At 39.9% G+C, this 72089-nt stretch overlaps 1 protein-coding gene across 1 annotated transcript; it reads right to left on the minus strand.

Annotated features, from left to right (window-relative positions):
* Window positions 1–20268: 20268 nt before the first annotated feature.
* On the minus strand, window positions 20269–51805 carry MFSD14B (major facilitator superfamily domain containing 14B). The gene is made up of 12 exons (XM_054398272.1): window positions 51767–51805; window positions 41501–41596; window positions 36395–36457; window positions 34010–34137; window positions 32747–32861; window positions 30760–30978; window positions 28746–28859; window positions 28095–28166; window positions 25944–26056; window positions 25142–25239; window positions 23548–23705; window positions 20269–21658 (listed from the first exon to the last, which is right to left on the minus strand). Exons 1-12 carry the CDS (start codon window positions 51800–51802, stop codon window positions 21455–21457), a joined length of 1416 nt encoding a protein of 471 aa, XP_054254247.1. The 5' UTR covers window positions 51803–51805; the 3' UTR covers window positions 20269–21454.
* Between the last annotated feature and the right edge of the window lie 20284 nt (window positions 51806–72089).

Raw genomic sequence — 72089 nt, forward strand, 5'->3', positions numbered from 1 at the left:
AATGATACCTAAGGGAAAGTTCTTCCACAGCTTCACAAACACTGGATGGATATGGTTTCAAGTAAGGCTGCTCCTGCATACTGCAGGTCTCTGGTCATTGCTTCCTCATCTATCTTTTACACTTAATAGTCATAGAATCATAGAATGGTCTGGGTTGGAAGGGACCTCCAAAAGTTGTCTAGTCCAACCCCCTCTGCAGTAAGCAGAGGCATCCCTAACTAGATCAGGTTACTCAGAGTCCTGTTGAGCCTCATCTTGAATATCTCCAAGGATGGGGCCCCAACCACCTCCCTGGGCAACCTGTTCCAGTATTCAACTACCCTCATGGCAAAAAACTTGTTCCTTATGTCCAATCTAAATCTACTCTTCTCTAGTTAAAAGCCATTTCCCCTCATCCTATCACTACAGGCCTTTGTAAACAGTCTCTCTTCATTCTTCTTGCAGGCCCTGGAAGGCCGCTATTAGGTCTCCCTGGAGACCTGATAATGAAGTAAGTTCTTCTGGGTTTATATAATTTACTCTCTACACTCTCAGATTGCTGACATAGACTTTTTAATTGAGCTGCAAAAAGGTTACACAGCTCAGTAAAATACATCCTGTCCCCACACAGACCACATTATAGGTCCTTTTTAAACTATTTGGAAATGTATTTTTGAAAGTGCACTTAATATCAACTCTTTAAAATTGGGCACTAAAAAGGCATTATTATAGCCAAAAAAAATCAGAAGATTATGGCATGTTTAATCTTGGAGTGGAGTAGTGGTTTTATTCATGAGAAATATAGAGTAGAGGGACAGAAGGAACTACTGATCTAACTGTGCATCATAGCACAGTCCATAAAGCTGAAATCTTGCCTGAATTAAAGAGCATTAAAACACCCACATTTTTACAGAATCACAGAATATATCTGGTTGGAAGAGACCTCAAACTTCATCCAGCCTAGCTGTCCTGTCAGCACTGAAGAGTCAACACTAAACCATGTCCCTAGGCACAAGGTCCACACCAAACAGAGCAGAAAACTCACTGTAACACCTACTATATTATTCCAGCACTTTTTTTTCATTGGTAAAGGTCTTACTTTCAAATGCGAATTTTAAATTCCAAACTTTGTGTCTTCTTTTATAACTTCAATCTCTGCTTCTCACAGCTTTATTAGCAGCTATCTGTCCCTTCTCAGATGCCTGGAAATCATAATTCCTTTCTTTTCTCTTTAATAAGTCAGATTTTTTTTGTAGTCTTTCAATTTACAGAAAATACTTCACTCTTTTGACTCTTCCCTCAATCTTCTCAGATTTATCAACTTCTATCTTGAATTTTGATCAATTAAAAGTTACCTAGTATTCTGAGAAAAGATATTTTAGAATCAAATTAAAATGTAACATATCTTTTGCTTTTCTCCTCATAAATCCCTGATATCCACTATATTTTAGTTCAAATAATCAGGGGAATACAATTAAAGATGTCAGTACTAATCTGACAGAGAATCAGGATGAATTGTACTGCACAGGTACCATTAAAATGATGCTTTACACTCTAATTATCTAATAACTTGTTCATTTCAACTCTCACAGATAACAGTGGAAAGATAATAGGTTAAAAAATGTTTTTCAGAGGCCTAGTACTATGGAGACTTGGGTTTTGTGGCAATAATCTTACTAAGAAAATAACGAATTTGCTATTCTCAAAACACTTCTTTTGTTAGCATGATACGACCTTTACAAGATAATCTGATGCATTATATAGAGTAAAGGAAAAGCTGTTATACTGTGCAGGGTGGTTAGCTGCAAGTGGGAATCAAAACATTCCTCAGAAATGCACTTGGACAAAGGAAAGACTGTATAATCTGAGATGATTTATAGACTAATAATAATATTTTTTTAATAGAAACTAGGTAGTCATACCTGAAGAAATTAATTTAAAATTACAGTAGTTTATTATCCTCCAACCAAGGAAATCATACTTTCTAATTATCGTATTTTCACATTCAAAACAGAAAACAAAAAAATCTTGTCTCCTTACCAGATATAGTTAAGTCTTTAACTGCAGAGAAAATGCAAAGGATATTTTTAAAATAAGATTTTATGTTACTGAAATCTACTTAGAAAGTGATCAGGCATGGTCAAGCTGCATGTGGAAATGCCAAGATCATCTGAACAAATTATATTTCACAGAACTGATAATCATTACATCATTTGGTACATTTTAACCAGTTTGCTTATGTAACTTCTACCTACTGTTAAGGTCTGTACCTCAACAAAGCAAATGTGCAAATGGCATGGTTCCTGTTGGAACCCGTCAAGTTATATAGCTGCACAACACATCAAAATCCAGCATGCTTCTGTTCAGGAGTCAAAATAACAATACAATATACTAATTTACAGATAGTTCTTTTCTTTGCAGCTGCAGTGGTCTGAGGAGAAGCCAGTTAGAAGGCATGTGTTAGAATATACATATGAAAGGTTTCACTGATGTGCTGTTTTCGGATGATACAAAACTGTAGCCTGCACTACCAATTTCTGTGTGGTGCTTCACTTTAAGAGTGCAGTTTAGCAAAGTCTTGTTTAGGTCTGATCTGTTTCTAGCCTGTTACATGAGAAGAGAAATTTTTAACCTCACGAAGCCTGAGGAAAGCACCTCATTTTTAAGTATTGCTACAATTTCAAATCACTATTGTAGATCTTCTTAGACACATTCAGAAAAAAAAAAAAAAACAAACAACAAAATAAGACATATCCCAGCACCTGAGGAATGAAGAGAGGATTTTTCCCTCAGGTATCTTAGTGTCAGAATAATCTTTGTAATTACTATAAATTAAGCCTCTTTTTAATATGATGAATAGAATTCTACTCCATTAGTAAGCAATCCTTTCTATTTCTGCACTAAAAAACATTTGTCCTCAGTAAATTCTTATGAAGGAAAAACAAGATTAGTTTTCATATGTCTTGAGCTCTAGCTTGCTTCCTTTGTTTACCAGAGAGCACCATCTGAAAATGTATCCAGCACAAGAAGACATCTGCCAACTAAACATTTCCTGAAGTAAACATTTAATTAACCTTTCTAAAGTGAATAGTTTCTCCCAAGAGGGAAAGCATGTTTCAGATAAAAGATAAAAGAACAAGCAGGACATGTGATAAAAAGATCTTTCATATTAAAAAACTGGCTGGCAGATATCAATACAGCAAAAATCTAAGAGATATAGAAGCAGATCATTATACACCAAAACCACCATCTTTTTGCTAGCATCCCAATCATAACCAAACTATACTAGGCAAACAGATGGCTGGAAGTCACTCTTTAGATAAATGTATGCTACATCTAAGATATATTATGCTGTTCAAAAATCCATTCATTCCAAAGATTTTCTCAAAGCAGGGGATTCTTCACGCATAGAGGAGCCCTTTAGTAGCTGACTTCAGCCACTGCAGCTCAGATTTCCTACTGCATTTAAAGGCTGCTTGGCCACCACTAGACCAGCAATGAATATTAATAGCTCTGTATGTTGAACTTATTCCATGATAAAGATGACTTCAAGGTATCTCCCCACATTACATCTGCCTCCTAAATGACTCTGTTTATATTTTCTTATTTTCTTTATAACAATTTTCTCACCACCAGGGCCTTTTTATTCTCCTGTTTATTTCTAAAGAGACAAAATGAAAGCATTGACTGGAAAAAGAAATATGAACACTGAGAACTGAGTGTACACAAGCATATTTGCTAAGTGAACAAATGGGAAGCAATGTGCTTGCAAAAATGTTATAGACAGTAGAATGTCTAAATGTTTCATATAATATCTGCAAATAAAATGTTTACAGTCATGAGCATGATTTTGTTGCAGAATACCTTTAGAATTAAAAGCAGAGGTTTATCCCAGCTTTTATCCTCTACACTGGTCTTTTCCAGGATAAAACATGACTTTACAAAATAATGTAAACAATTTTAAAAAATCATTTGTCTCTGTGTTTTGTTCTCTTACATTTTTCCTGATATTATGAAATAATTGACTCTAACCACTAAGTTTTACACACGTATGAGTCTCCACCTACCTGCAAGTAAGAGACTTGGCAATAAGAGTACAGTGAATAATAGCACTTGAAGCATCTGGTACATGAGGATAAAAATGTTCTGCCGTTGATATTCATCCTCATTGCCTTAAACATCAGTGTAGTTCCCGTTGTTTGTCTCCCTTGGCTGAAGAAGTCGTGAGTCATGAGATAGACAGGAAGGGATGCAGTTTTAAAACATTTGAAGGTGAGGAAAGGTACTTGAAATGAGTGCAGTGAAGGACACTTATACTGGAGTTTCAAAGAGGTGCTAGTATAGTCCAGGCTATTGGAAGATAAAATTATTACATAAGCTTCATTTTGAACACACTGGATGGTTTGAGGTAAGTAGAAGGCACTTAAAATCAAAACTAAACACACAGAACTGAAGGAACAAAAGAAATCCTGTTAGCAACAGTTATTACTTCAGAAACTATTTCTGTCCACTGTCTTTAATATTTTCTTTCTAAACTACACTGGATCCTTAGCAGTGAAATATTCAAAAGTGCCCAGGCCCACTGAAATCCAATTGATTTTTCTATTTTTAAAATTAAAGGTCTTGAGTCAAACCATGATATATTATGCAATGAATCTGCCACAGGAAGAGCTGTATAATAATGCCAGCTAGTGGTCACTTGAATTCAGAGCACAGTAACTCAGTTCTAGCACAGTTTCCATATTTTTGAAATGTCGTATAACTTTTTTATAGTTGTAGTTTAAGAAGAAGACAAATAAACAGCAAACATATTTCAGTATTTTATTTACCAGAACCTAAAAGCCTGCATGCAATAAATATAGGACTAACATATTAATGTTAGTTTTTAAGTTCAAGAGCACATGGATATTTTAAGATCACAACACCAGTGATTCCTACACTGCAGGAAATTGCATTATAGCTTAATTAATGTTGTTTAATTTTACTGTTTGTACCATCCCTGAGCTATGCATTCTGATGCCTGGGTACAAGATATATTTTTATTATGATTGCTGCTGATAAATACTCTCACAAAGGCACAGACATCAGAAAACAAACATGAAATGGCTGCAAAAGAGGCAAAGAGAATGCAGGATTATGCATTTATAATAATGCATGAATTTACAATAATTATACTTACAATATTAATGATGCATCTTTCTGAATTCTCTCTGTAATCTAGGGTTGCAAACAGCTTAAACAGAGTGTTTTGTAAGGTAGAGCATAAAGGAGCATGAACACTAAGTAATGCAAAATACATAATAAGAGAGGAAAGGAAATTAAAGAATGAATCTCAAGGTAAATTCCACATCCTGTGAAAACTTAATGCTGTTTCTATGGATAGCTTCACTAGCCAAGTTACCTTTGTAAAAATTCAGTCAGTCAGTATTTTCAGTTCAGGATTTAAAGGTCATAGAGGAGAATATACATTTTTGGAAGCAGAAATTGCCATTTGCAGGAAATTATATAAGAAATTATAATTAATACAAAATTTTAAGGGCAAATCCATGATGCTAGAGTTATCGTCAAACAATCCTTTTGTTGGGATTAATACTGCTTTAATATCCTCAAGGATATATCTATGCCACAGCTGGCAAGTAGATTTAAACTTGTTCTGTTCACATTCAGATTAAGCAGGACCTTGCAACAAATCTGTGTTATTTCTTCTTGTCTTGCCATCAGATTTATTGTGTACTCAATTTCTGAGCTAGTTGAGGTTGTGGGGTCTGGCTGACTCAGAATGGGAGCACACCAAGCTCATATTGGCAGGGAGCATCAGCAGAACCAAGCTGGTTTTGCCTGTAAAGGACAAGGTAAATGTACCCTAAAAGCCTACCTGTTGTGGTGAAGGCACCATATGCCCAGAATTATGCCCCCAAATACCAGCAAACTTATCCCAACATGTTTTGGTAAGTCCCCCCTTTCCACCCTCCTTTCAGGAAGGACAAAGGCCCAGGCGCCAACCTGTTTCCTAAGGAGTAAACAACTCCATGCACCCATCGCATGGCACGCTCGTGCTCTTTCCATCTGAGGGCATAATTCTAGCTTCACCCTTTCTATAGACTAAAGCAGGTTGTTGACAAGTGTGCCCGCTGGCCAGATCCAGCCTCAAGAAATCTATAAGTACTACTCCATTTACTACTTTGCTCTTTCCTTTCGCTTTCTCTCACTTTGATCAAGCTAAGGAACCTTGCAACTCCTAAGTCTTCTCACTCCCACATGCAACCATACTAGAGGCCTCTGCAACACAGAAAGCAGCCAGCTCCCTGAGCTGCTCGAAGAACCAGCAAATAGGATGATCCCTTCGCTGAACCAGCATCATAAGCCCAATCAAGAGGACTGAGGACACCCTGAGGGTAAGCTCTATTCCAGAAGGGGAGGGACTAGCCCAAGCCTGGCAGTCCAGTACAGCTGCAGCCATGAGCAGCTAATCAAGCAGCAATGCATCTTGTGTGACCCCCGCTGTTTTGCAGAAGATAAGAGGAGCTGCCCACTGTTGCTGCTCCTCAGCCCTGTGCCAGCAGGGTAAAGCAACTGGGATTTCCTGAAAAAGAGAGAAAGAGAGACATTCTCTCCTTTGAGATCAAGCCAAGGACTGCATCATAACCTTAAATGGGAAGCAGTCACCAAGAGATTGTCAGCTCACTTTGAGCCAAGGGGGGGAAGTGCCACTTCACCACACCCCTTCCCCGACCCCGCCTACCGGGAACCATCACCTCGATTGTGAGGGCTGTAGTGAAGGCATCACATGCCCAGAATTATGCCCCCACATACCAGCTAATTTGTCCCAACATGTTCTGGGAAGTCCCCCCTTCCACCCTCCTTTCAGGAGAGGAGGAACAAAAGGCTCAGGCACCAGCCTGTCTCCTAAGGGAATAAACAACTGCAGGCACCCCACTCAATGGCATGCCTATGCTCTGTCCACCTAAGGGCATAATTCTAGCTTCACCTTTTCTATAGTGGAAGCAGGTTGTTGGCAAGTGTGCCCATTGGCTAGTTCCAGCCTCGAGTATCTATAAGTATTGCTCCATTTGTTACCACATCGCTCTCTCCTTTTGCTTTCACTCATCATGTGACTCGCAATGCGTCCACTGTTAAGTCTCCGCACACGCAAGCGTACTGGAAGCCTCTGCAAACATGGGAGCCAGCCCATCACGCTCACCTCGAGGAACCCACAAAGGATGATCCCTTCGCTGGTAGAGAATATCTCGTACCTGAGAGAGGGTAAGAAGGCCCAAAGGGGGAAGGACTAGCCTGAACCCAGCAGTCCACATTTGCTGCAAGCTAACTAAGTAGCCATAAGCAGCCATAAGCAGAAATGCATCTTGCGTAGCCCCGCCGTCCATGGGAGAGAAAGGGAGCCGCCCACTGTAGCCGCTCCGCAGCCTGTATTAGGGCAAAGCACCCAGGATTTCCCCGAGGGAAAGAGAGAGCAAAGGGTAGCCTCTCCATCGAAGTTAAGGCAATGACTGTACCATTATAATTTAAATGGAAAGCAGTCGCCGAAAGAAGTGGCAGTCAGCTCACTTCGAGCCGAGACGAGGGGGGAAGCATTGCGTCACCGCACCCCCACCGAAACCTGCCTACGGGAAAGGCCCTCGATCGCAAGGGCCAACTACCAAAAGGACCTGGCCCTGCTGAGCCGATCCTCCAGTCAGGGAGCCAGCCCCTCCCTGCAGACCATGGGAGGACAAAGAAGCCAACTACCCCTTCCTGCAGACCGTGGAAGGAGAAAGCGAGCCTTGCCCCCCCACACAGAGCTGGGAGGCAGAAAGAAAGTTGCCGCCCGAACGGGGCCAGCCTCAGGCAGAAAGCAGATACCCAGCGAGCCCACGTGATCCAGCAATTTGTCTCGCTGCATAGAAAGAATGTCTCTTTCATGTGTATAACATTCAGTAACATTCTATTCAAAGCGCCCGCGCATAGCCGCATGATATTTCCAGCTTAACCTGCCTCGTGACAACATTATAAATATCTCTATACCTAGCTAGCAGCCGCAAGTGACTTGTCGAGTCTCCATCTAGTGGACAAGCGGCGGAACTGCACCCTTTTGTTCCCTTAATTAGAAATTGACTGTAAATATTATAATTGGGTATAATTGTAAATATTAAATCAGTTATGGTCTATATTACTACAACCATGCATCCGAATCAATATATATAAAGTAATTAATTGAATATTCATAATAATAAATAACAATTTTCATAACTCATATTTTCATAATTCATAATTAATAATCACCATCCTCCATCCCTATTCCCCCTCTCCACGACAGGGCTGACCCCAAAGGACCTGGCCCCGGACCCAGCCCCATCACAAAGGACCACTCCCCCGGACTGGCCCTGCTGGGCCCACCCTGTTCAGGGAAGCCACCAATCGGCGGAAAGTCACCGCTCCCATGGGAAGGGAAAGCAAGCGTCACCCCACCTGCGGAGGCAGGAGGAGAAAGAAAGCCACCACCTGGATGGACCAGCCATGGGCAGACAGCCGACAGACAACTGACAGACAGAGAGCAGCCAGCGTAACCCAGCAAGTTGCTTTGCTACAAAGACAGACTGAATGTATCTTTCCATGTGTGCAACATTCAGTAACATTCTATTCAAAGTGCCTGCGCATAGCCGCGTGATATTTCAGATTAACTTGCCTCTTGATAACATTATATATATATCTCTGTACATAGTTAACAGCCGCCAAGCATCTTGTCAAGTCTCTATCTAGTGGACAAGCAGCAGAACTGCACCCTTCGTTCCCTTAATTAGAAATTGATTCTGTAAATATTATAATTGGGTCAAATTGTATATACTAAACCAGTTACGGAATATATTTTTACAACCATGCATCAGGATCAATATATATAAAGGTGATTAATCCATTATTAATGATTTTAATAATTAATAAATGACAATTTTCATAATTCGTATTTCATAATTAACAATCAACCTTCATCCCTAATCACCACAACTGTTTAAGGTCCTTCCAGCCTCACTGTGCAAAGCTTTCCCTACTCATTTACTTACATTCTGACTTCAGCAGGACTACTCATCATTATTATAAGGATTATCCCTCAAGGATGTATCTGTCAATAAAGGCACAGAGCTACAACTGAGAACTCCTCCTAAACTCAGAATCCTTTAAAGTCATCCACTACCTGTAATGGAAACCCTTAATTATGAAGTGTCTTTGAAAAGGGGAGAGAAGCCAGATTTCACTTTTTACCATCCAAGAAAATTAAAGCAAGAACAGGAAAATTTGTTTCCTTCATGCTTCATATGCACTAGCAACTTGCTTCAGAGTAGTTTTGAAGCACTTCCCTTAATTGTCTCTATTTAGCAGTCTTTTTTCTCAGAGTGGTTTTCCTGTGCACTGAACAGATCCCTTAGGCCTTGTAGGAGGTCTCTCTGCCACAAGAACATCCAGTCAGCCCTTAAACCTTTGTCCTTTGGGTATCTCCAAAACAAATGTGTGGTGAAGACTTCTGGTACAGGGAACCACCCAGGTGTGATTCAAAGTAAATTCCCTGAACCATCACTGTAAAGGGACACAGAAGTCCAGGTTCAGCCTTGGGCTGCTGATCCCCTTCTATTGTGCAAATGATCTTCTAAAAGTTTTGAGTAAACACAAGTCCAAAACCATGTTACACTGCTAGTAACCACTAAAAAATGTAGATCTTCAAATAGACAAAAACATTGTTTCTTAGCAGATTATTTGATTAGCTTCAACAGTGTCTGGTACTGTGGATGGCATTGCTAAGCCTCCAAAGGCACAAGCAGATTTGCTGTCAAGCAGTGAGGCCAGTAATTCCAGATGAGACATTGCCATCCCCACAAATGCCCAGGGATGACTGGACTAACCATCACAGCGCACTTGGAAGATCACCTCATTCAGGCTTCTCAGAATCTCCTTAAACATTTGCAACGTATCCAGGCAGTGGTATCAGTGCCCCAGATAAATTATCCTCCAGCCCAAGAATACTCTGTAGTTCCAGCTTCCCTCTTCTGTCAGGCATGCATATGCTTCCTTTTTTATTTTTGTTTTATACTTGGAGCTCTTTTTAATGTAGGCTTCACTTATTCATAGATAACAGCATTCTTAAGTTTTCCTGTAGTTGCATAATTAGTTCTTCTGCCTGAAATAATGGAAAACCCTGAAACCAAACCATTAGAGGACTAGCACTGCCACCATAGAAATTTCCTTCTGACAGTCTTCCTGCTTGGTGGCAAACACAGAGCAAAGCACTTTCCCGTGACTATCCACTGTTAGAGCAGGGTTTTTAATTCATTGCTCTGTTTGTGTGAAGTTAAAGTAGCAAAAGTCAATGCAAGGTGTTATAGAAGAGGAGGGTGATTTCTTTTAATAAAATTATCTTGGATGCACTGTGCCTGCACTATGTACTAACAAGCCCCAAGGGATGCAACTAAGCAGCCTGGCTGGGATCACTTTTGTTCAACATCTACATAGAATCACAGAATGTCTGCAGTTGGAAGGGACCTCCAGAGATCATCAAGTCCAATCCCCTCCCTTTCCCCTCTCCCACCAAGCAGGATCACTTAGGGTAGTCCACATAGGAATGCATCCAGTTGGGTTTTGAACGTCTCCAAGAGAAGGAGACTCCACAACCCCCCTGGGCAGCCTAGTCCAGTGCCTCATCAACCTCACCGGAAAGAAGTTTCTCCTCATGTTGAGGTGAAATCTTCTGTGTTCAAGTTCGTATCTTTGGTAGACTATGATCCACTGATTGAGGGAGGTGCTTTTTATAATCCTTCAGTGTGGACAGAACTTGGGATCTCTCATCTCGTAAACTTGTCTCGCAGCTTGTAAACCTCAAGCAAAATGCACAAGACTTGTTTTTTGTCTTTTCGTATATGGGTGATCGATGACTTCAGACCTCTCACCTTGACAACAGCAATATTTCTTTTTTTTTTTACTTGCTATATGTACAGCATTCTATATCAATTAACACATGCCATACACATGCCAGACCCTTACTTGGCTGTTTCTAAGGCTTTAACACACAGGTTTGCCTAGATCAGGTTGCACAGGAATGTGTCCAGGCAGGTTCTGAAACTCTCCAGGGAGGTTTAATATTTTTGGTGCAAATCACTATATGTTCTTTAGATTAATTAGCTTAGTATATTTCCATCTGTTTTTCAGTAATTTAGCCATCTAACCCCCGTGCTAGGTTAAGGCCAGCCCAGGAAGGGGATGGGCTGAAAAGAACCTAGTCCCAGGTGGACAGAGATTTGGCCCCCTCCCAGGGGAAGGGGTCCCAAGGTCAAAGTCTATTCCACTCTCACTTCCTATCCAAAAGAATATTTAAGAGGAATCCATTTCCTGCCTTGCTCTCTCCTCCTGCCCTTGTCTCTCTGACATACTGCTGCTGTTAGACACGTGGTTGGGCCTGTTCTACGCTCTTCCAGACTTCTAAGGAACTGCATCTAAAGAGAGTCCATCTTAAATTCAGAGAATTCTTTGCCAGCTGCATTTGTCTATATTTTATTTACCCTTTTTCCTTATACCTTTGTAACCTTCCCTTTACTCAAATGCATTTTATGTTTTGTTAAACTTACATTTTTACTTCCAAATTGATTCAAGACTGTTCTTTTGTAATTTTACCTGTATTTTCTCCTCCTGCCTAATTTGATTAGGGGAGAGGCAACCAAGCTTAAACCACAACACATCAAGGAAGTGCAGTTCCTTTTGTGTCTGGCTACTTTCATTCACAAGTTCATTTAACAACAGCTGACTTGCCAAAGGTATCCCGTTATTTGCACATTTAATTACAATAGAGGAACATGTTCTACTTTCCATCAGCTGCTTCTGCAAACACATTTCTACTGCAGAGAAGGTGAGCATTAATATATATATACAATTCATTTTAGTGAAATATGGACTAATATGTACACAGAAGGCATCTATTTAAGCTTACCAAAACTTTTGCAAGATCTTAACAGACTATGCTGCATTGTGCATGAGTAGATGAGGATTTTCAGTTAAGCACAGAATGCTTTCATGAAACTGATCTCAGATTTCATAGCTGGCACTTCCAAAGAGATGGATACAACAAGAAGCCTTCAGTTTCTCAGTCTGTCCTTTCCTGGGCATTGGTTTATGTAGAAACAGTTCATATGAAGTTTCTAAAGTTCTTTGTGTCCCTCTGAGTTGAAGTGTGATACCAGATACAATTTTTTTTAGCTACTTTGATGGCTTTTTGTTATAATGTAGAAAATTATATTTTCTAAAAGAATAAGAAGGTCTCAGACTAACATCTAAGAGGTATGTGTGATGTTTTAGCCAAGAATTATGCAGTCAAGGCTTGAGTGACTGGCACATACAATCCTCTCAACAGCAGTGCTGTGTCATCCTTTCCTTAGACTATTCTTTTTTATGCAGGACAGAGGTGCACAAGAAAGCATTAAGCTAGCTTTCCTCTGATAAAAAGTCTCCAAACACTGATTCAAGCATTTGCCACTAAGTACTGTCATGTGCCAAGTACTAGAAATCTTCTCAAAAGTTGTGTGGTGAGAAAAGAATTGTCATCTCTAGAAGGAAACATACTGGAGCATGAACAAATAAGCAATGGACATTATGACAGCACTGAAGCTAAGGAAGTGTGTCCTACTGGAATCAGCTGCAAAATGGATGTCTGAGATTTCAGCAGTTGATGTCTCCCAGATATAAAGAACAAGATACCTGAAGCTGTAAGTTTTCATCCAAGGGGATGGAAAAGCTTGTGGAACCAAGCATATAATGGGAAAATGGCTCTCTGAGATGAGGCTGAAATCTCTTCTTTGAAAGCCAAATTTTTCACTTTTCAGAGATAAAGTTTGGTATGCAAGTTTTCCTACTAGTTTTTGATTCACTGGATTGATTTTAAGAAATCTAGATATGTTTCATATATAACCTTGGCCAAAGACATTGATCAATGGGATGCCAAAAATAATTAATTTCAAAGATAAGTCTTACTACAAGCAAGGAACTTCTAAAGTAAATTATTTTAAGAAAACCTTCTTGCAATCAGTACTAATCTTTATTGTGTCAACCTCCAGGTTAAGCCTGCTCATATGAGATTTTTACCAGCTTTAAAAACTCAGTAGGTTAAAGAAGGCAAGCAGCTTTCTATCCTTCTCTTTCATCAGTAAATCAGCTATCTCAAATGCACTTTTATTACATTTACTCTACGTTTCTGTTAATCATGTTAGAAATACAACAGCACAAGTTGAAAATCTCTAGTTGAGTTTGGAGTCTTTGTAATTAATAATAATATTTTTTAAAATCCATTTTAAAAGTAATATTTAAAAAATTTACTTCAAAAGGCACACATGGAATCTTTCCTGTTCTGCTTTTACAGTCTCTTTTCAAAATATAACTACATTCAACACTGAATAAAAGCAAACAAATTCAAAGATATTTGCCCTGGGCTCCTTCCACAAACTTAGAGATAAGCTTTTACCTTTGTGTATTTCTTAATAAAATAAAAGACCAAGACCTCAACCAGATGCTTGAGGCACCTGTGCAGAACTTTTTAATATTATTGCTACATGGTAGCTTGACAGTTTTATCCCCCCCTAAGAAATGAGAAAAATAGGGCAAATGGGTTGTTTTTACTACCTTCAGTTATTGCCTAGAGTCATGAGTTTTTTTTCCTTTTGACAGATACTATAATGTCAAGGTACCACCAGCCCACTGTTGATAAGACTCTATCTTATGAAAATGTTTTGCTCATAATATGCCCTCTGACAATTTGACCTTCATCACATTTTCCTTTTCTTTCATTTTCAAGGGCAGCTGGGGTGCTGCTGATTGATTTGATATACAGATAAGTAGTTTCAGAATTATTCTGAAACACTAAAAATTGAACTCTTTGTTTTGATCTTGACATTTGTTTCCATAGAATTTGGTTGTTTGTTTTTTTTTTTTTAATCTGGATTTTTAATTACTCAGTTCCATAATCATTAGGAGTTTTCAGGGTCTTTGCTCCAACATGCCTTCATGTTTGAAAAGTTTAACTCACTGGCAGGGAAAGACAGTTACTTGAGGGGAAATGGAAACCTGTTGTCCAAACACATTAAATCCTTAACCAGTCAGCTAAGATTAAAAAATGAGCAGCTCTGCAAAAACAGCTTTTTCACCTAAGGAATGCGCGGAGGCCTGACGCTTCTTTCTCAGAGAACAAGCAGAACAAGAACATACAGAATGTAACTTGCTTTAGGTTGCATAGCCAAGTGAATACTTATTTCTCCATCTCTTTTTTTTTTCCCAGTTATTTCTCTCTCAATATTAACTAAAATATTAAAAGTACAGCTTTTATATACTTTTAAAAATAAGGTATTTGAAGTATTATACTAGCACTTAAATTCATGTTTAAAACTTCCTTGGATCACTAACTGCATTGAATTAGAACTCCCATTGCATTTATGCATGAGCACAAAGCATACAGGCTAGAGCGCTAGCTGGATAAGCCTATAGAAGTGTGATGTTTCAGCTACTTAAAGTCACAGATGAAGATAATGATTAAAAAATACATTTCAATTATTATGCAGGTGTAATGAAAAGTAAGATGTCAAGAACAAACCCCTTTGGGGCTTCAAGCAACATGGAAGGATGCTTAAACCTCACTGTTGCTAGAACAATGCTGTCATGTTTTTTTCTTTCACCATTTTTCACAGCAATGTTTGAATCACTTCTGAGAGAAGGCAACTAGTTACCAAACTAGTGTCTGCATACCATGCAATAGAGACCTCCATATATGATTAAGTATCTAACAAAATGGAACTCATCACTTTTAGAAAAGACTGCAGGATTTTGCTTCAAAGCATAAAAATGTGCTTAAAAATACTCTTTATCAAAACTGGGAGGAGAAGGGAAAGAAAAATACTCACCTGTAAGACCAAATCTGTTTCTACAACAGATTTTAGGAAGAAACAGTACCAATCACAGCACAGCTTTTAAGAACATCAATGTTTTGGACATACATAGAAAAGTCATTTGACCTAGCTGATGTTGATTACTTGTTGTTCACTGTCAGTTTTTGTTGCATTATCACTAAATAAGGTTTTAAACCGGAGCAGAGTAGATTTAGATTAGCCATTTGGAAGAATTTCTTTACTGTGAGGGTGGTGAAACTGTTTTCACAGAGAAGTTGAGGACATCTCATCCCTGGAAGTATTTAAGACCAGGTTGGACGAGGCTTTGCACAACCTGGTGTAGTGGGAGATGTCCCTGCTCATGGCAGCAGGGTTGGAGCTAGGTGATCCTGGCCTGCATCAGGCATAGTTTGACCAGCAGGAGCAGGGAGGTCATTGTACCCCTGTACACAGCACTGGTTAGGCCACACCTTGAGTACTGTGTCCAGTTCTGGGCCCCTCAGTTTAGGAAAGATGTTGAATTGCTGGAGCATGTCCAGAGAAGGGCAATGAGGCTGGTGAGAGGCCTTGAGCACAAGCCCTATGAGGAGAGGCTGAGGGAGCTGGGACTGTTTAGCCTGGAGAAGAGAAGGCTCAGGGGAGACCTCATTGCTGTCTACAACTACCTGAAGGGAGGTTGTAGCCAGGAGGGGTTTAGTCTCTTCTCCCAGGCAACCAGCAGCAGAACAAGAGGACACAGTCTCAAGCTGCACCAGGGGAGGTTTAGGCTGGAGGTGAGGAGAAAGTTCTTCACAGAGAGAGTGGTTGGCCATTGGAATGTGCTGCCCAGGGAGGTGGTGGAGTCACCATCCCTGAAGGTGTTCAACCGGGGATTGGACGTGGCACTTGGTGCCATGGTTTAGATAGGCATGAGGGGTAGGGTGACAGGTTGGACTCGATGATCGTTGAGGTCTCTTCCAACCTTCTTGATTCTATTCTATTCCAGCTCAAGCCATTCTGTGATTCTGATTCTGACCTGATTTTTGCTTTGTTCAGATGGAGCAGAGTTAGCAGCATTTTCCTTTCGAGTCTTTATCTTACACAATTATATTGATATATAAGCATTAAGGGACACATAAGGTAGTAATTAACAGACACTTCAGATACAAGCAACTCTCTGAAATCTATCAGCCTAAATTCTCACTTGGGTATGTAATCAGAAGTGGCCATTGTTTCCTGCCAGCACTATCACAGGCTCGAAGAAATACTACGTCTTCAAAATTGTTAGCACCTAGACCAATCAGTTGCATTTACATTACCCAGCTCCATACTTCCCAGGGATTCATCAACTGATCCAGCAATTTAAAATTCAGGAAAGATTTTAATACTTTTGCTTTAACTTTCTTAAGCTGAACAATGTGTAAGATAAGGCACTTTTCTACCAATGCAGAATAGATAGTCTGCAAGGGCCAAAGAGTAGGAATGCTAGGTTTGGGATCTTGAACCTTGTATTCCATCTATTAAGTGTTCTTTTCAAGAACAAATTAAGGCTGTTCTTCTTTTGAGGTAGAGAGAAGACAGATCATCTCCTATATGCAACATTTACTCAAGAAAAAGTGTCCAGAAAATAAAATGTTTTAATATAATCTTAAATACATGAGACTTAGGTCTTTACCTCTACCTTTAGATCAAACTCTGCAACACCAAGCTCCCAAAACACCAGAAAAAAACAGCACACAAATAGAGGACTAGAAATCATGCTTCTTCCCTCAATCATATAAAAATCAGTGTGTTATGCTTGTCTTGTGTTCATCCTAGTTCCCAAATATTTTCTGATAGGAAGTGTCTAAGTTTAGTGAATTAAGCGTGGAAGATCCTGTAAGTATAGGCTTTTGGACCACATCAATAAGAAAGTCTGAGTAGCATAATTTTGGGGGCAACATTAAAATTTATTTTCTTCTCATTAGAAGACACTCTGCTGCCAGTATATATGAGACATTCATTAACACACTTATTTGAACAATCTAAATCTTAGATCAAGCTTTTATTATAATCTCCCAGTATGCTGGGAGATATACTGTAAAAAAAGAGTAGCATCATATTCTTGTGATAAATGCATATATATATCAGCACAAAATGTCTGCACAGAGGAAGAGGAAAAGGAAATTAGTATCCTAAACATAGTTTTCCAGATCTTTCATCTCCTTTTCCTCCTCACCTCCCCTACTTTAGTGGGGGCAAGACTGTATCTGATTTCTCCCAAGAAAAAAGAAGATACATAGCACCAGAACAACTAGAACTTTGTTTCTGTGAATCAGGGAATCACAGCTCAACAAAAATGAAAACCAAGATATGCCATAAAGAAACATTCATTACCTACCTCCTTGAGGAAGTGAGGCACTGTGTAGCTGTTATTACATGTACTTATGTGACAATAAAACATGCTTTGGAGCAGTGGTGTCCACATCAGGGGGTAAACATACTGGGAGTGTGCAAGGCAATGTGCTGGAGCACAGGAAGAAAATTCTAGAACTTCTGTTTTCTTTTTGTCTAAAAAAGTAGAAATCAAGGTTAATTAGCATTTGTCTTGACACAGGCACCATCATTTGGACTGTATGTCAGATTTACATGTGTCCTGTAAACAGTACAACAGGTATCCCTGGGGAAGAGTTGGCACTTCCCAGGGCAGAGGGAAGTTGACACTGGTTGTCTTAATCACTCATTCACTTACTGTGTATTGTGACATACTGCAGATTACATGGGCCCAGTTAAGTGATCTATGGACTATATTATCTAGTTGTAAGGAAATTAGCGGCTTAAAAAGATTACTGAAAATCGAACCTGGATAATACTAATAATACAAGCACACAGAGGTTGCAGAGCTGACACTTCTGCTCTTAGTAAGAGGCCTTAGTCAACCACATTGCATGGTAATATCAATGACAATCTAATCACATTTGACAAAAATTTGGAGAGAAAAATGTAAAACTATCATAAGTACTTGATAAGTACTTGAAATATTAATTTACATCCACTACCACTAACAGTGGTTTAAGTGCAAACAGTGGTTTAAGTGCATATTGTGCCTTCAGGCATCAGCTAAGAACAGTATGAAGCCATCAGGATTAGAAGGTTTTAAAACTAAGTATCCAGGACACAAAGACAAACCTTTACAAGTTTTTTCAGCAATATTTAAAATTATGTTATATTTAATGGAGGACTTTACAAAATTTAATAGAAAATATTGTTAAATATTTGGGGAAAAAGACAAAAAAAAAACAGTTTAGAACAATTTATGGGGTGTGGGAGGTTTGATGAAAGTACAGTTCCTAACTTGTCTCAGTTTGTGGTTTTTGCCAGACTTTTAAAAATTATAAAATACATGAAAAACAACTTTTTTGTCAGTCACTATAGAAAATATGTACTCAACAAGATATATTCTCAACAGGAAACAGTTCATTTAATTAAAATAATGCTTTATTGAAAAACTGTATAAGCTGCTTTGACTGGAAAAAAATTTTAAAAAAAAGGATTCTATGATAAGCAATAGTGAAGTTCATTTACTGGGTCACATGAATGCAACAAATACATTTGAGCCAGACATGCACAAAGTGCTACAAGATGTCATCCATGTGATTAATTTTATTTGAAAAGATCTTTCTGGATCAGAATCTTCTCAATACTTTGGAAAGAGATGGGGACTGAACATGAAAGTCTTCTGTACCACAGAAGTTCAGAGTTTAGAAGAGTTGTAGAAGGTGAGTGCATTTTTCTCTCACAAAAAGACAAACAAGTGTTCCAAATGGACTGACCTTTTCTGTGATGAAAAGGGCCTGTCAGTACTATGCTACCTAGGCCGATATTTTAGAAAAATAAAAACATTTAATCTGTCTCTTCAAGGTAAAGGTGACATTTTAACAGGGGGTGAGAAAGTAACTGCTTTTTAAAAGAAACTCTTATAGACAGAGCATTTTCAGGACTGAAGTTCAGAAATGGAAATGTCTGCAACATCATGTGATCTTGTTGCAAAAAACAGTGCAAAGGTGTAATCTATAAAAATTATCGTACCTGTATATTGAAACTTGGAAAAAATATAACAATTTTCTGACCTGTTTTAAAAACTTCCAAATAAAGTGTTTTAGTAGCTATTCAATCCATTTCTTGGGGAAAAAGAAAAAAAGGAAAAAATTCAAGACATTCCAGTTAACTTGCAAGAATTACTGATAGACATTGTATCTAACTGGATTCCCCAGAACAAGATACGGACCTATTGGAGCAGGTTCAAGGAAGTGTCACAAAGATGACCAGAGATATGGAACACCTCTCCCATATGAAGTCAGGCTGAGAAAGCTGGTTTTGTGCAGCCTGGAGAGGGGGGGTCTTATAATACAGGGCCCATAATAATAACAGGACAAGGAACAACAGTTTTAAACTGAAAAACATAAGTTCAATTCAGACATGAGGATGAAAACTTTTATGATGAAGTGTAGAGTCTTGCACCTGGGAACACATAACCCAGGAACACAGCTCAGATTGGGAGCCACTTGGCTTGAGAGGAGCACTGTGGAGACAGACCTGGGGGTCTTGGCAGACAAGAGGCTAAATATGAGTGAACAGTGGCAGAGAAAGCCAACAGCATGTTGAGTTGTATTAATAAGACTATCACAAGCAGGGACAAAGATGTCACTCTCCCACTCTACTCAGCGCTGGTCAGGCTGTACCTTGAGTACTGTGTACAGTTTTGGTCCCTGCTATACAAGGATGTGGACAGGTTGGAAAAGGTTCAGAGAACAGCCACAAGAATGATCAGAAGACTGGAAGGCCGGTCACAGGAAGGAAGACTGAGAGAACTGGGTTTGTTCAGCTTTGAGAAGACAAGTTGACAGAACGAGGGGACACAGTCTCAAGCTGTGCCAGGGGAAGTTTAGACTGAATGGTAGGAAGAAATTCTTCACAGAAAGAGTGATTGGCCATTGGAATGGGCTGCCCAGGGAGGTGGTAGAATCATCATCCCTGGAAGTGTTTAAAATAAGACTGGATGAGGCACTTAGTGCCATGATTTAGTTGATTAGATGGTGTTGGGTGATAGGTTGGACTAGATATCTTGAAGGTTTTTTCCAACCTGGTTAATTCTGTGATTCTGTAATAATGAACTTGGAAGAACACACACTTACACATGAAACCTGGAAAACTTAAGATGTAGGTTTATTATGCATTAGGAAGCTTATTAACTTAAAAACCAAACTGCATAGTACAAAAGGTTTGTTATCTCTGCCCAATGTGGAACAAGTTTCAAAATATATATTTTTAAAAATTTGTTCAGTTAATACACAATCCTTTTAAAAAATTGTATATCTGTCAGTACCTTCATTATATTTATAAATACATGATTTATACAGCATCCCATTTGGAAAAATTAGAACTCCTTACAAATATCTACATATATTGCATACATATAAAACATTCAATAGGGATATTTCATTAAAATTGGGTTTCATGGTTCATTTACACTGCAGTAAAATACATATAAAACTGTATTTTTCATAAAATGTCTTTAAAAATCAGCACATTTGTAGCCATTCATAATGTCTTTAAAGCATCCCCCACAAAGGAAATTTGTTACGAATACATCCATGAGACTCAGCAGGCAAGACAGTGGCTAGGAAGGCTAAATATGATTAAAAATTGGACACTAAGTAGCAGTTAAGGCAGGAGTGAAAACAATTAATAGGAGAGATTATTTCATATGGCAGATAAAGTCACAAAATGCAATAAATATACATAATTTTTGATGTAAAATACTCTGGCACCCAGTTTTTCTTGCTTCAGAAGTATCACATTTCTGACACTGCTGATATTATAATTAAAATTCTACTTTTTATCAGCAAAACCTTAATGTGACCAGTGCTTTCAGGTGCCACCTGGATTTGCGTAAACTACTGAGAACTGATGGTTCTGAAATGTGGGTTTAAGACTTCACTATGACCTTCATTTATGGATAATGACTGTCATGTGTGATCACATACCCTCAGAAGTCACTTCTGTTTCATCATTGCTTTCTGGCAACTACTGGACTTCCCATTATTATATACTGAGAAGGTATCTTTATGAAATTTAATTACTTTTACTGATAATCACTATTTCAGATACTAGGACAATATAGATGGGTCCCTCTCACATTGTGAGAACTACACGTGGCATATATGCAGACAAAAGGCATACAAAATGCAAAACAGTGGTGGCAGAAACTCCTGCCTCAAACCTGATTATTTTGCATACAACTTTGGGAACTAAACCATCAAACTTTTTAAAAATAAATCCATGATGTCTGCCTATTTGGGCTGCTATTCAATACTAGGATTTGAGTTAGTATTTGCAGTCCAATATTGGGTAGAATCACACCTGTGACCTGCCCTGTTAAATGAACCCTCCTGCAAGTATAGTATCAGCCTCAAGTACTGTACAGCATGTGACCTTCTCTTGTACATAGCTGCCTTCCTTTCAGAAGCCAGGTACTCTGTACAGCCCACTGAGCTTCCAGAGATGCAGTTTAGTGCATGAATTTGTTCCATAGTCTCCTCAGAAGTTAGCCTTCATACACTGCTATCTTGCAGCAATGGTTCTATGTCCTCTTCATTACTTTGGTCTAGATTGTTACTCAGAGTATTGCTGATATTGTTGCTGCATCTTCTGATACTGCTGGCTTTGCTGTGCTCTGGAATAAATAAGGCAACTAGAAAAGCCAGAAGAACAATGCATGCTCCAGCCAGGAAGGGTGGACCAGGAATGATTGCTCTCTGTGGGGAAACAAGCACATGAAAGGATTCGTGAAGTTGTAAACATGGAGAACTGTACCATTAATTGTAAATTCCGTTAAGTTTATGAAAACTGCACATGTGCACTGCAACATGCCTTTTCCACATCTTAAGTCCCTGAGAATTCCTCACTTGATCAAGACACTGATCCAAGCAACAGAAACATGCACAAAACTCTCAGTGGACAAAAAGACTGCCTAGCAGATGAGACATGCTGATTAATGCTGCCTTTTAAGACTCTTCTGAAAATTTAATAGGATATGATTTCAAAATCCAGAAGTACAAATATTCAGTAAATCTTTAACTGCACTTTTTCCACTTGCTTCCACAGCTGACATACTTTAGAATCTTTAGCTGAATAAACAAGCATCCATGAAAACTAATACATGAGTGATGAAAGCAATAGCACAATATGCAGTACATCCACTTCTCATTGCAGAGAGAGATTGCTGGCATGTATGACAGCTTTATAATTGGAGTTATTCTCTCTTGTTTCTAAGTGGTTTATTTTACAACTTAACTTACCTACATTTTATACCAACAATTAAAACAAGAACTAGAAAGATTGTAAGCCTGATTTTAAACCAGTTAAGTTTGAAACAAAATGCTACCAAGGAATCTAGTTATTTTCTTTTTTTTTTTAATCTAAAACTAACTTTTCTGTACATTTGTCAACTAAAACTAAACAAAAATCAGAAGATGAAGAGATGATAGTCTCTCTGAAAAGTTCTTTCTTAGCATATTGAAAAAGCCATGGAATTGTAGCTGAACAGGTCAGAACAATCAAGCTAAAACAAAAAAAAAAAGAGTCTGTAAGATTTTCCAAACTCCAGTAGGCCAGTATTTGATGTTCTGGAAGCCAAGTAAGAAAGAACACAGCACACAAAAATGCAGATCTGAAACAAAGATAGAAAGGATAAAGAAAAGACAGAAGGGAGATCCAAAGAAATGTTGTATAGATTGATGCACTCAAAGAGCTGTGATCAATGGCGCGGTGTTCAGAGGGAGAGCTGTGACAAGTGGAGTCCCTCAGTGATCAGTACTGGGTCTGCTGTTGTTTAACACCTATGAGGACTGCCTAAGGGAGCTGGGTTTGTTCAGCCTGGAGAAGAGAAGGCTTGGGGAAGACATTATAGCGGCCTTTTTCATACGGGCAGGTGGTGATAGGACAATGGGCAATGGTTTTAAACTAGATCAGGTTACATTTACATATCAAGAAGAACTTTTTTACTATGAGGGAAATGGGATGCCCAGTTCTTTACTGAAACAGGATGCCCACAGAAGTTGTGGACACCTTATCCCTGGAAGTGTTTAAGACCAGGCTGGATGAAGCTTTGATCAGCCTGGTCTAGTCAGAGGTGTCCCTGCCCATGGCAGGGGGATTGGAACTAGATGATCATTAAGGTCTCTTCCAACCCAACCCCTTCTATGACTTCACTGCTCCTTCTAAATTTTCATAGAGGTAAGGAAAGGCAAATAATACCATTGTTTCTGTGATTGAAAACAAACAAAAAATGTATCTCAACTGTTTATTGATTAACTGCCTAGATGAATAATTAAGCTATCAAAGATAAACAGGTTAAGATTTACTAAGTTAACAGAAATTACCTTCTTACTATCAAAATGTCATGTTTTGCTGTAATTCAGAATTACAGCTGTGTTTTGAGCAGATTTACATCACAAGAAGTTAACTGGTTCCATTACAATATTGAAACTAATGCTGCCATTACTGTAAATCGAAATAATTATTATCTTAATAATTCAGTAAAGCTGACAAGTGAGAATTAAGTCATTCACAGATTAGATATCGAGACTGAGTTTTACCTCTATTAGTTCTACACTGTGAACCTCACACCAAAGTCTAAACTTACCTCATCACTGGGATCTTGCATTGTTTTTTTTCCAGAAGTCTGATCAGGTGGCAATTCATTGAGCTCCACATGAAAGAGAAAGAAAATGAAGCCATAGAGTGCTGGTCCCAAGCCATTGCACAGACCTCTTACTCCAGTTATTATTCCTTGGACAACACCTAATGAAGAAAAAAAAAAAAATTAGGATTTTTTTTAATCAAGAATCAAACACTTATAGCCAACAGGTCTCTCTGGGTGAATTCTAATGGCTGTTCAAAAGTAACACATCTCACATTAACTACTGTGATTTTTAAAATTACACTGAAGACAGCTTCACTGGATTAAAATAATCTGCATGACCACATGACCATAGTTCTGTCACTGTAGTAGCATGCTACTGGAAGTGATAGAGGTTTTGGATATAAGCAACTAAATTTGCATGCACGTCTGATTTTCTGTAAGGGTGTACCCTCACCCAAAGCCTACAATGAAGAAAGCAGACATTAAGTGTGGCACCTGCTCAGTTTACTTTCAAGTGAAATTCAGAGTAATATATCTGTGTTAAGTGTTGTTATTGGAAAAACACCCACAAACTGTAAGATTTTTTTCCTTACCAGTCTTTACTTAAGTATTTACTTACCAGGATTTACTTAAGTACAAATTAAATTACTCAGGGCAGTAAACCCATCAGAACTGCAATAAATTAACAATAGTGGATTGGCTGTTCTGTTTCAACATCATCGAGTGACTGGGACAACAGTCTGACAAACTTACAGCTTAAGATTCTACAGAATGGTATTTTTTACATGATTAGTGGTCTGCACATTCCCTTCTCTCTTATGCAGTAACTTATAAAATGAAAGGAAAGAAAAGGAAAGCTGTCCACACTTTTTGTTTACAGCTTGACATGGAAACTTCCAAACTTCATGCCACTAGGTGGCCAAACTTGACTCGAGAAACAATTTTATGTCTGAGCTATTAAGAGCAGTTTCCTCTATGTAAAAGGAAAGATCAAAGAATTTTGTCAGCTTAGCAGAACTATTCATTTCATGACATAAATAGAAAACAATTATTCTAAAACTCCTTTAAATGTGTGTTAAAAACAAAAATGGGATAGAGGGGAATGATAAAAAGTGAAGTAAAATGATGCCTTTTGCATTTTGAAACTCACAGAAATCCACCTTCTAGAACTGCACCTCATTTATACCCACCATGTTAACTGCACGTATCTGACTTAAAGTTGTACAACCTTATAGCAAGACTGGTACTTATGATTTACATGCACAATCATTTTTCTTATGAGAACACTAAAGTCAGTTATCATACGTCACTGTTGTACTTTGGGATTACTCTTTCCCTAACTTCATTTTAAATAGTTATTTTGGATTGTTCAATGTCCTTTGCAAAATCAATGACTTGCAATGCAAATTTGACTAATTTGTATACCTCTTTCCTCTCTATACAGATTGGCAGACTTCCACAGCTACCATCAAAGAAATCCATTACTGATCAATATATTTGAAAAGTACACCGAGAAAAGTATTCCTCTTCTTAGACAGACGAGTCATTCAAGAAAGCAGGCTGATGCTGAAAGAGAAATTTGTTTGGTACTGACCTTGTTGATCTGACTCTGCATTTCGTGAAACCAGAGCACTGATTGCTGGGAACGTAATGCTTGACATTGCTGCTATAGCTCCTGCTGCCCACATCATCCTATATGAAATACATAAGTTGATTTTAAAATGACACTACCCATATAATTATTCCCCAATACTCCAAAAAGGGCCACAAGTATATCCTCATTTAAGGCTTAAGGCCCTTTTAAAACAATTCCTATTAAATACCTGAAGACAGGAAATTGCATAGTCTGAGCCTTCTTCCTGCCCCCATCTCACAAACTACCCTGTGCTTGCTAGAACAGAAGCACATTAGATTACAGCAGAGAAAAACAGGAAAGTGGGAGTAAAGTGACATAAGGGGTTTCCCTCTCCAAAGGCTGTACTAAGGAACAATTTCTAGGGTGTCCCAATGAGGCAGTTTCTTAACTTACATAACTCACAAGGAAGCATTCTGATAAAAAACAAGCATTCGTCACTGTTGATGGGACTAAGTTTGCCAAGAAAAAGCAGTTTCAGCTTATGGTTCTCGTTCACTTTATTTAGACATTCTATTTACAAAACGGCGCAAAGACTCCTTTTTCAAAAGAAGTTAGCCTGCAACTTTGACTGTATACCTGGAAAATTCTATCATTCCTACATGTGCAAAACACAGATCAAAGTTTAGTAGTGTAATACAAATGAGAACACTTAATTCACAGATGTTTAAACACTCATGGCAACAGAACTAAATGGTAAAAAATATTGGAAAAAACATTTTCCGTTCCTTAAAAGAATGTACCTATGAAAATGTGTACTTACCAAGACTGATATCCAAAACCATACCAAGCCAACTGAAGGATTTGAAAGCCAAGGCCAAGGAGAACTGTATTTTTATTCCCTATAGACTTCATCAAGATACTGAGAAACACAGTCTGAAAGAGAAATTGCTTTATACAAAAGTTATTTCAAAAAGATGGATTGCTAAAATAATTTCTCTTCCTACAAAAAATAACTCCGAACATCTTTCAACTGTGAGGAACCATTTGTGCTCTTACCTCCCCTGTATTAAATCCAATATGTAAAACAATCCTATCAATATTTGACATAGACATATTCTTAAACTATTAAACAGTTGCTACTTCAGGACATTGAGAAGAGAATGCATTGCTTTCTCTATGGACATTTTATCTCTGTTTGTACTGTGTAGGCTGGATATGGGTTAAATTTAACAGTACCTACTAATACCAGAGGAAAAAAAAAGATTGTTAGCTCAGAAAAGAAGTCCTCTCTTTAGTCAGATGACCTATATATCCAAATTTACAATTAAAGCCATGTAAATCTTGCTGTTCTTTCAGTTTCACCACATGACCCTTTTATTTGCAACTAGAATCCAATCCTAAAGAAAGACCACTGTTCTCCATCTCTTAATATGTAACTGCTCAGAGGGAAAGAGCTCCCAATTCAGATTGAACAGCAATACAGTCATGAGAAGAAGCAGACTGTTCCTACTAAGGTAAAGTCTATTACAGACAACTTCACTCAGTTAACAGAGCATATATTTTTTCTTTAACGTGAGATACTCAGCAATGCATCAGTAAGCCAGAGAAAAGGAACTAGATTTCTTGTTTCTCATTCTTAGACAAAGCTGGCTTGAAAAATAAATAGCAACAATTCTACCCATGTGACGAGCTCTTTCTGCAGATACTCAACATGCCAACACACATCTATATTTATGAAGCAAAGCTTATTTCAATAAACTGCACTCTTCAAAGACTTAAAAATATCATTGCAGAGCTTCCTCATTTTAACACTGAAAATTAGGAACTAGAAGGGCAGCCACTTTAAAGATTTTTAGCAAAAACACTGTGAATAATTATGATTGGTAAATATGAGTGCACATAAGAGCATGAGAAAAAACCACAGACCAAGGATTAAGATAACGACTTGGAATTGACAATGAAGGACACAACTGACACTAGTAAAACTGATAAATACCGAAGAATGTGTTGTTACATTCTGCTAAGGATGGCAACGAGTGCCATTCCTTGTTACATTATCCCAACAGGAAGATAAACTTGTGCTGGTTTGAGGCCAGACAGATCCTCTCTTGCCCCGAGAGGGACAAAAGAATGACACTCACACAAACAGGTTGGAGAGTGAGGGAAAGTTTAAATGGAAAAGCAATTGGTGAAACTACAAAACACTACAAAGCATAGTGCCAAGAACATCCCAAAGCATACAGAGCCCCTTACATAACATGTAGAGGCTTCCCAATCCTTCCCTCCCCCCACCTGAGGGTATACCCAAAACCCCCAGGGCTCTTTCTTCCCCCCCCCCCACTGCTAGGCGAGCTTCAGGCTGGACAGGTCTGAGACTGCCCCCCCCTCCATTCTTTCTCCTAGCATTAGGCCTAGACAGGCCTAAGAGGCCTCGAGATACTCCCCCACCGTTACCCGATAAGAGAGCATCTCCCACAGAGGCAGAGAGGGAAGAAAGAGGAAGAGAATGACTCTGCAGATGGATTTATAGGGTGCAGGATTTATGGGTAGAAATATGCTGTTTCCTCGGGACACCAGAGGTGTAACATATGTGGCAGTAACAGGAGGCACCCAGCCTAAACTGCCACAAAACGGTACACATAAGGATACGAAAGATCATCATAAAAACTTTGATTTCTTACAAGGTCAACACCTGCCCTGCTTGTATGCAAGTTTGATACCATGAGCCAATTGAAGAGATGCAAACAGCATGACTTTTGCTTAAAACAGATACCACAATTCCCTTTCACAAGGCCTTGCATTCATTAACCAATTTCCTACAACACTGTAATAATGTAATCGTTAGTGAATGCAACATACAATGGTATTTTAGAGCATATAAGAAATTTATACAAGCTCAAGAATCAGAAAAGTTTGCCTTGGCATTTCAGTTTATACTGTTTAATAAAACAACAAAAAGAATAAAGCTTACCTGAGCAATTATAGACAGAATGCCTACCACAGCTATAAAGGCCGCAATGCTAGCAGATCCAAAACCTATAATCTGAAGAGAGGCAGAAAATGCATAAAACAAATGCCAAACATGATCCAGGATGAAGACTAGGAAAGAGAGAACTTCTTCAAACAAAACATTGATTCCTGCTTATAATCTAAAACCATACAAGAAGCATCCAGTTTCAAGAATAATCCTTAACTCAACTGCTTGCAAAGACTGCCTTAAAAAAAAACCAAACCACACACACACAAAAACCAAACCAAACAAAAAAAAAAAAAAAAAACACAGAGAAAGTAGTGTATCTGGACACTGTAATTCTCTGATCCCTCTCACAGACACAACAACTCTTCAACAGGTGATATCCCACCTCAACATATATAAACACTGCTTACACTGAATGGGAGCAAAGGTCTGCTTAACTTTGTACGTGCTTAACCTATGGCAGGGTTTATGCACCAGGAGTCAAATGTTACTCAGTTCTTGGCTTATCAAAGTATCCCGCCTTTATTTTTTAAAGCTACATTATGCCAGAAAAGAGCTTTCTGACTGAAGCCTTCAAGAAGAAACAGGCCTTAGAGAGTATTTATTTAGATATCCTTAGTAAGACATGAAGACACCAACAGTTACCTGTCTCAAGTACAAAAAAAAGCTAGAATACTGGCCAGCCTCAGGCAGATAGGAGAGAAAAACTGTAATGCAGATTGGAAGGACCGTAGTATCTTTTCTGACTTTCTTCAGAGACTGTAAAACAAAGAAACAGAAGAAGCATTGGAACATTTACACAAAGTCTAATGGAAACAAAGAAACTAGAAGGTGGATTATTTTTTATTAAAACCCATTTTTACCCACACAAGTCAAAAAAAGGAAAAAGTATCACACATGGAACAAGTGAAGCTGAAGATTAAGATAGAAGTATCTCCCTGTTACATAAGGATTGTGCTATCTGCAAAGTTTCCATTTGATTTTTGAAGCTACTGTTCACTGCTGAACTTTAAGTATTCACTGACAACATCATTGTAAAGTATTTAGGGAAATACATACTTCATTAGATATCCATTATAAATTGCTCTGAAAGATACTAGCAAAAAATACGCCTCATTACCAGCACTTCACAAATTTTGATTTTTTAATTTGTACATTTCTTACACTTGTTCACCATCATATGAATCGCTTTTGAGTAACAAATAAATTGTGGAAAACAAATTCTTTAAAGAATCACACCACAACAGAGGTTTAAAGGGACCTCCAGAGACCACCTAATCCAACCCCCTACAAAAGCATGTTTATCTGTATCAGATTACACAGGAACACATCCAGGCCAGGTTTTAAAGTCTCCATAGAGGGAGACTCCACAACCTCTCACAGAACCACAGAATGTAGGGGATGGAACGGAACTTCAAAGATCATCTAACCCCACCTTCCTGCCAGAGCTGAATCACCTAGAGTAGGTCACACAAGAATCCATCCGGGCAGATTTTGAATGGCTCCAGAGAAGGAGACTCCACAATCCCTCCAGGCAGCCTTTTCCAGTGCTCCATCATGCTCACAGTGAAAAAGTTTTTCCTTACATTTACATGGAACCTATGCGCCAGCTTGCACCCACTGCCTCTTGTCCTATCACTGGTCATCACTGAGAGGAGTCTGGCTCTGTCCTCCTGACACTTGCCCTTCACATATTGATAAACATTAACGAGGTCACCCCTCAGTCTCCTCCAGACTAATGAGACCCACCTCTCTCAGCCTTTCCTCATCTTTGTGACTTTGTGCTGGACTCTTTCAAGCAGCCTTCTCCAGCGCTCCATCACCCTCAAAGTAAAGAAGTTTTTCCTTGTGTTTAAGTGAAACCTCTTGTGTTCTAGAACCTGTTGCCCCTTGTTCTGTCACTGAAAAGAGCCCATCACCATCCTCCTGACCTTCACCCTTCAGATATTTATACATATTGCTAAGATCCTCTCTCAGTCTCCTCTTTTCCAGCTAAAAAGCCCCAGGTCTCTCAGTCTCCTTTCGTAACAGTTCCCACATCATGGTCCTTCATTGGACTCCCTCCAATACTTCTCTGGGGAGCCCAGACATGACACAATACTTCAGATATCGCCTCACAAGTGCAGAGTAGAGGGAGAGGAGAACAAATTAGATTAGTAAGCATGAATAAGTGAAAAAGTCACTAGAAAGACTTCCTAAATATGCCTGTAGAAAAATCAGTTTATAGATCCACTTTGTATTAAACAGAAATCACATAAAAGTAAAAGTGGAATTCAAGAGTGGGGGACATACATTGTCAACCAAAAGTACAGAGCATAAAATGAATATGGAAAAATTTTATGTTTTGAGGTCTGTAATAGTGTAAGAATTATGCATTTCTCTTACAACAAAATTAAGTTAGAAAAGTAAAACGTCTTCACTTTTGAATTCACACCAAACGATATTTCCAGTTCAAGATCATTTAATCCACAAAGTTTGGTGAGGCTCTGGTTTTTAAATGTAGCTAGGTTGCTCTGTGCAAGTGAAGAGTACAGAGAGTATGGAATACTGAAGTCAGGCTACCAATACAATTAAAGATTTGTCAAACCTACAAAACGCAGTTAATTGTTATTAACTAATCATCAATTATTTATTAAATACTTATTGACACGCATCTTACTGCAAAAGGGTCTGCTTGTTCCCATGATAGAGAAGCTCCCCATGAAGTAGGTCTCATTTTTTCTGGCAAAGATTCTGGTACAGCTAGCACAACGAAGCAGATGTCCACAACTGCCACCAATGTTGCCACTAGTACGACAAGGTTATCTCCGTAGCTGGCAGACAGGTATGCACCAATGGCAGGACTCGTCACCAAACTTGCTGCAAAGGTGGCAGAAACCTATGCACAAGAAGAGTTTACAAACTTGTTGAAGTGATTATTTTGCCATTGCAGAAAAATGAAGTAACTTGATCAACACCACCACCCCTCCCCAGAAGTGCAGTTTAAAAAAATTAAAATTAAAAAAATCCAAAGTAACAAAAAACACCCAAGCAAATAAAAAACAAACTAAAACAAACAAGCAAAAACCCACAAAAAAAGCAACAATAAAACAACCCACAAAATATCACTTATGACGGTAAAATGCATATTCAAATAAAGTTTCTCCAACCCCCACCACAGCTCACCATAGGAGATAGGATCTGCAGTCAAAGGGCCAATCTGGCTTAAGGAAAACAGTTTTTGTTTTCCAATTATGAATTTGATGAAATTTCACATTTATCAAATGTGTTATCAGCACATTCAAATGCCTGCTTAAGTGAACCTGAGCCTCAGCATGTTGGGTAATACAGAGAGCAATACATAATACCTGTCTGAACAGTCTGCATTTTAAATATATAGCTACCGCTGGGTAGCACAGCAAACTAAGAAATCAATAGCCAATAGACTTCCAACGATAGTATTGTTTTATATTATGTTGCAGTCACATGCAGCTACTGAGAGATCTACCTACTGTTTTCACATCATGAAAATCAACTGTTGTAGTTAAATTTTACTATCAGAAAAAGCTAGCTTGTTTTTTTTTAATTACTACTCTTTTCCAATCCTCAAAAATAAAACCACCATGTATTACTGTTCTATAAAATAAGTAAAATCCATGCTAAACATTTAGCTTATACCAAGCTAGGAAAAAAAATCTTAAGTATAACAAGCAAAATTAGAAACAACTGCACTTTCATTTATGCCTTTATAGAATTTCAGATCAAGATAGTTTTGTTAACAAAAAACTGCTTGAAGGTAGGCAAATAGATGTTCCAATACACTTATGGCCTCCTTTACAGATATGAAAACTAAAGTGCAAATTTCAGAACTTTAACATTTGTTTTGTGCTGTGATACAGTAATACACACAAGTTCTGTTCAAGAAAATGAAGTCCTTGTTTTTTTCTTAACTGTTAAATTAACATTTGAGGATTCACATGACTGAAAAAATAAAGGGAAGCCTTAACAACTTGAAATACAGTACAGTCAGCCAAAAACCAAGTCCACTAGTATCTGTATAGTGAAAACACATGTAAAGAGGATGAAGGGATAAATGCCATTTAAAGGCTTTGGGCATCTACCAATGGGCCTACAAAACCTAAACCAATATAGGTACTCAGGAACACAAACTAAGTCAGAATTTTATTACTGGAATGGTTAGTTTGTACTGAACTGCTAAATAAAGTTCGTGGCTAAGTTACTAAAAATACTGCACTATGCATTCCAGCCTGTTTCCGCTATAGAAAAAAGACATTCTATATCAAAAAGAAATCACATAAACTGCAATTTACAAGTGCCAGACAGATATTGTCAGATGAAGTATTAAATAACATGCACTGCCTTTAACAACATTTGCTGTTCTGCCTGTGAAACTTAAAACACATTTTCTTACAGATGCCCTATGTGCAGCTAAAGTTGGCAAATTCTTGTTTCGGTATTCTGAGCACTGAGCAGCCTGTGCAGCAATAAAAAAGTAAATTACATTTCCCAAACCTTAATGCAGTGCCTTGATGCACGGTTCATTTCTTTCTCTATCAACCTTAATCAGGAAACAATCTGTGCATCAAAACACAAGTTCAATGTGAAGGTCATCATCTGATCTTTTTTCCAAGTTTAGCATATCTTACCAGTCCGTAGGCTGTGATTCTTTCGTCTTCTTGTGTTACATCAGCTACATAAGCAAATATTACCGAAAAGGTAACAGAAAAGATTCCAGATACCGAAATCACAGCAAAGTACCACCTAATGATTTAAAAGCAATGGTTAGAAAGTTTAAGACTTCTTGCTGTTCTCTTACTAATCAAACAAGTCTGTACTTAAGCTATGAAAATTGTTCCTCAAGAACTAACATTAAATTTCATTAAACTTCACTGGAAATGATTAATTGTGCAGTCTTAAATAATGGAAAAGAGTATTTTAGGTTTTTTTATATTGTACTGTTTACTTCACATCAGCCTAGAAGTAGTAGTAGCCTCTTCAGGTCTGAGTGCCTCTGTGTTTCAAAGCTTAAGTTTAGTTACAAAAAAGAAACTATTTTAGAACTCAGTTTCTCAACTAGTTAAGAAATAAAGTATCACATAACATGCTTTCAAAGATGAACTTTGATTGCAGTGAGTGTACATAAAGTTCTTTTGTAATCCTCCTAAGTTTCACAACAAAAATTAAAAAGAAAACAAGTCAATTCCACTCAGCTATGACTTCAACATTGCCTAATCAAAGACTTGAAAGATGTCATTTGCAGCAATTCTACTACAAATGCTAAGGTACATTTACCTTTAAAAATACACTTATAAGAGCATTGTCAGTCCTGAAGGGGGAAAAAAAACAGCTGAGTTTAAAACTGAAATGGACAGGGCTATCAAACCATTTCCACTGCTGTTTTACTTATGTGAATACAGTAACTAAATCATATTCCATTATTTCTACTTTTCAGAGATGCAGTTTTAACACCTCTTAAACAGAAACGCTCCAGAATAACGTAATCATGTTTTGAAAGCAAAGTGACTTTCCTCTTTTCTTACTGTTTCTCTCCCACTTCCCCAAACTACTCCTCTGACTGAATTTCTGCTGTACTGACAAGCTCACTACCACAAATCTATATCACAGAATCAACCAGGTTGGAAGAGACCTCCAAGATCATCAAGTCAAACTGATCACCCAACCCTATCTAATCAACTAATCCATGGCACTAAGTGCCTCATCCAGTCTTTTCTTAAACACCTCCAGGGACGGTGACCCCATGACCTTCCTGGGCAGCCCATTCTAATGGGCAATCACTCTTTCTGTGAAGAACATTTTTTCAAGATCAAGCCTAAACTTTCCCTTGCACAACTTGAGAGTGTGTCCTCTTGTTCTGTTGCTGGTTAGAACAAGAGGAACTTATGACTTACCATGGACTTATTCTCATTAATGGAATTGGAGCACAGGTGAAAAAAACTGTAAGAAGAAGAAATGGTTTTCTTCCCCATGCATCTGATAGAGCACCTATTACAGGAGCACTGAGAAAGGACAAAAAACCCTGTGACAGAAGAAAGGCAATTAGTATGTCTATACTTACATTTCAAAGTTCCACTTGAATCACAATGTGAAAAAGGCCTAAAATTATGAACAGACAACTGAAAACGTACACAATTTCTTCTACAGTCTACTTTGCTGTGATTCTGGAATTTTATGTTTCACGTTTATTAAACATGAGTGCATTAGAAAAAACAGGTACTTTTTCCAAGATCAATCCATTTCAATATAGAAGTACGACAGACTGCAAAAGCTTCTTAAAAATCTCCAAATCCTAGTCTAGTTTTACAAAGGACATCTTCTTGGCCTCCATCATGAGACTTGGTGCCAGATCCTAAATTCAAACTCCCCTTTAATTTGCACTGTCCTGCTATGGCATGGGGGTTGGACTTGATCTCTTGAGGTCCCTTCCAACCTCGAATGCACTGTGGTACTGTGATGCTGTCACAAGGGGGAGTTTTAGGTAACCTAAATGTTCTCTTAAAAAACACTAAACAGAATCCTTATTGCTTTATACTTACTGCATTTATCATGTACACAGAATATGGACATTGAAAGAACTATGAGGACCATTTGAGCAAGAGACAGTGTACATTCCAGTGGCAAAAGTCAGATTTACACAAACAGCTGTCATGGAAAAAAATTACTGAGGATAAAAGCCTAGATTTTTCAGCGTTTCACAAAGTCCTAGAATTTAGGCCTCGATTTTGTTCTTTATTATATAGATGAATTAAAACAAGTTAAGGCTTTCACACATTTATTAATTGCAAAATCTCCAGAAAAGACACATTTTCTTCCAATTAGTGTATTGATTTCTCATCAACCCAACCCTGACACAAATCCAAACATTAGTAAATACATGATACTGTAAGCACCTCAATAGTCTGGAAATCAACTCCAGATAGCTTTAGCTAACTCCTAAAATTCAAACACAGTCACCTTCAAGTTTAACATATGTATACAGGCCCCTGTACCCTATTCTGGCAAATCCAAATAAACAACTCTGATTCCAGTGATTTCTAGAGAGCAAAAACTATAAAGCCAGGCCACTGAATCTCATGAAAGTTAAATACTTTAATCAGATGAAATTAATGGGTTTGCTTCTTAGGGTCAGATTTAAGTAGAATATGAACCAACATATTTTGCTGTCACTCAAAACACTTTAATGTTCTCTAAACAGTATTTTGGACACTGAAGTTCAAGCTTACTTTGGTCTACAGCCACACTTACTACACTTTAGAGCAGTATGTACATTTAGACTGTGTCAATGCACTTTTATACAGACATGCATTGTAGAATATATATGAGGTACCCTTCATTCACTACATTCAAGGAACACTTGTAGTTACAGGGCAGTGTGAACAAATTTGGGAAAAGAAAAAAAAAAAAAAAAGAGGAACACAGACTTCATGTTCCTACGATAACTTGAAATTAACTTCCTCTTTCAGTCTGAGATATCCCAATATCCCTAGTCAGAGCAATACGCTATGAAACCAAGATTCCAAGTCCATCCTAAAGATGTCACATTCTTGCAGTTAAAAGCAATCCTTTAGGTTTGTTATAGAACACAAACCTAATACTTTCAGGGTACTATAAATTAACTTAGTCCTAAATTACACTGTGTTTTGAAGCCTCTTTGTAAGACAGTTGGCAGAGTCTTTCAAGTTTAGTTATGCTGGAAAAATTATGAAGTTTTTTTTTCCACTGTCAGCAATCCACCATGACCACTGTGTGAACACAATGGTTTATGTAAACTGTCCTAAATATCCTGACCATCCCAGAACACTCAAAAAATGTTGAAAACTTACCAGGACAAAAATAATAAACATCTCTACTGAAAAATAGCTTTGATACCACATCTTGGGGAAAATCAGTGTTTAAGTACTTTAATTTTCATCTGAATGCATCATCATGGCTGCATGAATCTGTTTTTGGTATGAATCATCTAATATTAAGAAGCTGACATTAAAAACATAGCTCCATTCTCAAACCTTTGTCAAGATTACAATAGCTACAACTGGAATCTATTTAAATTAGAGGAATTTGAACTTCCAAGGAATATTCTACTTAGTTCAAGATGCTACCTTTTAGCAGTAAAACTTAAGACTGAGGGGAACACAATCATTACAATGAAAAATAGTTTAGGAAGTAATTACACCCTCAGTGTTTGGTATGTTCTTATGGTGAACGCAGGAGAGACAAATTACAATACACTAACACACAGATTATTTAGGTCAAGGTTTTTAAAAAAAAAATCTTACCTTAACACCTTGAATAAGACCATTCATTAAAAATGTATGATGGGAAAACGTTTCATGTAAGACCTGACAGGGACAAAAAGCATTATTTGAATTGGGAGAGACAGAAAAAAGCAGACTCAAAGTTTAAATTTTATTTTAAAATAGCATAGCTCTATTACGACTTGGTAAAGAAGCATGTTATTCCAGAATTATACTCTGCTTGTCTATAAGAGAAAATACTGACAAGGTTTAATATCAGTTTATTGTTATCATCAGTTATTATTCAGTTATATATATCATCATCAATTATATATATATCATCAGTTATATCAGTTAATATTAGTTATTATTATAAATTCCTCTGCTGGCACAGATCACACTGCACTGCAGAGACAGCTTGGCTTGGGGTACTTTGCTCAGAAAGAGTATCAATGTAAGCAAAAAGTATCTCCCCATGGTACAAATCACAAAATGTTTGAGGTCGGTAATTCCTTCAAAAGACTGACTTCATCATTGTTCCCAACTAATTAAGAGTGAAAATGAAATTCAGCTAACTTAAGTCTATCAAGAAAAACACGGTGCTCTATTCACAACTGCCCAAAAATACACTGTGCAATCTGCTTCTGAAGGAATTGCAGATATCCAACAGGAATACAGTTAGAAACAAGTAGACACTTATATATACTAGTAGCAGTTCTGAGTGTTTCATGTGTCCTTTAAGTACCACTATGAATTAATTTAAGGTGCTTTACCAGCAGTGTTAATTCAAGGGCCAGCATGTTAATCTATACTAAACAGATTTACCATAAATATGCAAGAGAGTTAAAAGGCCTCACAGGTGCCACTACATCAATTAAAAAAATCATTGCAACGATCAAAGCATGAATGCACACACACTCCAAATTCCTTTTCTACCTAAGTGCCAACATCTACAAAAATTATTTATATTTATAGTAAGTCACTGGCCTGAAGAAACACAATACTTCAGTGTCACTGAAAAGCATCAGTATAATTTTTTAAAGATGACTAAGATTCTCAGCTTAATAGGTTTAATCAAGGTGGTTTACACCCCTTTTTCCTTCTGGTCTCATCTTCTGTTTAGATATTTACAACCATTTTTTTCTCTCTTTGACCTCTGATCCTGTGATCTGAACAGTGGGAAAAAAAAACTAGAGAAGCAAAAGCAGGCATCTTCCAAGGGAAAAAAAAAATCAAGCAGGAAGCTCATGGAGTCATATCTCACTATCTTTTGTAAAATGTTTTTCAGTATTTCCTGGGAGGCAACCACTGCTGATATTGTTTCAAACTTTTACTTTGTTAGTTTATAGACAAGAGAAATGCAAGTTGACAAATTTCTAACAGGAACTCCTTTACTCAAACTCTACTGACAGTAATATTTACATATTCAAAAGAAAATGCTACTGAAGACAACACATGCCATGAAGTGAATAATACTGCTGTGGTAAAGGCTACATATGCCCAGAATTATGCCCCAAATATTGTCCCCACATGTTTTGCTCAAACCCCACTTCCCCCTCCCTTCTAGAGTGGGTACTCAGCCAGAGCTGAGTAAACAAAGGGCCAGGTATCAACAAGTCAATCTGCCTTTTTGGGGGTAAACAAGATCACACGCCCACCTTGTGGGATGCTTGTACTTCTTCCAATGTGGGCATATTCCGTTATATGCTTTGCTATTGGTTAATGATGTGCTGACCAAGACTGACTACTGGCTAAATTCAAGCCTCGAGCAAATTCAAAAATATTACCCAAATTGTAAACAACTCGCTCTTTTGCTCTTGCTCTGCTTCTGCTCTTGCTCCTTGCACAGGCTCTGCTCCGTGCACGTGTTCTGCCTTTGTCTGCAGTCCAGAGAGAAGCCTTGCTACCCAGGAAGAGCCAGAGTGCCTCAGTTTACCCAGAAACCAGCAGAGTCCTTCGTATAAGCTGCACTGAATTTCAGACAGTTTTGTGTCAAACCCCAGTCCTACCGATAGGAAGAACCTGCCACCGTGCCCTGAAGGGACTGAGCCCCGTTGGCAAAGCCTCGCCAGTTGGGGAGAACTTGCCGGAATCCTTTTAGCAGTTCTAAGTGTCTGCTGCGAGCATGAAGCTGCAGACTTGTGAACCAAAGCCTTTCATGTGCCTTCTTGCAAAGCAAGGACCATGCCTAGCAGGCCCTGTGTGCTGGCTGCCAAGTCGCAAGAGGAGCTGCCCACCGCACCACAGCCCTGTAAGTCAGAGCGCCAGGACCATTCAGAGCACCGTCTGTGCAGGGACCGCCTGTGAGTGTCCCGGATGCTCGCTCATTTCTGAGCTGAGCCAGGGGAAAGCTGTGACACTCTGCACTGCACCCCCGCCCCACACTCTCCAGCTGCTCCGGGAGAGGAACTGCCCCCCCACCCCGTCCCCCAGCATCCTGCAGACTCTGTAGCGCCAGAGCCCGTTCCAGGTGAACCAACCTCAAGCACACCCCTGCAGCAGCGGGAGAGAGCCTCCTCCACTGCATCTGGAAGAGACCGCCCTTGGGAGCCAGCACTGGGTCTGCCGAGCCACCTGAGTCTCATCAGTGACCAGCATAGCAACCAGCATAGCAACAAGACCTCACTAAGAAACTGTGTCTCTCCTGTGTTCACACGTTTAACACCAGTTTTGGTTCTGTTTAAAATCCCCATGCTTCAGCCCGCATGGTATTGTAATCTGTGGTTTATAATGTAGCTGCTCCTGGAACGCCTGGAGCCATAATTCATGATTAAAAATTGATTTAAGTTTCTTTGACAGGTTCCTTTAAATTTTATGTGTCTGACACCTAGCCAAACTGCCAACTGCCATCTTGTCAAGTTGGCCCCTGGTGGACACGTGGAAGAATTGCATCATTGGTTCTTACTGAAAACTGTTTTGTATTTTTCTAATTTGTTCAAAATTGTTAAAACTGTACAAGTTTATGAGAGAATATATCCACAATTATACACTAGAATCTGCATATATATATACTGTTAAAGATTATTAATATTTAATAATTTAGATTACTGATAATATTCATATTTCATAACTAATAACCATAATTATTACAATGGCTTATGGTGATTTACTAATATTGGTTTATAAAATCATAAGTAAGAGTAATGATCATAAGCTTTGGACAGTGTAAGCAGAATAGCTTTTGTGTGCTTTGTAAGAACATTCAAGACTATAGATCCTTTTTATGTACAGTGTCATGTAACAAACACTACAGCTGTGCTATTGTGTCAAATGAAGTGAAAAAGTAATCTAAAAATTTAATTTTAAATAATCTTAGTTTTCACACAATATATGTGATTAATTTTTATAATAACACAACAGAACATTTTAATCTCATTGAACGCTGACAATGAGGTGGAGAAGCTCAACACAACCACAAAAAATTTAAGAGTGATCATGAGCTTTGATCACCACATCAGATATTTGCATTTCTGCTTTTCCTACTAGACAAATCTGATTAAGCAAGAGTGGGCAGCTGGCAACTCAAAGGTTGAACCTCATATAAGTAACCTCTACAGGAGTTCTAGTACTGCTGGCTGGTCAGCAGGTCAAGGTATGTTATCACAAGTACATTACAAGATGGAAGGGTAGAAGGTATTAAACCAGATCTGAAATTATGTAAAACAAAGAACAAGCTTCCAGTATGTGCAAAGCTGATTACAAATAAAGATTATCACCCTCATAAACACAGAAATAATTTACACCTCTGCAAAGTAAGTTACACCATTATATGTAATGCAATGTTTTAAATTAATGTTTTAATTCAAGGCAAAATCCTCCCAAAGTATTCACGATCATGTAAGAGAGGAACACAATGTTCAAAATATGAGTCATTCAAGACCACAACTCTACGGAATCCCACATACTTAAATCAAAATAAGAATTTAGCTTTGTCGTAGATTTTTGTAACACTCCCACTAGATATAGTGTAATGATTAATACTAATTTCAAGAATTAACATTTCAGCTACTTGTGGCTAACAGTAATAATAATATGGAACTATTTCAATTGGAGAACACTACTTAGGAACTACTGAAGAACCCACCTAACATATAGTTTTATTAAAGTAGAGGGTGTTTTGAAGATTGCATAAGAATTACTATTTATACATTATTCCTTTAAATGAGAAGTGTCAAGTTTGGGCAACTTGATCATTTTAGTTAAGAAAAAGAGGAAATAAAAAAAAATTAGAAAAAAGAAAGACCCCCCTGTAAGTGTCCTTATATTTGACACTGCCAAGACAGCATTACAGGATGGTCATTTACTGAGAAATTTACTTTATGGAAATCTGCTAGCTTAATAATAAAAAATATCATCTAAACAGTTATGTTAAAAAGATCAGTGATTGTTATTAGGATGGTCAGACAAACATCTTTCAAGAGTTATGCAAATGATTTTATTTAGTTGGTGGAAAGAAAATAATTAACTTCAAGGTCTTCCAATGCCTCAAAACCTTGCTCATCATGTATTCAAAGTGCTCTCAGATATTATATGATAAAAAATTTGACTAGCAGACTTTTGAAGACTTCTCTCTTGCCTGATTTCAATGATTAAGATCCACGTCTTCAGATGAAAAGTTTCATATCGTATTACCAAACACTCAAATTACCTATTCATCTGGAAAATAACTGCATTCCAGAACAGATTAAATACTTATAAAATCAATCTCCTACATGGAAGCTTTTACATTTTGCTTCAGACACATGCTGGTGAAACAGTGAGCCCACAGTAGCATACGAAGTAACTATGTGATGAATAGTTTGAATTGTTATGACTGGAAGATTAACTGAATTCTGAAAAACTAAAAATATCCAGTTTCCAGAGATACTTTCATCAATATACTAAATTGATGTTACTCTAAAAGGCAAATAAAAGCTGAAGACTAGTACAGTGATTTGCTATTTTTTACTACCTTTTAGTTTTCCAGCAGTCTAGATGTCACCTGTAGTATACACTACAACTGTGCAGTATTGACTGTTAAAACACTCCTGCAATTCAATCAATATGGTAAGCAGGAAGTGCAAAACAAATTAAACCACTCATCCTTACGAATTAGCAAATTAACTGTTGTCATTAGTGCCAAGACAACAGCTGATCACTGATACTTACCGTTAGCATTGGAGTTGTCAAGAGCCCCCAGGCAAAGAATTCCAGAAATATGACCACCACTGCATGGCATACACCTGGCCGACCAATACCTTGCTGCTAAGAAAGAGAAAAATACATGCAGTGGTTGTACACATCTAGTTCATTCCATGTGCAAAAGTCTCATGCAAATACAGTAACCTGCTTTCAGGATGACATACTACCACCAAGCCCTTGCAAACAATAAAATACCAAACAAGGGCAGACAAGAAGTATTACAAAATGACTGAAGACTCCAAAGAACTTTAGAAAGTTTCTTCCCTCAAACTCTTGCTGACCAAAGAGAACTATTTTCCTGGTTCCTGACACTGCCCTGTTCACCTCCATTGTGCCTTTAGGTTTTCTCCACCTTGAGCACTATTCACAAATCTTCCACGGCAGTGTGACAAATGGTCTAACTCTCCCTGCTACATCCACAGGTGACAACAAAACAGAACTGTTTTATGACAATCACATCACTGATACAACAAATCTATAGCAATGCACTTAAGCAAGAGGGTACTAATTTTTGTATTTGGAACTGCCAAAGTATGAGGGAAAAAAAGGGGCAGCTTACATAGTCTATACAACTACTTTCTGTTGACTGCTGATAACTGATTTCATGCTTCTGCCCTGACCAGAGAGAACCAGAAGCTACTGTACTGGTCAACAAGTAATCCCATGAAGAATCAGAGAGCTATGTAAGTGTCCATGATGCTGTAAAATCAGTGCCATCCCAAAGCCAAGGACTGGACACCAGATGAGCTACCTAGAATCATTTATTTAGATTAGCCAGGTAGAATCCTTGGGCAGAACAGATCTAACCAGAACTGCTGCCTTCTGTCATTTCTATATGGCATTTGCTAGAGTAAATGTTCTACAAAGTTTAGGGTTCCCAAATTACTCCTTCCCTTTCTTCTAGTATCTGTCCTGTAAAGACTGTTTTTCAGTGTTTCTAACCAATTCAAAGCCAGTACATCCCCACAGGATTGGCAATTCTTCGAAAGCAGGAGTATAGCCCTCCCAACTGGTACTCCTACACACACCTGAAGTTTACCCAAAATACAGAAGGAGACTTCTCTTGCACATTGCACAATCAAATAATGTGGAATTCTATTGAAGAGACATCATATAGTGAGATGTTATCAGACTGTGTAATTTCAGCAGGGGGAGAGTCGAGCAGACATGAAATGTGGGGTCTCCCACTGAACCCAAAAAAAGAACAAGACAGCCTATGATGAAGGTAAAGCAGAGACACATTTTTGTTTCTCCCCTGCTCTGTAACTTTCATCTAGATTGGTAGGAATTACAGGTTTAGAAAACACTCGTATGACAAAATTAATTTAAGCTAACCACCTGTGGTCAACATTTTAAAGAAATCCCTACTGCTTGGAGAGTCTAAATCCCCAGATTTGTAATAATATTTAAATCTGAGATGATCAAAACCCGTAAGAGCAAACTAAAAGTAACCCAGACAGCATTTTTGCTAGCTTATAAAATAAAAATTATTTCCTATATTGCAGACTGCTTCAAAGCTCCAGGATCTGAAGAAAACACTTTCTTCTTCCAGGAAATAATAAGATAGTATCATAGAGCAAAGATTATCTCTGGGAGGCTGAAAACTTTTTAAGCATTATTAATATTTCTCCATAGGTTACAATGCGATTTTTGATCTCTAAATAGCCAAGATTCTAAAAATTACCAGCTGATAGGGAAGGAAAATCTTCGTGTAATAAGGCTGCAAGTACTTCTACATACTATGGCAGGAAAACAATTTTAAGAGTATTTTTTGCCAAGATGTATGTCAGTTGACTAGCACTTGGAACAGACTACAAAGTCTGAAGATCCCCTCACTTCTACATTGCTAAGGATTATGTTGGTCCATAACCCTCTGGTTTGCACTCATCAGGTGGTTCCAGTGCCTCTAAAAAGTTCTGGAGTGTCTGTCTGCTTTTTTTCTAATGATGTCTTTAATACATAGAAATTTTGTGTGAGATTTAAATCATTCACTAGAAAGATGATGTATATACATACTCTAACAGACACATACGGTTTTCTCCTCAGAAGTCAATATAAATTTCTCAAATGAAAGAATTTTTGCTGTCTACTTGGTCTAAATGAATACTTCTTGGAGATTAAAAAGTCTGCAAATAATTTTGGGCAATATCATATTGCTTACAGATAGTTGCACTAAACTACAAAAAAAAAAAGGCAACCCAGAGGTCTCCATAGCCTTTTGGGTTCAAGACATAACCTGGAAAAGTAGCATTTAAATCCTGAAAGGAACATTAATCTGTCAAAAGTAAGTCAAACATTCCACATTGAATGTGCTAATAGCAACCAATCTATGATCTACACAGCCTGCAGTCTTCAGGTTTCTAATAGAGAGCCCTAAGCATCTGCATTACTCCAAGAACACTTGTGCAAATGGCTGTATCAAGAAACCACAATCATGCAAACAGGAAAATTCACTGACATTGTCAAATGGACCAGTGCAGATGGCAACTTCTGAACACCCATCCTTTTCTGTAGGTCCTAAAAACTCTTAGCACAAAAGCTTTCCATTTTTAATCAAGCATCAAGTTATTTGCAAGAAAAGAAACAGATTATGACTGATCATGTACACAGCCAGGACCACTGACAAAATGCAACAAAAACTCATTTATTTTGAAATCAAAGAACTTTCTAGTAACAATTTACACTTGCTTTCAAGTTGAAGCTACCCTAGAAATAATGTCTGTGATTAATTTCTGTTTTGAACAAGTACTATGCTACAGAATGCAACTGCAAGCTATTTACACGAAGAATGAGCTTAAGACATATGCAAAAAATGGCTATAAACTTGAAGCACAAAGGGTCTTGAGCTAGGCATTATGGGAACAACTTTAATTCCTTATGATTAAAGACATTCAAACAGAGTTTCAGATTTAGCACAGGTACAGACAACATAGACGTTGCTTTCACTAACCCCTGCCCCCAAATTTTTAAATGCTAACTAAGTGCCATTATGAAAGTCTTAAAATCTCTTAGGAGCTTATTTTCTATCCACAAAGATCTTCTACATCTACAGTCCTGTGTGTAGACTGAGAAACTCTGTATGCATATTAGGATTGGCTTTAAATGCAGCTGCTGGTCAAATTATTACTCTTGCATAACCAATAATGAGCAAAACATTACATAATCTCAAATGCTTAACACCAGAAATGTAAGGCCATAATTACAAAATCTGAAGATATAACAAAATATCTAGTATTTCTCCAATTTTATACTTATATGCCTCTTTTCACCCATACTCAATTCTATAGAAAATTATCTTTTCAGCCTTTATTTGAGGCAGAATAAACCCAAAATTTAATTTGAAGGCAACATTAGAAAACTATTGGATGCAACACAGACTTTTTATTGTTGGTGGTTTGGTTTGGTCTTTGTTTTTTAAAGAACACAGCTGCTGATTTAAACCCATGAGAATATTTCAAGATCAGAAATCCAGCTGGCAAGGAATTGTTCACAGAATAATGAAAAAAAAATAGTATCAGTAAGAATATCTTAGACATTCTGAAGGGAAACTAGTACAATTCACTGTAAAATCACACATTTCTTCTGAGCAAAGGCAGAACTCTCAATGTTTATTCATGAAACTTTTAGGTATCTATCTGTTAATTCATATTCTAACCAATTCAAATCAAAATTAACAATTAAAGTTGTTTGAATGGCTGTAAATTCACATTAACTGTCAATTTTGTACATGCTCAACTCTTAGTTACTCTTAAGCAGCACGCTTAATTTAAAACAGAATGACGTCTCACTGTTTAGGTTCTGAAGTCCTCCAGAGCACCTTTTCAATCTTTTCACATTTACAGAGGAACATACAGTCCTGCTAGGCAGATCAATAAAAAGACTCGACTGGAGAAATATGGTATGTATTTTTCCTCTCAAAAAGGTGAAGCAGCAGAGCCCAGAGCCCACAGAGATGGACAGCCCCGGTCCTCTAAGGGTTTCAATACCTAACTGCAACCTGCTCAGGCCTCACAGCTGATCCTGCCCTGAGGAGGAAGACATCTCATGAAACTCCTATCAAATAATCGAATAGTCAGATAATCATGTTAACTTTCAAGCAGATAACAACCCACAGCTCAAACTGAACTCTGAACAGACAACCACAGGAACTTGTGTTTCTGTCCCCCACTCTCCTCCAGGAAATCTTTTCACCATCAAGCAGCAGGGTCTTTTGGGAGAGCCTGCTAGTTGCTTGTTCTACTTACAGTAGAGAGACATCTTTTCAAGTATCATTCACTGACCTGTACAATGTAAAACAACATTCAAGTATATTAGTATGAAGAGATTTTTTACTTTTATTTATTTAAACTGTCTACAGAAATATCCCCCACCACAAAAATGAACTGCTACTTTTTTTTTTCTCTTTAACATAATCTATTGCAGTGCAGGCCATTATGTCAATTCTCACATTTTCAAGAAAACAAGGAACAGAATCAGTAAAACATTTTGAGAAACACATTTTCATGTATGAATCATTCAGATCTTAAAGTTCATGCCATATTGTAAAGCACATCCCTTTTTCTCTATAGCACTTTTGTAAGTTTCCACCCAAAATTCAATCAATTCAAATACAATTTTTTTCTAGTATGCTTCCCTACATCATTATTTAATCATTTTAGCTCACTGTAGCACAATTATGCTACCAATACATCTGTATCATGGATGTTCTTTCCTCCATATATACTACCAACAGCTCTTTAGGCATATTACATGTTTACCCCATTCTAGTGCCTATCATCTTTGATTTTCGAACAGATGTATTTAGGAACCACCTTAACTCCAACTGTTTCCCATAAATGTCACATTTGTTTGAACTAGCAAGAATTCACTCAAGTGCAGAAAGCACCATGAAGGTATTAGCTGCCTCTGTCCCATAAAGCAATCACCAAGTGATTATGTGCACAAACCTCAGTCGAACGTGCATAACCTGTACATAGTGCAAAAACACAGAGGACACAAGTGAAAACACTTTCCAATCCAGCACAGCCTTTAGCATTTTAGTAGTGCTTCTGAGGTGGAATACAAATCATAACTAACTCAGCTTGAATGTTGTCTGAACTTGTATTTCAGTTGCAAAAGAAATACCTGAAGTAGATCTGCATGCAACCATATTTCACAAGTCTAGAGTATCAAAACCACAACTTGTTCAGAATGGAAAAGGATGCAGAGATCCTGGAAAGAGAAACTGTGACTAAAAAAATTGTTGAAAAGAACGTGAATAGATAAGCGATATGGTGTTGAAAAGCATTCTGAAAATTCAAGTAAATATACTCTAAGACCCTCACGAAAGGCTCTTAAGCAAATGAGTAAAACAAATTAAATGGCAGATTAATTTTAATGTAGATAAATTTAGCCAACTCAAACATTTAAAAAAAAATATAATTCTGCATATAGGACTACTACTACTTAGGAATGTGACCCTGGAGAAGAGTTCCAAAGATAGTAGTTTAGTATTCAGCAGTGTTGTATTCAAAGATTTTTTTTTCCTGTTAGGAAAAGGATCATCATTCTATTGCCACATAAACACGTCATGTGCCCGCCTTGCTAACTCTATGCTTCTGGCGTTCAACCACTCTTATGAAATCTGCCTAGAGATCCTTCTCCAATCCCATTACTGCTCATTTTGTTCAGAAACTTTAAGCAAAAAACGTTGTTGAATAGCCTATTTTACAGTGAAAGAGACCTACAGAAGGACAAAGAACACTGCCAAGGTACAGACGAATGCTGAAGCGGGTTCCTCCAAGCTGCAGTCAAAACATTTGCAGAAAGATACATCTGGAATTTATTGAACTGGGAATGATATGAAGGTTGTGAAGAAAAAACAATTGTCACTGACTTCCTATAATAAAATATAAGAAAGTAAGTAAAGCGGGACCTGAGACAGAGAGCTTAAATTGCATGGCACTTTCACACAATTTACTCTTAGGATCTAGAATGCCTTGCCATATCTTCTTTTCTACTCGGAACACATTCCTGTTTAAGTTCAGACTGGGCAAATTTACGAAGCAGAAATACTCTGAGCAGTGTAAAACACAAATACACCATCTCTGGTTCAGTCTTTGAGGTTCAGGCCATTTCAAAGTTCAGCTTTACTACTGGCATTGTCAAATTATATATAATCAGTGTAATACATTACAGTGAATTGCAATATGATCTGTTGCTTAAGTTTTCTTCCTAAAATATAAGATACACAACACTGAAAATGCATCTAGAAAGCATAGACTGCTTAGTTAATTCAAATGCATCTCCACAAGACAGAGAATTACCTAAGTTCATTGTCATGTGGTTACGTTTGGCTCTTCAGTACACACACACACAAAAAATCAAGTCTTATCTATACATTTAAGTTTCTCTTGGTGTAGCCTAGCATAGTTCTCTTTCAGACTGCTAGAACCTGGAGTATCAGTAACAGTAAACACAGAACAACAAAAGTGCCCTCTCAGCATGAACATAAGAGTGATTAATTTTTAAAGACAGCAGCTAATCACATGATTCAGAGTTCAGACTCTAATGTGACAGAAGATTCAGAATGACATCAGCAACCTTGTGAATGAAACACGGATGATCCCTAATTATTCAGATTTAACAGAAAAAAAGGAATTTTCTTGTGGAAGAAAACAGCACTCCATAAATTAATAAATATGCAAACTGCAAATTTGCACAATGTGCTCACTACTAGCAATTAAATTTAAATTCTACCAGAAAGGTAAGAAACCAGCTTTCCAGACTGAAAGGTGTTTCAGTAAAGTCACCCAACATTTAACCATGTGAATTCAGTTTTTACCATGATGTATTTTTATGAGTGATAAAAAAGAAAAATGCCAGCAGAAAGAGTAAAAACCTGTCACTCTTCAGGTATATACCAGCTGTGCTTTGCTGGGTAAAACAATTTAATGAATAAAGCCTGGCAAATTTCTAAGATGTAGAGATTTAACCTTCAGAATGCTTTCATTATGTTTCTAAAAAGCACAAAGATCAGGGGGCTTTGTAATAGCTGAGGCATTTTATAGCACCCAAGAACATGAAACTACTGTATGATTAACTCCCAAAGCAGTGCATACGTGTGTTTTCTCCTTAGCTATCCCATCTGAGGGTTTCTCCCATAAGAGGACTTCATTTAGACAGTATAGTACTGTATTTTGCTAAAAACTTCTTTTCTGGCATTACTTAGGTTGCACAGAAATTGTGTGGTATGAATATTCTGAATGTCATGTTGTTTTATACTTCCAGCATTCATAATTCAGATGGAAAAAGACTGTGTTACCAGTAACAAAATGTCAATGTCATCATTTACTTCAGTTTCAGGCTCACTGAAATCAGGAAAATACAGCCAAGAGAAACTGATTTAATTCCAATGGAATTTATTTAAACATACCGTTGTTCTTATAAGTTTTGAGACAGTAACTCAACTTATTAAAAGGTAATTTGTTCAGTATTTATATTTTAGTTTTTTAACTCAGTGAAGGCAAAGCATCCAACAGGGTGAAGTTAATCACAGAACAATCAAAAACCAGAAGCTTCTTACTCCCAAATTTGAGGCATAATAGAAGAAAGTGTTGTGCAGCCTGACAGACTATGTTATAATCTTCCACTCTGTTTTACCAATCTGATATGATGAATTAATCATTATAAAAATTTAAATTTAAACATCTTTCACAAGCCAAGAAGCAGCTCACCACACTGCATTTTTGCATTTCCTTCTTCAGCAGCAGCCCAAAGGGCAACCTTCCACTTTCAAATGCCACAAATACTTTCCCACTCATATCAAAGAAATCTCTAAAGTCATGATCCAATCTCTCATAATTTAGTCTTAATTAGCTCCTTCAATAAAGTTTAGACAGGGAGAGTTCCAGCAATATGACAGCCACATGACCATCCCATGGATGTGTAGGAACTGCAATAACAAAACAGGAAACAGACTGCTCAGTAAAGAATTGTGAATCAGGCCCTAAGCTGATGTAGGTATAGCTGTATTACTGCTGTAGCAATGCACAGAAGATAAGGCTTGAGCTGCCTGTCTTTCCTGTACAAGATGCATTACAGGAACACAAAGTCCGTTATGCAAAAAACAAAACAAAACAAAAAACCCCAAACAAAAACACCCAGGAAGAAAAACCCAAGATCATTTTATGAATTCAGAATTTATGCAATTTAGAAGCCAAAATTTCAAAGTGATAAAACAGAGTACATTAAGCATTTGAAATCATTATTTTAATTCTTTATCCAACTTCAACAAACATTGCATGCAGTAATAAAACACCAGGTAAACACCTTTGTCAATTATGGGTTTATTTTCCATTTGAGCTTTAAAATCCTTCAAGGTTAGAGAAAGAAATAAAAATTATCTGAGTTTATTTTTATTTCTCTACCTGTACCCTCCACTTCATATCCTCTGGTCATATTTAAATCACCCGTTTTTCTCCTACGACATTATCCTTTATTTCCTTCACCACGTTATCCCTGCTGATAAAAATAAAAGCTTAGAGGCTCTTCCACAGTTACTTTCCTACTCTTACTTTAAATTGGGTTAGTACATCTTACAGTACATCTTAGTCCTAAATGGCAGCTGCTGTACATAAACCTAGAATGGCAAACCCACCAAACAGCAGACATAAGCTGCACTTTGTGCATGAATCCAGCCTACATTTTTGAAGACATAACCATTTCTAAAAGAGAACTGAAAGACTCAAAAATAGAACTGGTTGCTTACAAGGAGTGTGAGGCAGTCACTTCTGAATTAATTTATATGCAATAATGTAATTTACCTAATGAATTCCATAAAACTTTTTTTTTTTTTTTTACATCTTCTCTGGGTTAGTCACATACTAAAAGTACCTTAACACATTCATCAGAGAAAGAGCCTACTGATAGTGAACAGATGGTTCCAAGATTTTTTTTTTAATATGCCTGAGTTCTAGCTATGATAGCACATTAATTCTGACACGATTAATTCTAAGCTAAAGATTTAAAGTGCATTCACTTCACTTTAACAAAAAACAGTAAACTATCCTCTCTCCAATAGCAGAGATGCTTTTCTGTGGGAAGGTAGATGGCACACATAGCAGATATTGGCTCCCTGACACTAACAACATTTTACAATTTCTAGCATAAGCAATGCTTTCAGCATATCTAATTTTGTGAGTAAATATTTAACATTTAATGCATTACAGGAATACCTAAACATAGTCTAAAGAAGTATTACCAGTTAGTAAGTCAGGTTGCAAACAACATTTACGTGACTTCAGCTTGACAGAAGATAATCATCATGGCAAGATTTTGCCTAGTTTTGTACCTGTACCCCTTTGAGGCCTGTCAGCGACACGATCATCTAGTTTTTACTTCGTGTGTTTCCCTGGATTCCCCTACTTTCATCTTCGGCTCTGGGCTCACCGCTAACAAAACAGGATGAACCCCATCATCTTAGCCAGGCACATCCTGCCTGAAACACATCACCTGTTCTCCCCTAATGCAGAAAGCTCAGGAGATGTCTGTTTCTAAGGCATCCTTTGGGCATGCACATATGAAGAAAAAGGGCTAAGCCATTCAAAGAGTGTTTCTTCTGAGACGTAATTATTCCCCACTGACACATTTACAACTTTCCTTGAGACGTTTTCGTGACGGCTCAGAGCCCACTCTTTCCTGATACTTTTGTCTGCACAAAGACATCTTAATAGTTAATGTACTGGGAAGAGACAAAATCGAAGGAGCTCTAAGCTACGGAAACTACCTGATAGCTCTACGATTTTGGTTTACAACTAACTGAGCACCTCCCAGAACTCCACAAAAAACCTAAGCTTTACGTCCTCGGACCTGATTTATATAGAAATCTTATTTACAACCATTTGCTTACAGGCGCCACCTCTGCTCGGGATAAACTAGTAAAAACGCCCGGGGCTGGTGGCGACGAGGCGGCGTGGCCAGTGGGACGCCCTAGGCCGAGTCAGAGAGATGCCGCCTGCCACGGCCAGCGGAAGCCCCGTACCCCGGCGCACCCTAGCTTCCAGAAAGCTTCCAGGACCGCGAGAGCACCCGGACGACGCCGCACAGGGCAGCTGGCCCCCAACGGGCGGGGAGGCGGATTGGCCGCTTGCCGTCAGTGGCCGCCTTGCCTGACTCGTATCGCACCGGCACCCTCAATGCCAGTGGTGCGCACTCGCAAGCCGCCGCTACCGGAGCCGCCCGCCCCGCACTCACTGCGCCGCCGCCCGCCTTCAGACCGACCCTCTTCATCAGCATAACGCTGCCGCTCTCACTCGGCGGCGCCTTCTCCTTCTCCTTCTCCTCTTCTTCCTCCTCTCCTTCCCGGGGCGGGCCTGGCGGCGGCTTCGGTTCAGGATTCATCTCGCTTCCACCATCCTTCCAGAAAGGCAGGGCGAAGGAGAATAAAGAGCAAAGCGTACCACTGACAGCAACCCACCCCCACAGCGGCCGCCTCCGCCGCGCCGCCTAGGCGGGGCACCACCGCCGGGCCCACGTGATCACTGAGCCTGCCCCATCCCCCAGTAGAACTGCTCCGAGCCGGGCGGAATGCGCGCGCCCAACCTTCCAGCGGGTCGGAAAAAGGCGCGCGCCCAACCTTCCAGCGGGTCGGAAAAAGGCGCGCGCCCAACCTTCCAGCGGGTCGGAAAGGGGCGCGTGGGCTGGCGGCGGCCCCGGCGCGCTCGTGCTCGCAGAAGTACGATCGGCGCTGGCTCCCGCTTTCTTTCTAGAACAGCGAATATGTCCCGGACCAGCGTGCTGTTTGTCTTCGTTAAACCTTGCTGGGCCCCTTGACTCATTGTCCTCGAACAGGTGTATTTCCGAGATCAGTTTCTTCTCACTTTACTATGAGGCCAGTCAGGTACTATCAGTATTTACCATAAGTAGAACGGCTTACTTCTCAATTCACCAAATGTGCAGAAACTGAACGCTCTGAGGTAATGTCACACTGAAAGTGAAGATCATGACCACTGCAGGCCACGTTGAATAAGTACAGCAGACCAGGCACCCATCTGGAATAAGTTGTTCACCGGAAAGCTCAAAATGTCAACATGTGGTCAGTGCTGAGAGGCTTTCACAGAATCACAGAAAACATCTGGTTGGAAGAGATCTCAAAGATCATGCAGTCCAACCTTCCACGCAGCAGTGAAGGGTCAATACTATACCATATCCCTAGGCATCAGGTCCACACACTGCTTAAACACCTGCAGCCATGGTGACTCCACCACCGCCCTGGGCAGACCATCCAATGTTTGATAACTCTGTGAAGAAGTATTTCCTAGCATCCAGCCTGAACCTCCCCTGGTGCATTGAAAAAATTCTCTCTAGTCCTGTCACTTGCCACCAAGAAGAGGCTGGCTTCCTCCTTGCTCCAATGTCCCTTCAGGTAATTGCTCTCTAGAGCAATGAGGTCTCCCCTCGTACTGCAAGCACTTCCTACTATCTTTACTGCTGAGGTCAAGCAATTGTTTTCATGATACCTCTGGTGTTCTCCACCAGCTAGCAAAAATGGTTTACAGGACCAGAACTTTTTGGTTTGCTAGAATAATAAATTAAAGTGCCGTTTGCTGTTTATCTATTTTGGCAGTGTATAACAAGCTATATACAGCACATTGTGAAATTTATCCCCTACATTACACATCAATTTAACTAACATTCAGCAAAGTAGGATGTGTCGACTTGAAACCATTTGTCTATATGACATTTTCTTGAAGTTCTTTTGGGTTTAAAGTAGACATTAGCATTTTAAGATGAACACTGGATACTATGAACTAAATACATCAGCTTTTGTAGAAAAACAGGTTTATGGCTACCACATCAGGGTCACTGTATTTCAAAAACTTAAGTGCTAAAAATATTTACATATATCACTCAAAGTGTTTCATCAATTTCATACACAAATCAGTACAAAGTCTTCCATCCACTTCTATGGCTGCTGATTCAGTTTCAATAGACAGTTACTAGTAATTTCGGGTCATTATGCCCTTGTCATGTACAGAATTTGGGTCTTGTTCACATGCAGAAGTGGGTATATAATATTTATTAAGCAACGGTTAACAAAATAACTGGAAACAAAAGAATTATATATTCCATTTCTGAAGAGATGCCACTAGTACAGTTCCTCTCAATTCTGTGCTCTCTGCTGTTTAGAATATTTGCCTATGGCATTTAAAATATTCCTAAGCAATATTTTTGATCTATCTGGAGAGATGATTAATAATGAGGATACAAAGTTTATTACGTAATGATATTCAGGATCATCAAAACAATAGAGAATATAACCAACATCAGTGAATGCTAAATTTTTAGCTGCAAGTATTAATAAATGAGAATAGGTCATCTAGGGGAACAGGCTTGTTATCAGTCATTTGGTTTATAGATTTCTGATTTGGCTATTTCTGTTCAGGAAAGATATTAGAAATGGTATTGGTAGTTTTCTGAATGCTCAGAAGTGAAAAAGGAGAACATAAATTTTAAAAATATTACAAGGAAAAAGCTGAAAATATTATGGCAACATATCATGAATCTGTGACGTCTCTACACTATTCTCATCTATATCTCAAAAAGAAAGTAATTAACCAGCCAAATGAACAAAAAGCAGTAGAATGTGGAGACCAGGACGTGAAGAGTCATGGACCAGCTTCAGTATGTGAGGGAGAACTGAGGGCAGGGAACAGCATGACAGGAATTGCAGAATCCAGACTGATATGGAGAAAGTGCCTGCCATTATTGCTTCATATACTCTTAAAATGCGGGAAGAGAAAACAGTAGATAGAACTATCAGGTATCAAGTTTAAAACAAAGAGAAGCCAGTGTTTTTCCAGGCATATTGTCATTAAATCATGGAGATAATTTCCACGGGATATTGTAGTTCAAAAGTACAAATTTAAAAGGCAGTTACATAAATGTGTGTGCTGGGGCACACCCATCCTGGATGGGGCTGAGAAGAACCCAGCCCCAGGTGGACAAAAGAAATTTAATCTGGGGAGGGTTTGGTCCCTCCTCTGCTGGGAGAAGGTGGTCCCCTGACTCAGAGGTGGTCTATTCCACTTCCCCTTCCTGTCCAGCAAGCCTATAAAAAGGGCGGATATCTTGCTGCTCTCCCCTTTTGTCCTGCCTCGTCTGCTCGAGAGGACTTCCTGCTGCTGTTGCTGTCACTGTCTGCTGCACCAGACCACGTGGCTGGGGCCCTTTCTCTCTCTCTCAACTGAATCCACCGACATCCAGGGGAACATAAGGCCATCCAGGCTTGGATTTGTATATTTTTTTTTCCCACTTACCCTCATCCCTCACCTGTGTGAACCCCCCCCGTTACTGACATATATATATATATATATATGTAAAAAATTATTTTTTTCCTTTCCCTTTTGTGAAAAAAGAAAAAAATTTACTCCTTCTACTTCCAAACCAACTTCAGAATATTTCTTTCACAATTTTTTTTTTTCTTTCCTTTCCCCTACCCCTTTTTTTTTCTTCCTTTCTTCTCTCTCTCCACCCTGCCGAGAAAAAAGGGAGAGGGGCAGGGGGAGGAATTTATATCTATTATCATTTGAGCTCCTAAACTCAGAGCTCAAACTACCACAATATTTCTTTTGGTGCTTCCAACGTGAGGCTTGGGAAATAATATTTTTTTCTTTAGCTTGAAAATAACACCTGATTGGGAAAGAAGGGTTTGGAAGTAGAGATGGTAATTTTACAGATTCTTATGGTTCAAGTTTTTGGATGGGCTGTTGGCTGGATCTTTTGGACGCATGTGTATAAACTACTGACTTACCATGTGCTTTGGTTAATTATAGAGATGCTGCTTGACTGGATAAAAACTCTGCCAATGCAGTTTTGCATCTACCTTTTGAATTCCATCAATCTTACTGGCGGTGGGCACTTCTCAAACTTTTCTGACATAAAGAATTTCTCTGAAACCTATTATGAAACTAAACGTGTGGATAAAAATATTGCTGAAGGAGGATGGGTCTATGTAAAAATATGCTCTGTAGGCTTAAATGTAATCTTGATAATCATACTCGCTCTGGCCATGTGGGGAAGGGGGTGCCCCAACCCATTAAGAGCTATCTTTGGAGGGACAATCGGTTTAGGGAATTCCTTTGTAAGCCTTAATGGCCCAAAGGCGGAGAGCTGTAAGCACTGCAGGCACTGTGATAATGTTTATGAAAACAGGAGGGAGGGGTCTGGCTGCTGTGAATGCTGTCCAGCCCGATGGAGGCTGGCCAAACCTGAGGCCCAGCCCCGAGGGTTTGACCCCCCACCAACAGCTTCACACATAACCCCTGATGCTCCTCCACCTGTAGTTTCCCTAGCACCAGTTACCACACGCAGGAAAAAGATGCAAAAATCAGCTCCAAATACGGATGGTGAAGAAGGCACCTCAGCAGGACCCAGCACATCTCAGAACCCACCAGCAGATGGAGAGGACTCAGATCAGGAGATCATAACCATCACATCTCTGCCCAGAAAAGAATTAAGGACTCGTCTGGACTACGCACGGAGAGAGGGTGAGACAATACTAAACTGGACCCTAAAATGTTGGGATGAGGGTGCAGAAACTGTAGATCTAGATAAGATAAGATGGAGGCGAAGCTTCTAGGCTCCCTGTCTCATGATGCCGGTCTGGATAAAGAATTAGCAAAACTCGATGGAACACACACTCTCTGGGCCCAGATTACTAATGCTATAAAGCGCAGGTACCCTACCAGAGAGGATTTGCCTTGGGCCCCAATTAAATGGATGGCTCTGGAACAGGGCATTTGGTACCTGAGACAGATGGCTGTGCTGGAGATCATCTATGGAAATGGCCAGCTCCCCTTGGACCCAGATCAGGTGTCCATGAAACGGTCCTTAGTAAAGAAACTCACCCAGGGTGCCCCTCAAAGATATGCACACACACTAGGAGGGATGCTTCTGACTGGACAGGATGGAAGTCCTAAAACTGTGGGTGAGTTTGCTAGTGACCTGAGGGAATATGAGGACAGTGTCAGTCACAGGCCCGTAATCTCAGCCATAGAGGCTATGACTAAAGACATCATCAAAGAGATTAAGGCCTCCAAGCCTGAACTGAGGGAAGGGGATGACAACTTTTCTCCCCCTTCACATTCTCCATCAGAATGGATCCATGTTTCAGCCATCAGGAATAAATATCATTCTCCTCCCCCTAGGAGATCACCCCAAGCTAATCAGGGGATGTTAAGGGTGACTCTGTGGAGAGCTCTCTGTGACCATGGGGAAAACATGAACCGCTGGGATGGCCAACCCACCTCTGCACTCGGTGCCAGAGTACGGGAACTGCAAGGTGGCCCCAATGGAAATAACTCGCCCAGGAGAAGGGCAGCCCCAGTTTCCCAGGGTGGTTCCTCCTGTTCAAGAGACCCTTCTCCCAGTAACACAGGGCCCTGTGACAAATGTGGGCTTCGCCACCAGCATTAGAGGTGCCCTGCCTCCAGCCAGGTGGAGGTCAGGGACAACAGAGTGTACTGGGATGTGTTTGTGAAATGGCCTGGCACTTCAGAAGCCCTGAAGTACCGAGCTCTGGTGTACACAGGGGCCCAATGCACCCTAATACCATCAAGCTACAGAGGGACCGAGCCCATAACCATTCAAGGGGTCACAGGGGGCTCACAAGATCTGACTGTACTGCAGGCTGAGATAAGCCTGACTGGAAATGAGTGGGGAAAACACACCATAGTGACTGGTCCAGATGCACCTTGCATTCTTGGCATTGACTTTCTGCGGGAGGGATGTTTTAAGGACCCTAAGGGGCACAAGTGGGCATTTGGGGTAGCAGCTGTAGGGACTGCAGACAGGGAACAGCTGTCTGCCATGCCTGAGCTGTCAGATGACTCCTCTGTAGCTGGCAGCCATAAGGTGCAGGATTTGAAGTTACCAATTGCTTCTCGCATAGTGCATTGCAGGCAATACAGGACCAACCGAGACTCTCTGCACCCCATACATCAACTGATTCGACGACTGGAGAGCCAGAAGGTAATCAGCAAAGCTCATTCACCTTTCAACAGCCCAATATGTGGAAGGCAAACGGGGAATGGAGATTGACTGTGGACTACCGTGGCCTGAATGAAGTGACTCCTCCGATGAGTGCTGCTGTGCCAGACATGTTGGAGCTCCAGTACGAACTGGAATCGAAGGCGGCCAAGTGGTATGCCACAACAGACATTGCTAATGCTTTCTTCTCCATTCCCATTGCAGAAGAATGTAGGCCACAGTTTCCTTTCACCTGGAAAGGTGTCCAATATCAATGGAATCGTCTCCCCCAGGGGTGGAAACACAGTTCCACCATCTGCCATGAAGTGATCCAAACTGCACTGGAGAAGGGTGGAGCCCCTGAGCACCTGCAGTTCATTGATGACATCATTATATGGGGTGAGACAGCAGAGGAGGTCTATCAGAAGGGTAAGAGGATAATCGATATCCTGTTGGAGGCTGGCTTTGCCATAAAGAGAAGCAAGGTAAAAGGGCCTGCCAGAGAGATCCAGTTTCTGAGAGTTCAATGGCAAGATGGCCGTCGCCACATCCCTCAGGATGTGGTGAATAAGGTAGCCACTATGGTGCAACCCACTAGTAAGAAAGAGACACAATCCTTCTTGGGGCTTGTGGGCTTCTGGAAAATGCACATTCCCGAGTATAGTCAAATAGTGAAACCCCTCTTCCATGTAACACGGAAGAAAAATAGTTTTGTGTGGGGATCTGAGCAACAGGTAGCATTTGACCAGATAAAACGAGAAGTGGTCCATGCTATGGCTCTGGGACCTGTTCGAACTGGGCCAGAGATCAAGAATGTGCTGTATACCGCGTATACTGGTGAGAGTGGTCCTACATGGAGTTTGTGGCAGAAAGCTCCTGGTGAGACAAGGGGCAGGCCCCTAGGTTTCTGGAGTAAGGGGTACAAAGGTTCTGAGGCCAACTACACTGCAACAGAAAAGGAGATCCTAGCTGCCTATGAGGGAGTCCGAGCTGCTTCTGAGGTAATTGGGACCGAGTCACCACTCCTTTTAGCTCCAAGGCTTCCAGTCCTGACTTGGATGTTTAAAGGGAGGGGCTCAACCCCACATCATGCCACAGATGCCACCTGGAGTAAATGGATGGCCCTGATAACTCAGTGAGCTTGAAGGGGGAACTTTGAACGCCCTGGCATAGTAGAAGTGATCACCAACTGGCCAGAGGGTGCTGACTTTGGGATGCCACCAGAGAAGACAGTGACCCGTACTGAGGAAGCTCCCCCATATAATGACCTCCCTGATAATGAAAAGGGCTATGCTCTATTCACAGATGGATCTTGCTGTCTTGTAGGGAGCAAGTGGAGATGGAAAGCAGCTGTCTGGAGCCCAACAAGGCAAGTGGCAGAAGCAAGGGACGGAGAAGGCGAATCCAGTCAGTATGCAGAGGTAAAAGCTGTCCAGCTGGCCCTGGATATAGCAAAACGGGAGAACTGGCCGGTGCTTTACCTATATACTGACTCCTGGATGGTGGCAAATGCCTTATGGGAGTGGCTGAAGGAATGGAAGAAGAATGGATGGCAGAGGAAAGGAAAGGCTATCTGGGCCGCAGACCTGTGACAAGACATTGCTGCCCATTTGGACAAGCTGCCAATAAAGGTACGGCACATCGATGCACACATTCCCAAAAGCAGAGCCACTGAGGAACACCAGCACAACCACCAAGCAGATCTGGCTGCTAAAATCTCCCAGATAGACTTGGACTGGGAACACAAGGGTGAGCTATTCCTAGCTCGCTGGGCCCATGACACTTCAGGTCACCAAGGGAGAGATGCCACATACCGGTGGGCTCGGGACAGGTCAGTGGACATATCCATGGAAGCCATCTCCCAGGTTATTCATGAGTGTGACATCTGTGCTGCCATAAAGCAGGCTAAGCGCATGAAGCCTTTATGGTATGGGGGAGATGGTCAAAGTATAAGTACGGAGAGGCTTGGCAGATCGACTACATCACCCTTCCTCGATCTCAAAGTGGCAAGCAGTACATACTGACCATGGTGGAGGCAAGTACAGGGTGGCTGGAAACCTACCCAGTACCTCATGCCACTGTCCGCAACACCATCCTGGGCCTGGAGAGACACGTCCTGTGGAGACACAGCACCCCAGAGAGGATCGAGTCGAACAATGGAACCCACTTGAAGAACCATCTCACAAGGGACTGGGCAAAGGAACATGGGATTGAATGGATTTACCATATCCCATACCATGCACCAGCTGCAGGGAAGGTTGAACGCTACAATGGCTTGTTGAAGACCACCCTAAAAGCCATGGGGGGTGGAACCTTTAGGAACTGGGAAAGACACCTAGCTCAGGCCACTTGGTTAGTCAATAGCAGAGGGTCTGTAAACCGAGCTGGTCCTGCCCAGTCCAACCTGCTGCAAACAGTGGATGGAGATCGAGTTCCTGTGATCAATGAGAAAAACCTACGAGGAAAATCAGTATGGGTTTTCCCTGCTGTTGGTGGGGGCAAACCAACCCGAGGGGTGGTCTCTGCTGAGGGGTCTGGTCACACATACTGGGTCATGCTAGAGACTGGGGATATTCAGTGTGTTCCACAACAAAACATGACGTTGGCTGAAAAGGTATAGCCTCTGAAGGTAACACCAATTAATGTAATGTAATCACTGTATAATAGTTATAAGTCGTTGTAAGTTTTCTCTCCTAGTTTGATAACAACCTGGCATCCAGGATCCAGCATGAACCCGCCGCACACAAGCATCAGCTCAAAAGGACTTCTGCATCATCTCGCCTACACCTGCTCCTGCTTCCCATACAGCAATAGACTGTTCCTGACTCGCCTTCAGAGGTGAAGATGGTTTCCTGTTCTCTCTTATTCTTCTCCACGTTCCTGCCCAGCTCAAGCACCACCTGCATCAACTGGCACCAGAGAGAGAGACTGCCCTGAGAGAGAGAGACACACCCGGGATAAACAGAGACTGCCCTGAGAGAGAGACACACAGCCGGGATAAAGAGGGACTCACAACATGAACTCTAATACCACAACTCATGACTGGATAAAGAAACTGTGACAGGAAAGTGGAAGTGAAATAGAGGGGTGGACTGTGCTGGGGCACACCCATCCTGGATGGGGCTGAGAAGAACCCAGCCCCAGGTGGACAAAAGAAATTTAATCTGGGGAGGGCTTGGCCCCTCCCCTGCTGGGAGAAGGTGGTCCCCTGACTCAGAGGTGGTCTATTCCACTTCCCCTTCCTGTCCAGCAAGCCTATAAAAAGGGCGGATATCTTGCTGCTCTTCCCTTTTTTCCTGCCTCGTCTGCTCGAGAGGACTTCCTGCTGCTGTTGCTGTCACTGTCTCCTGCACCGGACCACGTGGCTGGGGCCCTTTCTCTCTCTCAACTGAATCCACCGACATCCAGGGGAACACAAGGCTGTCCAGGCTTGGTTTTGTATATTTTTTTTTCCCACTTACCCTCATCCCTCACCTGTGTGAACCCCCCCCGTTACTGACATATATATATATATATATATATATGTAAAAAATTATTTTTTCCTTTCCCTTTTGTGAAAAAAGAAAAAAATTTACTCCTCCTACTTCCAAACCAACTTCAGAATATTTCTTTCACGAATTTTTTTTTTCTTTCCTTTCCCCTACCCCTTTTTTTTTCTTCCTTTCTTCTCTCTCTCCACCCTGCCGAGAAAAAAGGAAGAGGGGCATGGGGAGGAATTTATATCTATTATCATTTGAGCTCCTAAACTCAGAGCTCAAACTACCACAATATGTGAAATGATGACAGGCTGTGTGAGGCCCAATTGTTCCCGAGTGAAGACGTTTATTACATTACACAGATTATTTACTTCTCTTTAAGCAGAGTTGGCATATCCTAATTGGCTATTAATTACTGCCATGGGTTTAAGCAAAGCATACAATAGGTTATAATTAGTAAACAACCTTTTTCACACATCCAACCAAATTCTGCCTAGTCTTTCTCTTCAGTTACAAGATGTTTACCTTCTTTCTCAACTCAAAAACTGGAGTAAGGACCAGCCTCCCTCCACATCTCCGTCTCTCTGTTTATCTAAGACGAATACACTATTAATTGATCTCTCTAACATTTTCTGCATACTTAAAAGCAAGCAAGGCAAACTTAGCAGTATAACAAAGACCATTAGTAAAATCAACAACCCAGTTTTGATGACAGATTTTATCCATCCAGGTAAATCCCATCCATTGAAGATATTCTCTAATCCAAGGTTTGGTCTCCTTGAATCTTCACTGTTCGATCCATTAAGACTTTTATTCGCTGGTGGATGGAGCTAGATTTGTCAGTAAGATTCATACAACACGTCCATCAAAGTCTTCACACCCATGGTCATGGACAAGTAACAGAAAATCTCCAGTGGCCCATTCTGTAATGTAGCATGTCTGATAGATTGATGTTCAGTAGCTAAATCACTTATTATCTCTGATGTAAGATTGCTTTGTTGTGCTAACCAGCAACTCATTCTAGCTAACTGCGTAGGCGCTTTCGCAGCAGCTGCTCCAGGAGTAAAGATGCTAGCTGCTATTATTTCTCCTTTATTCCAGAGATCTGTATCATCTTTACATTTACTGTTCATGATGAGGCTTCTCCTATGTCTGCGAGAGGCCAGTCTGGTATGGTTTAATACCATGCTAATCTTGGGTGTTAACAAAGTAAGGTGAGCAAGGTCCTCCTATCATCCTAGAAGGCAAGCCAAGCCAAGCTCTATCCCCACAGATAAGACAAATTCCTGGGGGTACTTTTTTAGGCTAGTCAACACCTGGCAGTCCTTTGCTTTTTTCTTTTCTAAAAGTAACATTACATGATATGGATTCATTTCTAAAAATAGGATTTGCTGGAGTAACATCTTTTGTCCAAGTATTCTTTCTAGGGTTCGTCGGATCTATTTCTTCTGTATAATTAAAGTAGATGTATGCTGGCATTTTCACACTATGTAATATTTCTATTTCTTGCGGTTCTACATCGACCCTGTCCAGGTAATCATCCCATATATCCATTTCTTCAATGCATATTGTCATGTTATCTTTACATATCACTTTGGGCAATTGTGAAGTTACTCCCTTTACTATCTCTGAAGGATTAGCTAATGGAATTGCTATCAGACATGTATGACATGGTTGTTCTGGCTGTGCCATAGAGGCAAAAACACTAGTTTGTTTCAGGGCCCTAACTAAGGTTACCCATATATTTTTACTGTTCAATTTACTGTATCAATTTAGAAGGGTGGTATTCAGTTAATGGATGACTTAATATTATAGTAATTGCTACAGAAAATATTATTACAGAAGACATTGAAACATTTCCCCGATCATTCCCCCTTTTTGTTTTTCTAAGAATTCTTTCAATGTACGGTGAGTATGTTCTACCATTGCTTGACCTCTAGGGCAATGAGGGATGCCAGTCAAATGTATTATACCCCATTGTTTTAAAAATTGTTGGTTTTCTTGAGAGATGTATCCAGGACCATTGTCAGACTTGATAGTGTGAGGAATTCCCAACACAGCAAATGCTGAAAGCCAATGTCTAATAACATCCCTGCTTTTTTCTCCCGTATGTGCTGTGGCCCAGATTGCTCCTGAAAAAGTATCAACAGAAACATGAGTATATTTCAATCGACCAAATTCTGAAATGTGTGACATCTGTTTGTAGAGCTTATAACCCACATGGATTAGTCCATTTGAGCAGAGGGGACAAAGGCTTGACAGTCTGGGCAAGCGTGAACAATTTGTTTTGCCTGTGTCCATGAAAGGGCGAATTGTTTCCTCAGTGCTTTAGCACTCTGATGAAAAAATTCATGAGACAATCTAGCTTGAGATAAAATTTGAGGCGTTGGAGAAAGATGCACAGGAAATGTAAGTGCATCTGCAAGTGCATTTCCTTCTGTGATGAATCCTGGTAGGTTTGTATGACTCCTGACATGCATGACATCAAAAGGATGTTCTCAATATGTCAAAAGATTCCAAAAACTTTTGAACAAGAAAAATAATTGTTCATTTGTAACATGTTTGAGTCAGGATTTCTCTAATCTTGGAAATCAGTTAGCAACATATTGTTAGTCAGTTATTGCATTTAGAGGAGAATTTTCCCATTTCAAAAAAAGCCTATATAACACCACATAGCTCCAAAATTTGGGGTGAACTGTGAATTGAAAAAGTTTATTTTTTCCGTTCTCCATTTTCTTGCCAGACTATGACAGCCTTGCCTGATTTTCCAGAACCATCAGTAAATACTTTAGGTCCTTTCACTGGTGCTGATCGATACAAAGGTTTGGATACTAACACTATGTCTTTACAAAAATTCATCAATTTATGAGCTGAAAAATGTTGTCAATTTTTCCTGGAAAACATTCCAAGGCAACGTGTAAAGGGAAACTGTTAGCATGACACCAATCTAAAGAACCTGAAGTTATGGGGATATAAATTGTCAGTGGTGCTTGTCCTGAAATTTGTAAAATTCTTTTACAGCCTTTCATGATAACACCTGGTATCATTTGAGTATAAATGGTCTTTTTGGGTTGATTTGGCAAAAAAATCTATTCCAAAATAATCAAAGGATCTCTCAGCAATGCAATCCATTGGCCTACAAGTCCATAGGCTTGGCAAAGAGTCACAAAACCAAAAAGAATAGGATGATCTATATGTCGCCTATGAGCTTTACTTTGTGTCAAAGCCTTTTCAATGTTACAAATAGCTTGCTCTGCCTCTGGAGTTAAATGCCAGGGTGACAACAAAGTATTGTCAACCTTTAACAAATCAAAAAGTAGGGCAAGTTCAGTATTAGTGATTCCCAAATATGGATGTATCCAATTTATGATCCCTAACAATTCCTGTAAATCATTGAAAGTTTTTACATTTATTTTTAATTGAATGTTTTGCAGTTCAATGGTTTGATCCAAAATTTTCCAGCCTAAGAATTTCCATGGAGGCACTGTTTGAACTTCGTCTGAGGCAATTTTAAAGCCTCTTTTTTGCAAAGCTTCTTTTGTCTGCAGAGCTATTTGATGTAACTGATTTTTATTTGAAGCTGCAACAAGTATATCATCCATGTAGTGTAGACAAAAACAATATGGAAAGAATTTTCTTATTTCACAAAGAGACTCGGCAACAAATTTTTGACAAATACTGGGACTGTTTTTCATTCCCTGTGGTAAAACCTTCCATTGGAATCTCTGTAAAAGTTCTGATTGATTAATTGAAGGAACAGAAAAGGCAAATTTGTGTCTGTCTTTTGGATCAAGAAAAATGGTAAAAAACCAATCTTTTGAATCTATCACTATAATGTCCCAGTCCTTTGGTATCATGGTAGGTGAAGGCATTCCTGGTTGTAAAGGTCCCATATCTTCTATGATTTCATTTATCTTTCAAAGGTCTTGTATCATTCTTCAAGTTCCATTTTTCTTTTTTATGACAAAAACTGGTGTGTTCCAAGGACTGGTCGAGGGTACAATGTGTCTCTGTTGTAGCTGTTCCTGTACTAAGTCCTTTAGAGCGATGGTCTTTTCCTCAGTAAGGGGCCACTGATCCACCCACATTGGTTTCAGTAAGCCAGTTTAGCTTTGGTAGTGTAACAAAAGAAAATTCTAGTTCAGTGGCTCCTGTAAAAAAAGGAGTAGTGATGCCAACAGTGACATTCCAGCTTGATAGAACATCTCGTCCCTGCAGATTTATAGGTGCTGTGGAGACATGGACGAGTGGTGGCAGTCTGTCCTTCTGGATTCACAATTTGGACATACATGGCACTTTGCTGTACAGCTGCTGCTCCTCCAATAGCAGCAAGAGCATCAGAAATATTTACTAAAGGCCAGGAACTCAGCCAGTTTTTTGCTGAAATAGTCATGTCAGCTCCTGTGTCAATCATGCCATCAAGGGATATTAAGCGATAGAAAGTCTCAAAGCTGCTGGGTGAATGAAGGTGGGTGAGTTGGAATACCAATTTACTGCTGCTCATATTTTCCACTCTTTCCATAAGCATACACTATTGTCTTGGAACCAGGACAGGTGCAAGATTAGTGTACTTGTGTGTCTTGGGTTTGTCTAGCATAGGGTGAATTTTGATGAGAAGCTGGGACAAAGGCTCGGGATGTAGTCTACCTGGACTTCAGCAAATTCCAGGCAAAGCTGGCAGCCCACAGCCTGGACAGGTGCACTCTGTGCTAGATTAAGAACTGTCTGGATGGCCAGGCCCATAGAGTGGTGGCGAATGGTGCCACTTCCATCTGGCGGGCAGTCACTAGTGGTGTCTTCCTGGGATCAGTGTTGGGCCCTATCCTGTTCAATATCTTTATTGATGATCTAGAGGAGGGGATTGAGTCTATCATCAATAAATTTGCAGATGACACCAAGCTGGGAGCAGGTGTTGATCTGTTAGAGAGTAGGAGGGCTCTCCAGAGGGACCTTGACAGGCTGCTCAGATGGGCAGAGTCCAATGGAACAAGATTTAACACATGTAAGTGCCAAGGTTCTACACATTGGCCACAACAACCCCATGCAGTGCTACAGGCTGGGGACAGAATAGCTGGAGAGCAGCCAGGCAGAAAGGGACCTGAGGGTGCTGGTTGACAGTAGGCTGAACATGAGCCAGTAGTGTGCCCAGGGGGCCAAGAAGGCCAATGGCATCCTGGTCTGTGTCAGGAACAGTGTGGCCAGCAGTAGCAGGGAAGTCATTCTGCCCCTGTACTCAGCACTGATTAGGCCACACCTTGAGTACTGTGTCCAGTTCTGGCCCCTCAGTTCAAGAAAGATGTTGAATTTCTCGAACATGTCCAGAGAAGGGCAACAAAGCTGGTGAGGGGTCTGGCACATAAGCCCTATGAGGAGCAGCTGAGGGAGCTGGGGGTGTTTAGTCTGGAGAAGAGGAGGCTCAGGGGAGATCTCACTGCCATCTACAACTACCTGAAGGGTTGTTGTAGCCAGGTGGGGGTTGGTCTCTTCTCCCAAGCAACCAGCAACAGAACAAGAGGACATTGCCTCAAGCTGTGTAGGGGGAAGTTTAGACTTGATATTAGAAAGAAGTTCTTCACAGAAAGAGTGATTGCCCATTGGAATGGGCTGCCCAGGGAGGTGGTGGGGTTGACATCCCTGAAAGTGTTAAAGAAAAGACTGGATGAAGCACTTAGTTCTAGTTGATTAGTTAGGGTTAGGTGATCAGTTGAACTTGATGATCTTGGAGGTCTCTTCCAACCTGGTTAATTCTGTGATTCTGAAGGGCCACACCTACGACTGCCCACCAAGCCAGCAAATAGGATATTTGATACCATACTGATGTCATGCCCACTATATAAGGAGAGGGCTACCCTGGGCAAAGGCATGGGTTTTGAGTGCAGCAGTCCAAGGCAGACATTAAGCATTGTGCTGTACATCAGTTGCCTTATACATTATTTTATTAATATTATTGTTGGTACTGTTGTTTCTTGTCCCTTCTTGCTGTTCTATTAAACTCTTCTTATCTCAGCCCACAAGGTTTTGCCTTTTTCTCCTGATTCTCCTTCTCATCCTACTGGAGAGGGGAGGAGTGGGGAAGAATGACCAAGCAACTGCATGGTGCTCAGTTGCCAGCTGGGCCTAAACCATGACAGTCCATATAACTGCTTTTTTAATGTAAGGTTCAAATCTTCTCAGTCTTACAGTCTCAGCATTTTTGAGACAGAAATCACTGTGTTGTATGACTGATCTTGCAAGTATCCAGCAGCTGGTCTAAGGGAAATATAGTAGCCCCATTTTTGTCACTAGCTGTATACTCTGTAGAAAATTGATGGTAATTTATATATCAATGGTGATATTAATTATTACTGATCAAATAAATACCAAAGATTACACAATTGTTTGAAGGCAGGTGGTGTTGGTTTGGCCCAGCTTGAGAAAACGATCCCTGCAGCTTATAAGAGTTCTCTCCCTTGGCAGGGTGCTGACAGAGATCCTCTTACTCAGTGAGCTGTTGTCCTGGTTTGAGGCCAGAGAGATCCTCTATTGCCCTGAGAGGGACAAAAGAATGACACTCACACAAACAGATTTAAGAATGATGGAAAGTTTAAATGGCAAAGCAATTGGTGAAACTGCAAAAACTACAAGCATAGTGGCAAAGATATCCCAAAACGTAGAGAGTCCCTTACACAACACCCAAAGGCATCCCAACTTTTCCCTCCTGCCCACCTGAGGGTATACCCAAACCCCCCAGGGCTCTTTCTTCCCCCCACACTGCTAGGCTAGTCTCAGGCTGGCCAGGTCTGAGACTGCTCCCCCCCTCCTCCTGGCATTAGGCCTAGACAGGCCTAAGAGGCCTTGAGATACTCCCCCACTGTTACTTGATAGAGAGCATCTCCCAGGGGAGCAGAGGGAGAAGAAAGAGGAAGAGAATGACTTTGCAGATGAATTTATAGGGTGCAGGATTTATAGGTAGAAATACGCCATTTCCTATGTCCACCTTATTGGGTTGGACACTCGGAACACCAGAGGTGTAACTTACGTGGCAGTAACAGGAGGCACCCAGCCTGAACTGCCACAGCTGTCAATAAAAGCAACTTGAAGGCTTTTATCAATGAAAAATAATATGTACAAGAGGTGCACCAGCTCATTCTGCATTCAGTCTAAGCTATGTGTTAAAATAATGTCAACTACAGGTGTTACTGACCTATAAACACCCTCCACTCTCTCTTTACCACATACATCACAGTTCTTAGTGAGAAGATTTTAGAACTGATGAGCCAGCTTTCCTTTTCAATTTCTTTGTGTTATTTAAGGTGAGAGAAATAAAACTGGTGGAATGTGCTCATACTGCAGTGTAGCTGAAGATCATTACTGATCTTCTCAAATTTGTTACAGCCTAGACCCAAACATTCACTATGGGAAGATTACTTTCTTCTATTAGTTTCTCCTTTGTAATTTATTAATTTCCTATAACCACTGACAACTTTGAAGGAAATCCACTCAGCCATGTACTCCAGAGACTTTCTCATTGTACTTTGCTACCTGTAATCACTTACACCTCATAAAACTGGATAACTGTGGTGAGGGCACCATACACCCAGAATTATGCCCCAAATACTGTAAAACTTGGCCCAGCTCACATTCCACTTTCCACTTTCCAGAGTGCGTACTCAGCCCAGATCTGAGGGGGACAAGATCAGGCACCAACCAGATGGCACAAACGACCTGACCTGCCTTCTAAGGGGTAAAGGACTACATGCACATGGGATGCTCGTGATCCTGCCAAGTAAGGGCATAATTCTATCTTCATGTATTCTGTGGGCTAAAGCTACGTGTTGATAGGATTGCCCATTAGCCAAATCCAGCCTCGAGAAACTTACAAGTATTACCCCAAGTTGTAAACAAGTCACTTTCTCTTTGCTCAATCTCTCTCTTTGCCTCTTTGCCTAAGCACTATAGACTTTGCTATTAAACGCCTTGCTATTACTTCTGTCAAGCTCCACTTACAAGCATACTAGCAGCCTCTGCAGTAGGGAGGGAAACCAGCAATCCGGAAAGCTCAGTTTACCCAGAAATCTGCAAAGGAGGGTCCTTCTCTGGAAGCCCCAGAGTCATATCTGCCAGTCCCGCCGGATCAGAAGAGAGCCCGATGTGTCTTAAAGACGACTGGACCTCCGAGGGTAAGCCTTTAGCTCAGACGGGGAAAGGACTAGCCCGAGTTTTGCAAGTCCAACCGTCTGCTATAGTACGAGCAGCAGGCGGACGACCCACACCCCCGTGTGTGCCAGCTCCTGAAAGGAGGAACAGCGCCCAGCCGCATCCTGCCTGACCCCGCTGTCGCGGGAAAGGGAACCGCCCACTTCGCCGCTCCGCAGCCCTGTAAATCCCAGCGTAACTCAAAGCCGGGACTACCCTGAGGGAGTCCCGCCAGCTCACTTCGAGCCAAGGGGAAGCCGCCGCCACAGCCACGGCCGCGGCCCCCCCTTCATCCGGAGCCACTCCATGTCGACCCCGCCAGGACCGCCCATGCCTCTGCCCACAGGGCCCAGTCCCCCGCAGCCGCTCTGCGCCGCCCCCTCCGCTCTCAAGCAGCAGCTCCAGGAGGGACAGCCGGCCCTGCCCCGCAGGACCGCTCCCCCGGGAGCCGCACCGGCCCTTCAAGCCCTGAGCCTCCAGCAAGGACCAGCCCTGGCAGCCGCAGCCGCGCCACGGGACCACCCACCGCCACTCCGAGGGAGCCGCTCGAACCCTTTCCAGAAGGGAGCTTGCTGACCGGCAGAAGTCTACGCCGCCCCCCCCGCCGCCGCGGGAGGAGAAGGCTGCCCCCACTGTCACCGTCAGGAGGCAAGCCCTCCCCGTGGGTCCGCCAGCAGCTGAGCCACAGCCTCAGCCCCGGGAGCCCCCCGCCGGAACAGACCAGCCCAGGAGCCAGCCCAGGAGCCAGCCCCGGAGCAAGCTGGGCAGGCAGCGGCGAGCTCGCTGGAGCCTTGCAACTGGCTTCGCTAAGAACAAAAGACGGTGTATCTTTTCACGTGCAGCACCCACTAACATTCAGTTTAAAGCGCCCGCCAAGCCGCGTTACAGTTCTTAGCTTAAACCTCTGACACATTGGAACTTTGTATGTAGTTAAGCCTCAGAGAGTCTTGTCGAGATGCCATCTTGTGGACAAGCGGCGGAATTGAACCCTTCGTTCCTTAATCAAAATTAATTCTGTAAATATTCTAACTGGGTTCAAATTGTACATACGGGACCAGTTATGGGATATATCTCACAATCGTGCACTAGAATCTGTATATAAAATAGTAATTAATCGGTTATTAATAATTTTAATAGTAATTATTAAATTAATTTTCATGTTTCAAATTTCATATTAATAAATTAGTAATCTCATCACATTAACTTTTTTTACCGTGGTGTTACTCTAAGTGTTTTTAGAGATCATCCAAATGATACAGTATATAGTTCCCTGTACACATCAACCTTGTGTTGCTGATAAACTAATCATAAAGGTGGCAAAGACAATATACTTCAAGAAGAAATCATGTGTAGGCCAAACCTGGAAATCTCCAACTTTTATTTGGTAGTCTTTTCAAACACAAGATACTCAAGTCAGAATAATGAATATATTCAATCCTATCAGCTATTAAAAGGAAGTTCCACTAGATGGGGTTATAATTTCAAAGGAAGTGTATTTTCTAATTTAGTTTGAGGACAAACATTTTTTTGCTTCTTACTTTTTTCAAGTTGCCTACGTAAGTCTGTGCATTGGAACATATTCTCTTTATCTTTTCCATTTGACCACTCTTACATTTAGCACAAGCTATTATAATTTTATCTCAGTAGATTATTGATGTATTTGCGACAGTGTTACCACTGTTCATAGATTTCAGCTGCTGAAAATCTGTTACATATTTCCTTGTTGTTTTCTTCTCTGTCCCTTGCATTCCTACAGTACCATTTTATATACTACCATAGAGCAATTTCAGAAAAAAACTCTGGCACAAATCATCTCAATTTGGAATTAGTAATATCCTTTGTGCCATGATCTATGAACTGTTTGGAACAGGAGTTTTATCAGTTTATTCACTTTTATGAAGGAAGATTAGTTTGCACAGGGGTTCCCTATAGCTAAATTCAAATTATGCTGAATGCAAATATTATATAATTACATCGATTCTGAGTAATAATTATGTTCTGGGGATATTTGTTACTGCCCAGTTTTAAAAGGAGATTCTCAGGATTAACTGAATATAGTAGTAACTAGGGGGAAGAATACATACACACAAATCCAGTGAAAACAAACTGAGATCAATAGGCAAAATTATTTTTTGTCATTGCCTGGTTTATGATTATTTTCAAAATTATATTAATATTCTGGTATCAATATCCAGAATATCAACCTCTATTGCAAAATGTAGGATGCACAATAACTCTGCTTGATGTTTATTAGAGACACATGACTGTCTTGTTATCAACTTGGTAGAGATACTAATCTCTACTCCTTTCAAAATGCAAGAATCATAGAATAGTTTGGGTTGGAAGGGACCTTTAAAGGTCATCTAGTCCAACCTCTCCACAGTGACCAGGAACATCTTTAACTAGATCATGTCTTTCAAAGGTCAGTTTAACTTGTCCTTAACTATTTCCAGGAATAGGGTATCTACCACTGCTCTGGGCAACCTATTCAGTGTTTCACCACCCTCAACATAAAAAAATTTCTGCCTTATATCTACTGTACTATATCTACTCTAAATCTACCCTCACTTACTTTTAATCAATTACCCCTTGTCCTGTAGCAACAGCCTCTATTAAAAATCTGCCCACATCTTTCTTATAAGCCACTTTTAAGTACCAAAAGGCCTCAATAAAATCATCCCAGAGCCTTATCTTTTCCAGACTGAACAATCCCAGCTCTCTCAGCATTTCGTTACAGAAGAGGTGTTCCACTGCTCTAATAATTTTTGTGGACCTCCTCTGGACCCATTGCAACAGATTCCTCTCTTTCCTGTACTGAGGACTCCAGAACAGGACACAGTACTTGCCCTTGGTGGCAAATCTTGAATTGCATTACTGGCTGTCTTCAATCACCACTC

This window comes from Indicator indicator, chromosome Z, assembly GCF_027791375.1.
Source record: "Indicator indicator isolate 239-I01 chromosome Z, UM_Iind_1.1, whole genome shotgun sequence".
NCBI classification, from domain to species: Eukaryota; Metazoa; Chordata; class Aves; order Piciformes; family Indicatoridae; genus Indicator; species Indicator indicator.

Bases quoted from the DNA above. Each gene is read 5' to 3' on its own strand.
- MFSD14B (XM_054398272.1), bottom strand. From the start codon at position 51,802: ATGAAGAGGGTCGGTCTGAAGGCGGGCGGCGGCGCA. The intron at 41,597-51,766 runs GTGAGTGCGGGG...TCTCTTTCTTAG, and splicing joins TGAAGGCGGGCGGCGGCGCA to CAGCAAGGTATTGGTCGGCC. The intron at 36,458-41,500 runs GTAAGTATCAGT...TGTCCCTGTCAG, and splicing joins TGACAACTCCAATGCTAACG to GTCTTACATGAAACGTTTTC.